The 72,089-nt window shown below is 43.4% G+C and overlaps 1 protein-coding gene and 1 non-coding gene across 9 annotated transcripts; both read right to left on the bottom strand.

Moving 5' to 3' along the window:
• Positions 1–15,585: 15,585 nt before the first annotated feature.
• ZBTB43 (zinc finger and BTB domain containing 43) lies at positions 15,586–40,673 on the bottom strand. Of its 8 annotated transcripts, none has more exons than XM_034664547.1 (4): positions 40,538–40,656; positions 36,673–36,796; positions 19,547–21,018; positions 15,586–15,936 (listed from the first exon to the last, which is right to left on the bottom strand). In XM_034664547.1, exon 3 carries the CDS (start codon positions 20,993–20,995, stop codon positions 19,592–19,594), a length of 1,404 nt encoding a protein of 467 aa, XP_034520438.1. In that variant the 5' UTR covers positions 20,996–21,018; positions 36,673–36,796; positions 40,538–40,656; the 3' UTR covers positions 15,586–15,936; positions 19,547–19,591. The 8 variants fall into 8 exon arrangements, with proteins under 8 accessions (XP_034520438.1, XP_034520439.1, XP_019652051.1 ...); XM_034664548.1 differs by having other exon boundaries at positions 19,780–21,018; XM_019796492.2 differs by having other exon boundaries at positions 15,586–21,018; positions 40,515–40,657.
• Positions 40,674–53,875: 13,202 nt separating this feature from the next.
• Positions 53,876–53,978, bottom strand: LOC117803150. Its single transcript, XR_004626853.1, has one exon. It is a non-coding gene; the product is annotated as a U6 spliceosomal RNA (small nuclear RNA).
• Positions 53,979–72,089: the final 18,111 nt, after the last annotated feature.

The raw sequence follows: 72,089 nt of genomic DNA, 5'->3' as shown, positions 1-72,089 counted from the left end.
CTGCAGGGTGGTGTCAGTGTTCCACTGGGCCAGGTAGAGCCCTCTTCCTTGGAGACCCCTCTTGTCCCCCTGCCTGTATGACAGTTGGTTCACGCCTCTGAGCCTTTCTTCTTCAGCTGTTCAGTGGTGATTGGACTGCGGAGTGTGAATGTGGTCTCCCTTCCCAAGGGAGGGAAGCCAAGCCTGGGCAGTAGAGAGCTGTGGCTAAGCAGTGAGGCAGACCCGGGTCTCCGTTCCTGCTCAGCCACAGAGCTCCGTGATCTGATCCAGGGCAAGGCACTCATCCCACTGAGCACCGGCCTCCACCTCTGCGTGCAGGGTGATGGTACCTACCTCCACAGGTAAGTAAGATAATGACACAGTGCTTCCAGCATGGCACACTCCAGAATTATTCTTGGTCAACAAGAAAGCAGGGGAGACAGTCTGGCTGCGAGAGCCCCTGCCTATTTCCATGAGGCTTTTTCTCACTTCCTGGAGAGATGGCCTGCTGTCTCCTCTCCTCCTGTCTCACCTGTCCCACTTCCCAGTGGGCCTGCCTTCCTGTGTTCCTGAGCCCTGCTGACACCCACTGGGCACAGGCGCTGCCTCTGGAGTCCTTCTTCACTTTTTCTTCTTGCTCTCTCGGTTTCCTGCTGATTCTCCAACGTCAACCTTTTAACTGACTCTGCTGCACTCTGTACTTCTCCTTTGTAGTGACCACAATGGTAATTAAATAATTACCTGTACAATTATGAGTTTAATATATGTCCCCCACCACTAGCCTATAAACTCTATGAGGGTGAGACCTTGTCTGACTTCTTTCCTGCTGTTTCCCCAGTTCTTGGTACTCTGTAAGTGTCTGTTGCATTAACAGATAATGACTGGTTACCCGTTTTTGTTTCTAAGTCTCTGTTCCCTGAGGACAGGGGCTATTTAACCGATCCCTTTCCTCTGCTTCCTGTGGAGAACCTGGTGCTGAATGAGCAGTAACAAATATTTGCTGAGTGGAGTGAGACAAAGAATGAATGAATGAATAAATGAACAAATGAAGAGTAAACCCCTCTTTCTCCGCCCCCCCTTTACCTGCAACACACCTACAACCAAGTCTCCCCATCTGTGTAAACCGTCCTTGGTCCTGACCAGCCCCAATTTGCAGCTTCCCTTAACCCATGAGCAGAATAGGTGAGAAAGACCTTCCACATTAGTAGGGAATTCTCATTTGAAAAGCAATGTTTTTGGGAAATCTGCATGGATCCTCTCTGCCCTGCTTCTTACAGAGGACACACCTGACCTGGTTAAAAGGGAGGGTACTCGAGAGGGTACGTAAATCCCTACAGGGCCGCCTTTGGCCCAGAGCATTTGCCTCCCACTTACCATCAAAGCCATTAACTGCAAAGTTTCATACTCACACTCATACACACTGTGGTAGGCAGTGTTGGATTCTGGTTAAGAGAACGGGGGAGTTGTTGTTGTTTTTTTTAAAGTAAGCTCTAGAGCCAAGGTGGGGCTTGAACTTACGACCTGAGTTCAAGAGTCACGTGCTCTACTCACTGAGCCAGCCAAGTGCCCCAAGAATGGGGGAGTCTTTAGAGTTGCTTTGGGTGAATCACCTAATCTTTTCGACTTTTTGCTTTTTCTTATTTCTCTGAGAATGGGACCTAGTATTACCGAATTTCCTCTTTTTTTTTTTTTAAAGATTTTATTTATTTATTCGACAGAGATAGAGACAGCCAGCAAGAGAGGGAACACAAGCAGGGGGAGTGGGAGAGGAAGAAGCAGGCTCATAGCAGAGGAGCCTGATGTGGGGCTCGATCCCATAACGCCAGGATCACGCCCTGAGCCGAAGGCAGACGCTTAATCGCTGTGCCACCCAGGCACCCCATCGAATTTCCTCTTTTAATCAAGGATGTGTTCTTGTTCACATTTAAACATTCTTGGAATCAGAAGACATCTTATAATCAATGAGTATATTTAATCGGGATGCGGGGGGGGGTTGTTTTTTTGTTTTTTTTTTTTGGTCCCAAACGCAGATCAATATATCCAGAGTATATCTCAGAATCAGTAGCATTCTTGAGAGCAATGTCTCTCAAGACACAGCCCCATTGTAACTCACAGGCATATGTCTGACTAAAGTCAGTGAAGTGGAGACATCTGCAAGGAGCTAGCCTGATTTAAAAGGTGACTTTGTGCTCTCAGTGTTATAAACCAGGCACAAACCCTCTGGGCACGCCTTGGATTTCAATGAACAGAGCAAACCGCACGTGAAGAACATTCACGCCGCCACCTGTGTTTAATGTAAAGCCAACATCCTGTCCATCAAACACGAGACTAGAAACGCTGCTCGCCGTCACTCAGAAGTCAGAGGGCTTTGCAGGATGACTTTGATGACCAAGACTCTTTAAAAAGATACCCGGGGAGGCGGAACCTTTCCTCCCTAAGTAAATTTCCCTAGAGCAAATAGTTCCATTGACCTTAGACATGACTTCGGTGCTTTCCTGAGTTGAGAGCTATTTAAAAATAAAAGTCATGACATCTGATTGTTTGAAGGTCTCACTAACGATTTCAAATATGAGGATCTGGAGAGGGGGCTGTCTCTTTCGTCTCTCGCTCTCTTTTTTCCTTCTGCTAGTCCTTTAGTCCTTTCCTCCTTACAATTGAATCAGAAGGAAGGAGACCCTTTGGGAACAGAGTCCCCAGACTGTGGGTCTGTGGGATGGTCCCAGGCATTGTGGAAAGAGGACAGTCTATCTTTCTTTTTCTTTTATTGAGCTTTAATGAGGTCTGATGAGGATTGGCCAATGTAGACATTCATTAACTGCCAGCCCGACCTTTGCTTTTTTGGCTTTTGCTGAGCATGAGCAAGGTGAAAGCATCTGGTTTTTGATCCTCCTAGAGCCCCTGTGCATCCTGGCCTTGCTTGTGCAACTGCAGAAATCAGGGAGTCCCAGCAGGGGAGGTGAGATCACCATGCTCGAAGCAGATCCGCTGGGCGGTGGAGGCATACAATGCCTGAGAGGCCCTGGTGTGATATCACTGTTGCATATTTATTCATTCAACAAATATTTATTAAGTGCTAACTGAGTGCTAAACGTGGCCCTAGGTGCTGGGGATATATAGCAGTGGACAGGGGGAAGAAATCCCCACCTCTCAGAACGGCCAGGGAAAGAGAGGCATAAACTAACAAAACGTACAGTGTGTTGGATGGAGAGAAGGGCTATGGAAAAAAACGAATAGGGAAGGGAAAAGGGGAGATGACCATACATCACCCAGTGAGAGAGTCTGGTACTAGTCTGAAGTTCTCATCCTCTATGTCAAACAAGGATGCTCCCAGCTGCCGGCCGAGCAGGGGTCCATGGCACCATCACCCGCCTTCTTGAATTTAACCTTCTTCCTCCCCGCTGACATTGAGCTGGGGTTTGCCTGAACCCTGTGTTCCTGCCCTGCTCTGATCAGTCCTCTTCTGCTGGGCTCCTCCAGGATCTGCTCCTCACTAGCTCCTATGTTTGTTCTGTCCCCTGGCTGTCCCCTGGCCTCAGCTCTGTCCATTCCCCGAACTGGGCTGACTTTGTTTTCAGATTCAGTGTTTCTTTCACCATATTTCCAAGATTGGTCCCATGGTAAAAAGCCATGAACCCCGGGCAAGGATAACCAGACTCTACGAAGCTCAGTTTTCTCACGGTGATTCGACCTGCTCCAGACGGTTATGAGAACCCCATGAAATACAAAGAAAAGTGGTTCTCAGAGCCTCGTACTTGGTGCATGCTGAGCCAGTAGGAGCTGTTAACATATGAGGGACTGAACAGCAATGCAAGGAGGGGGCCTTGGCTTTGTCTCCCCCACCCCTCCTCCAGATCTCCCCCCACTGGACACTGTCATTCTCGGCTCCCCTTTCATCTTGGAGCTTAGCTCCTTGGAATCTTTGCCTCTGGCCACTTAAAGAGAAAAACTCTTCAACTCATCTGCTGTCTCCTCCCTCCCACTCCCATACCCCCCCCCCCCAAGAACAGTCTCTGTTCAAAGGGGATGATGCCTTTCTTGTCAGTCAAGACTCAGGAAGATGGTGGTATCTCGGACCTTTCTTTCTTCCTGATGACCTGGTTTGTAAGACGTCTTTCTCCTCTCTGAAAATAAGTAGCCTTTCGGAACACCCAGCAACCTTGGTGTTCACTGCCGAACTAGCCAATGGGTTACAATTGTCCAGGGTACTTCTTTGCCCAGGGGGAGTCTCAGTATTTGTGCTCTGACCCTTCTCCTGGCTGGAACCAAGGCACCTGTTCTATTTCTCACCATGGAAGCTGGGCTTTGCTGACACTTTATACAGCAAAGCTTCCTATTTTTTTTTTTTCTTTTTTACCTGTCCTCAGTACTCACATGGCACTCAAAAAGTGAGTAACCTCTGCCCATTCTCCTCTTCCTTTAAGCTTCTTCTGGTTTTTTTCCTTGGAATCCCAGAGTTTCAATGAAGTTGGATGTGCTCGTCTGCTTTGGGTTCTTAGACAGGCCTTGTAGGCCTGATGTCTTGTTAGGGGTGCCTCAACTTCTGGTCGAGCAATAAATTAAGGACACAGAACCTATGGTTAAAGCTCACTGACCAAAGGGAAGATGGGCAACCTCTCTGAACCTGTGTTCTCGTCTGTAAAAGGGAGAGAACATGTGTTCTGACCCCAAAGGCTTGTTGGCAGTAAGTACAACGAGATCACGACCATAAAGCCCTTACGAAGTGCCTCGTGCCTGGTAAACACGCAGAACCCAGTCGCTCATGTGTCCGTGCTGGGGTTGGTTAGGATGAATCTGACTTTCCTGCAGAGGCTTCTCTACTCTGTCCAGACACCTGGGAGCTATCACTCTGAGTCCTGAGCGTCTGCTGCCTCCTGTCGGGCGTAAGCTGCTTCACGACAGACCTTGTCTTGCTCTCTTGCAATTCTTAGAAGTCACCAGCATTTCCTGTTGTCAGGCGCTTCCTGTGACTCAAGAGCAGGGACCCTGTCTTGTTTCTCACTGTAGTTCCTGGGCCCAGCACCAAGCTGGGCACAAGGCAAGTGATCAATAAATGTTTGAAAACAAGGAACAAAGTTAGGACAAAAAGAGGTTGGGTGGCAGCTGGCTCCCGCTAGGGTGAGATGGCTCCGAACCAGGAGGCACAGAATCGCAGAGCCCCCCTGAGTGGGCAGCCCCCTTCCTGGAGGCAGATCGCCCCCTGCTGCACCAGCCCTCCAGAGTCCTCACTCCAGCCTCCTCTCGGAAATGCTGCTCACCCTGCCTTTCCACAGAAAGCTGAAAAACAGGCAGTTTACCCCTGAGAAGTGAGGAACAGCAATACCCCAGGTGCCAGGAGCGGTGTGTAACTGACGTTGCTTCCTCTCCCAGTGGGGGCGTCCCTGGTCCCCTAAAACAACTAATGATGTGTTCTAGAAACCCACCCACGGGACAGTCGTTCATTTCAATAAATTGTGTGGAGCTCTTCTTTCAGTTTTGCGGCTGCCTCAGCCTCTAGGTCCCTCTCCCAGTTAAACTTCCTCAGCAGAAAGGCCCTCTTGAATTTTCAGCCACACTCCAAAGACAGCCTGACCATGGCCCTCTATCTTGGGAGACCCAGAAACTCAGGAGGAAGAGTTGGAGGTCAAAGAGCGAGCAGGGCCCTTTCTTTGCTCAACAGAGTTCACACCATATTGTTGACCCAGGAATTTCTTCAAATACCCATCATCTCCCTCGTCTACATCACATTCCTTTAGTTGGGAGTGCGGTTTCTCGCAGATGAGATTATGTATGACAATCTCACGCATAGCCGAAACGGTCTGCTGCAGAGTGTGGTACCCTGATGGAGTCTGAGCTGCAATTTTAAGAGCAAATGAATGAAAAACGGAGTATGGAGAAATATAATCACACACAACCACACGGATAAAGCTCAGAAACACACCACTGAGCTAAAGAAGCCACTGGAGTATGTACCGTACAATCCCATTTACATAAAGCTCAAAAATAGGCGAAACTAATGGGGCTACTGCCAGTCAGGGTAGCTTACTCCTGGAAAGAGGAATGAAGGGAATTTTGAGCCCCGGGTGTTTTGATCAGGTTACGGGCAACATGGGTACGTTCATTTTGTGAAAATTCATTGAGCTGAGCATTATGATTTGTGTTCTTTTATGCTTGATCATACTTCAGTTATACAAAAAAAGCGCATGTGGCCAGCAGGAAATCCTGAGGTCCAGGACTGAATCACACAATGATAATGCAAATATTTGTGTAAATTTTTTCACAGAACCATGAAAAGACTAGCATGCCCAGCCCAGCTCGCTTATGTCCAATAGGGGTCATTAAAATCTACCGGGAGAAGATGCTCCTTTCCTGGCGCAGGAGAGGAGCTCATCCAGAGTCTCTTCCTTGATCACTGTCTGCACATATCATGACCCCTAATGGGGGCCAGGGGTCAGCAGCTGCTAGAAAGCACAGCTATTGTCTGGTGAAAACATGTCACAGTTTCGCCTGGAGCTGATGGGGTCCTATCTGGGGAGGAGCTCCCCAGCAGAGATTGAGACCGCCCATGCACTGTGCAGAATCCCCCCAAGTGCCACTCTGATCACAGGACAAGCTGCCTCCCAGGCATTCTATAGAACAGCAAGTTGACTTTCATCCTGCTCAAGGCTGGTGGGGGGGGTTCTTTGGGGTTGACTTCTGAAAGCCGCAGTTTGTGACTCTGATAAGATTACTCAAAGAACAAGGAAGAGACTGTTTTTAAAGTGAGCCAAGCTAGTCATTTTTCTAAGTTCAAAAAGCAAATACAGCTGAATTATCGTCAGCCTCCATTTGCAGAGGGTGGAGGGATCGGAAGGCGCGGAAGCCGCTCGGCTGTGGGTGTGACTGTTGTCCTTGACCTGGTTTGAGACCCGCGCTCGGTTCCTGACTCCAGGCACCAGGCTGTGACAGCTGCTCGGGGCGGTGGAGGTGCAGCAGGGTCCTCTCGGCGAGTCAGTACATTTCGGGCCGCAAGAGGGGGGCAACTCGAATGTGATAAAGCCAACCTTCAACACCCAGTCATTTCTGAAGCCGTTCTTGGCTTGGGGGTGGCTGGTTATAAAAACACTGCATTTTGCTGGGTGACGGGGTTCACAAGAGGGAACACGAACAGTCATGGCGCAGCGTCATACATTTTCAGCTCTCGCCAGAACAAGACTTTGATGTCTTTTTATCTCAGTGAGTATTTGGTCTCCCCGGTCTCTTACCTTGCTACTGTCCTACCCAAGCCTCCCTAAGGACGCAGCAGACAGTTCTGACTTCACCCGAACAAGTTTTTTGGGTGCCAGGCCCTATGCTGTAAGGAACACAGAAATGGAATGGACACAGGAACAAGGTGTTTACACCTGCTGGTCCTCGCAGAGCTTAGCAACGTGCGTACAAATGATGCCTGCGTGAGTGACGCAACTGGGCACAGACTGAACTGGGCAGGATCGTGGAAGTGGAAACTTCTTAGAGGAGGTGGCCTTCGAATTGGGCTTTATTCTGGGCAGGAGGAGAAGGAGCATTAGTAATGCTCGTGGTTACAAGGAAGTTGAGGGCAAGTTCAAGGCAAATGGAATTTGGCTGGAGAGTAGATTAGGCAGGATGGGGAAATAGTGGAAACAAACCAGAAAGGAAGTCTAAGCCTACAGTCTGGAGAGTCAGGGCCTACTCTGGCAGGAGTTGGGGGTTTTAGAGCAGCTTGGGGACAAGATGAAAGACAGAGGCTGGCAGGTATGTGTACGATGAAGTGGAGCGAGACCAGGCCAGTGCAACAACCCAGGTGAGAGATAATTAGGACAGGGGTGGTGACAGCTACACCTTCCAGTCGTTAAAGAGCCAGATGTAATTGAGTGTGTGTGGGGATAGGGTTCTTGAGATTCCCCTCGTGACCTCTGTGGAGAGAAGAGGCTAAATGCTGCCCTTTCTTGAGGACATTTCTCAATTACATTAAAGGAATTTGGCTGGGTACACAACCAGTGCCTAAAGTCCCGTGGAAGCAAACCAAGTTCAGAAGGAACGTTCGTAGTTCTTGCTCTGATGGCCCCTTCTAGGTTAACAGCAGCCCCCCATTGGGCTACGAGTACAGCTTGCCCCATTCCATCACTGACACTGAACCTGCCCTACCTGAGCTTGTGGTGGCTCCTCCCATCAGGCACCTGTTCCGCACCCAGGAGACCACATTGGCCAACCTATTATCTGTCACTCAGCTCCTGGAGGGAATGCAGCACAAACACTGCGTCCTAGGTCATTTCTTATTCCATTGGGTTAATCTTCCTGACAGCTCTGATCATTGCCTACGAAATCAAAGCCACACTCCTTAGCCTGGGATCTGTGGTCCTTCGTGACCTTGAGCACCAACAGGGTGTAATTGCCACGATCTTGGGCTCCAGAGTCAGATGACCTAGTTTGGAATTGCTGGGTTATAGAAAGATCTAAGGAGATAGTCCATGTAAAGAACGTTGCACAGAGCCTGGAGTCAATGCACAGCAGCTGACATCCATTACCATAGGAACAGGTTGGCTGCCTTTCACACTTCCTCACCTCCGTGCCCTTCTTCATACTTTTGCCTCTGGGGAGGCTGGCCTGTTCTTCACTCCCATCCTCAGTTCAGCGGATCAGAATTCCACCCAACTCTGCTTAGGAGCTGCCGGCACCAGGAAGGCTTCCTGCATACCCCTAGTCATTCTGTCCCCATGTGAGTCTGTTACTGATACCAGTCTTACCTGCCTCCAGAATGGGAACTCCAAGAGAACAGGGATTTTTTATGTTTTACTTATTGCTATATGACCAGCACCTAGAACAGCACATAGTAGTATCTTTTTTTTTTCCTTTTGAAAATATGACTTGTCTACTACACAGTGTACTCTTGAAGGAACTGTTCTGGTTTATTCTGTAACTTCCATATTGTCCTTGTGAATTCAGTTGTGATGAACTATAGTGGGCAAATTATGAGAAAAGGATTCTGCTTCAAAAGGGGGAATGGAAAAACTCTGGGAGGCAGAAATAGGAGTCAACTGGGGAATTTTTACTCCCTTTCTCCCTTGAGATGACAGTGAAGAGTTAACTAGAAACCCAGAAAAGCAGGTGAGATTGAGGGTAGCTATACAGCTATTACAGGAAATGGTTGTAAGTCGGGTTTCGGCTTGCAGATAAATTAAGTTCAGTGGCTCACACTATATCCAGAGCTAAGAGTGACCCAGTTACCATCCACAGGTTCCTTTGACAAGTGTTCTCTTGAAGTTGATGGTTAAATTTTATTTACAGGTCTGGATTCATAAGGTTTAGTCAATTATGTGACATAGACAGCAGAGGACCTATCCTGAAATGTCCATTTCTTTGTCTCCTGGAGTGCTTTTCACAACCTCTGAAGACAAGAAAATCAGCTTCTGAAGGCCCAGGCCAGGGCCAAAGCTGGTGGTCCATAAATATTTGGTAAATAAATGAGTGAATGAACCAAAGAATAGACCCTGAAAGGATATAAAGCTCCTCTTGAGATCTCTCATTTGTTTGCACTGATACCATTGAACTATGCTTTTTAAAGAATAAATATATGGGCACCTGGGTGGCTCAGTCAGTTAAGCATCCAACTCTTGATTTTGGCTCAGGTCGTGATCACAGGGTCCTGAGGTCAAGCCCCACATCGGGCTCCACACTCAGTGCAGAGTCTGCTTGTCCCTCTTCCTTTGCTCCTCCCCCATGCTCTCTCAATCTCTAAATAAAATCGTAAAAAAAAGATTCTCTCTCCCTCTGCCGTTCCCCACCCCCCCACCTCCTTCTCTAGAAAGAAAGAAAGAAAGAAAGAAAGAAAGAAAGAAAGAAAGAAAGAAAGAAGAAAAAGAATGCGTTTAAGCATTACTGAAGTCATACTAGTGTTTTGAAATTTTGAATTTTACTTAATAGACTATTATTGTGTGTGTGGGGCGTATGGCAAAATTTTCTAATATTCAGAAATGATCCTTCTACTTGAAAAGATTAGAGACATTTGGCTTAAGATGCTTTCGAAAGCACTTCCAGCAGAACTCTTTGACACCTTCTTGGCAGGGCTCCTTGCGAGAGTCACATGCTCACTGCTGCCCTTTCTACTTTCAGATGGCCAGAAAAGTCTCATGCCATGCTCCCTTGGAGCCAATTCACCAGAAACAAACTGTCTTTATTGCATATAATCCCCCAGGTTGTCTAGCCCAGATTCTGTATTTCCTGACTGTAACATTCTACTGTTCCTTAAAGCTCAGACCAGCACAATCACAATTTGAATATTGTCCAAAAGCAACTTTTGGTCCTTAATCAATTGCTACAAATTTTACTATTAGATGAAGCACCAAATAACATGTAACCATCTGTTTTAGATGGTGCCAAAATTTCACTGAAAATATGCCCTCTTCTAGAACAAGCTTCTCAGCAGAAATTAACAACAACAAAAAAATTAGTCACTTTTCCTTCACTATAGGGCTGGTATATTTAACAAGGAGTGTGATGATTCAGTTTATTCCGCTTCCAAAGCAAGTTGTCAACGGTAAGTTCCTGACATTCTGGTTTGAGCCAGACACTGACTGTTCTCTACCAGAAATCATTGTTTGATAAATCCCAGTGTCCTCTTTTGCCTGACTTTACTGAAATAAACCAGGGTCCAGTATTACAGCGAAGTGGCTGCTCAGATATAAAATCTTTCCTTTGGGTCAGAAAAGAGGACCTGTACTTATCTCAGGACTCTCAGCTAACAGGCAATTTCGGTGATACTTAGGTGGCATTTGTTGGAAGAGGGCACGGCAGGATTGCTGGGTGCCCCTACTTCCTAAGAAAGGTCTCTGACGAAGCACAAAGTCCATGGCTGTAACTGGTGGATAAAGACTGACCAATGAATCTGGATTGATTATTATTTTTTAAATTTAGCAGTCTCTCTCGACTGTGCCAGGAACAGGACTGTGCCAGGAACAGCCACTCAGAGACAATTAGGACATAGTTCCTGTTTCTGAGGAGATCATTGTTTAGCAGGGGATGGGAATGCGTGTAAAGGATGGATAATACATATGAAATCACAATACAGTGACAAATGCGGCGGCAGAACCAAGTTCAAAACGAAATGGAGAGGAGGGGGGTGGGGGATTGGGATAGACCGGTGATGGGTATTAAGGAGGGCACATATTGCATGGTGCACTGGGTGTTATATGCAAATAATGAATCATAGAACATTGCATCAAAAACTGGGGATGTACTGTATGGTGACTAATGTAACAAAAATATAACAAAATTATATATATATGAAAAAGACAAAACGAGATGGAATCACTGAGTGGTATGACCAATTTCCAGGGGTGCTCAGGGAAGGCGCCACAGAGATTATTTTTGCAGAACCTGGAACAATAAAAAGGTTTCCAGGAGGACAAAGGTTAGGGAGTTGTGGATAGAAAAGAGAAGGAGGAGTATTCAAAGCAGGGAAAATCATCCACGCAAGGATGCAGAGAAGCCTAAGGAGAGCAGCCACAGCCCAACTGGGGATCAGCAGACAAGAATAGACAAGTAGGCTACTGTCATACTGGGGCCGTGGGTACCAAGCTGAGTGAGGATCCCATCGGGTGGATCATGGGAGGCATCGGGCGTAGGTCTGCTTAGGAAGGAGGAGGGTTTGGGGCAGTCCAATGGCAGGAGACTATGAGTGGAGACTGTTGTGAAGGAGTGAGTGGCTGTCCCAGAGGCTGACAGGAACAGGGTGGGGCAATTTAAGAGATAAGCAGGTGCTACTGGTGCTGAAATCCAACATCTCCTGGAGATTAACACCAGAGCAGTGGTCAGGGGGCCCAGAAAAGCCCTTGGCCCTCGGAACCCCCCTCTAGATTATTTCCATTCAACTTTAACACCTGGGCACCAGCCAGCAGAGTGGGATTTCCTCTGGATGATCTGAAACGAACCTTAGGCAGGCAGTCACCGGTCAGCAACAGAGCCCCGTACAAGCTCAGTGGAGCCCAGGACTCAGGCTGCCTGGGTTTGAATCCTGGCTCTGCTGTCAGCATCCTGCTAGACAGGGATGGCAATAGCACCTACCTTGCAGGGCTGGTGTCAGAGTGAAGAGCTAATCTGTGGAAAGTGCTTAGCACAGTGTGGAACACAGTGGGATCTGGGCAAACAAGAGCTCTACGGAGCGTGCAGTTGGTCGGCTAGCATGTGAAATGAAAGTTGCTCTGGTCAGAGGGGGTGGGGGTGGGGTCATGCTCCTTTTCCCTGCCCATCCCTTGGAGTAAGCCTCGATAGAAATTTTCTACCAGCTGGGAAAGTATTGGACTCTCCCCATTCCTGGGGTTAATGTCTATCTGTAATTCCCAAGCCCAAGATATTCAAATAGGGTTAGCTGTTGATGCCAGACCTGGACAATCTCAGCATAGAGTCTCTACTTCTCCAAAGGCAGGAAAGTGAAAAAGCCTGAGGGGTACTGGGTGAGTCACCCACCACCTAAAGGCACTGGAAGGATAATCCAGCCCAGGTGCATGCTCCCCAGCATCAGAAGCCAAGCTCAGTGTCGTGCAGGTGGAGAAGGACAACTCTCTGAAATTCTCTGAATCTCACCCTCAGACACAGCCAGCCTGCTGTCCCAGGAGTAGGGTTTAGAAAGAGGTTTCCCTGAGGGGGAAAAAACCCCACCTGTCCAACAGAATAGGAAGCTGTCATCCTTTCCTGCTACATGGAGTGGCCTGGAATAAAATTCTACCTCAACGGGACTGTTAGGAGGAATAAATGAGTTCATACAAGTTAGGTACTTAGCACATATTAAGCATGCAATGAACCTTCGCTTAGAACTATTATTTTTAGGCTGTAATCCCAATTCTCCTTACACCTGTTAAAGTAGGTATAAAGTGGGCTGAGCGGATGTTTGGAGCCCAATAAATATACAGAACTGCAACAACAACAAAAATTCTCTCCAAGAAAAAAAATTCTCTGTATCTTCATAGTTTGAGTAGATAAACAATACTTCCCACATTACGAGACACTACATAAATAATGTAAAAATGAATCCTTTCTGGTTTGGTTCAATGTCACTGGTGTTATTTTTTTTTAAGATTTTTATTTATTTATTTGACAGAGAGAGAGACAGCCAGCGAGAGAGGGAACACAAGCAGGGGGAGTGGGAGAGGAAGAAGCAGGCTCCCAGCAGAGGAGCCCGATGTGGGGCTCGATCCCAGGACCCTGAGATCACGCCCTAGGCCAAAGGCAGACGCTTAACGACTAAGCCACCCAGGCTCCCCCACTGGTGTTATTTTAAAGCCTACCACTTCTACCCAGCCAGACCCTGCAGGAATTCCAGCAGCGTTTGCTGATTTGGTGTCCACACATCCCTGAGTGGAGTGTCATGCAGGTGAAGATCTTTTCAGAGAACCCTAACAAGTGAGATTTTATCACAGCATTATTGACCCCCAAATTAACAAGACAGGGGCAGTTCTAGAAGCACTTCTTGGCTTCCATTAATAAAGGTTAGCTGTTACATTAGGCAGACCAGTATACTCTGGGGAGTAACTAGTATCTTATTAAGTTATAAATACATTTAATGGCCTCAGTACTGGTTTCTTATTTTGGAATATGAGGAAGGAAAAATGGAACTCATAATCATTAGAGTCGTACAATGCCACTATTTTTTATAACATATTTACCTACAATACTGCTTATGGACTACCTTGTTTTTCTAGAGCCCACATATTCCCTCAAAGGACACTGTGACTCTCCTATAATTGTAGCCACAAGAAAGTGGTAGATTATAAAATCACATTACTTGGTTTTGATTCAAACGAGTCAGACCAGTTCAGAGTAAGACTGAGACTTCCTTCCCCACTCTCAGTTCCCTTCTGGTTTCTCATTAAGGGGAAAAAAAAGTGCCGTCCGTGCCCATCTCCATTCACTGAACTCTGAACAGAGCGCTGACCCAGTTCTCTTATAAAGAACACAAGACAGAGTTGGAGGGGCACAGAGTTCTTATCTTCCACTTTCTGCACAAAGAACGATCATATTTAAAATCATTTACCAAATAGTAAATGGCTATTACATCAAGCTCAAGCTTACCTCATTTCCTGTTGCTGACCTGCGACCTGGTCCATTGACTGTGGGCAAATTCTAGAGCTGTGTACCCTCCAAGATGCCCAGGCATGGAGACTGTCTCAAGGAACACTCCGGTGGTTTGGTGGGAAGCGGTCCCTGAATTGACTATGAGGAAATCTAAATAAACTGCACAGGTGTTATACGCTCCATCTGGGTTACACCCCTCACATCCCACCCCCCTTCTGTTCCCAAATACAAACGAGCCACTTCCATCTCTTGCTTTCTCCTGATAAGGAACACAGTGCTTCTCAACTTCACACCCCAGAGGTCTCCGCCCCTGCGGGAGCTGTGTGAGGAAGCCTGCTCCCCAGGTGGGCTGGACTGCGGGTAACCAGGGGCCTCAGCGCCGGTCAGAGGGGTCACCATGCCGCAGCGCCTAGGCTGTCTGCCCTTGGTCAGCGTGGACAGGCCCCACCTCAAAAAGGGCTAGAAATGGTTCTTCTGGACTTCTTCCCACACAGAGAATGGCTAAGCTAGCTGAGGCAATCTGTAGTTGGCTTTAAAATCAGCAATGGGGAGGGGAAAAGAAACCTCACAACAAACAGTGGTAACAGAAGGTTTGTGTGGGAAGACGGTTAAGTTTGGTCTAAAACAAGCAGTGTCTCTGGTAATGAGCTGTTGTTAGGAAATACGTGGGCCCCCTCAGTGCCTGCAGCACTTTTAAAGAGCACGGTTGCTGTTTCTTGAGGGTTTTTTCGGGGGTGGGGGTGGGGGAAGGCACAGTGAGGAGAGGGAGAGACCCAACTAAAGAGCATGGTGGCATTACAGGGCACTGGAAAGAAGCATCTCCAGGCGGCGCAGCCACTGTCGCACCGTAACGGGTCTACCTTCTCTCAGGCACAACGGCTCCTCCGTGAAATGAGTGTACCTAAAGAGTCAGCCAGGGTCCGGGTGTGAAACAGAGGGCACACTCAGCTGGGGTGCCTGACTTTCATAAAGGGGCTATTTATAAAGGGTGTGGGCAGGGTTAGGAACTTCTGTGAGGACAGTGAAGCTCTCCCGGGCTGGCAAAACAGGGAGTCAGGCCCAATCCTCTGCTGGCTAGCACAAGGAGAGGGTGTGGTCACCAAACCCTGAAGCTGTCGGACAGGAGCTGTGGCCTTAGGCAGAGGAGGCCAGCCACTGTCAACCCACACCTGGCAGGAAGGAGCCAGGGGAGTGAACCCACCGACTTCTTCTCCTCGAATCCACCAAGCTCCTTCCAGAGTATCTCTGGTGTACCCTGACCAGAAGACGGGACAGGTCTGCAGAGGCCAGCCTCCAGAGCGAAGCACGGAGTAAGGAGGGGATCTGGAGGCGCCAACAGAATATCTAGCACACCTAATACCTGATAGAGCTGGTGGGGGGTTAAAATGAGATAATCATCATAACTGCCTGACACAGCACATGCTGTCTCACTACCCACTTGGTCAGGCTATCCATTTCGTATTTACTTCTCAAAAGGCCACAATATAACTTTTATTCTCAGGGGGCAAAAGCCAGGATGAAAACAAAGACATGTGGTCATATAACCAGAGTGAAAAACAAAACTTTTACAAAGTTGACGGATAACATTTATTAAAACATGTCATACAAAAGGGCATGGTCTCTTCTATAAGAAGAAAATATTAAACAGTAACATTCAATTAAGTAAAACCATGCTGTACACTGAAGACAGCAATATATAAAGACAAAACTATTCAACTTTTGCAACACAGGCATAACATTTCACAAAATATCAATAAGATATGCACCTAATGATAATCTGTTTATCATCAAATGGTTCTGTGGTCTAAGAGTCACCTGACTTGCATAAATAATCTTCTGGAAGAAACATTGGGAACCTCATAAAAGGAAAGAAGGCAGCAGCAACTGACATTATGACACAGGCTTCAAGCAACACTAAAAAAAAAAAAAAAAAAAAAAAGTCACATTTGCAAAACGTGTTCCAGCATCTTCCCATTGGGCACTATCAGTAGAGATTTGAAATAAGAAACATGTACCTTTAAATATATAAGTAGCAAAGAAAAAACCGAAACAAACAAACCCTGGTTTTACTCAACAAAGTTAGTGACCCATGAAAGCAATTAAATGACAAAATTAGTGTGGCACAGATGGGGGTGGGGAAGGGGGTAAATATGCTGCTTGGTTTCCAGCATTCCTAAACGAGACCTTTACAAAGACAAACACCTGGATTTGGTGTGATGGAGCCCTCCCCACCCTCACGCAGGGGGCTATGGCAAATCCCCCTCCCCAGGACAAGCACAACTGGGCTGCTTCTGCTCTGCCCCCATGTCACTTCAGGGGCAGCTTGGGGATGCGAGTGCCTCCGCAGGAAGGGGTCACTGAGACCGAGCAGCTCTCCCAAACAGCTAGAAGCCAGCGCCGGGTCAGTTTAGTTCAGCAAATGGCCACTAGAATGGAGAAGACCCTTTCGGGCAGACTCTTTGAAAGTTGTGGCCTACAGAAGGGATTGGAGGAAGGTGAGATCTTGAAATCAGAAATCAACAGGATGGGGTCCGGGGAGCGCCTGAGGGTAACCCTCAACACGTAAGGAAAGACTACCAGTCCTTCCTTAGACAGTGATCCCTACTAGACTGAGTGGATTGCTGTCATGTGCAGATCTAAAATTAAAGGCATGGTATAAATACTAGTATTACATACCACTGGTGGTGCCTTGAAGCCCTTTCCCACTGGGATTGGAGAAGAACCACAGTTAAGACTCAAAGTAGGGGACATATACCTTGGTTGTAGGCCATTAACACGATCCCTGAAAGACTGTTTGGAAAATGTTACCCACAACTATCCAAACTCATTTGGAAGGATAAAGATTTTCTAAAGCTGTACTGAGGCTACAGAGAGAGACTATCCAACCCAGAATGGGCAGGAAAAAAAAGGTAGTAATCCAGTATGATCTCCTAATCCTAAAAAGCAAAGTTTATAAAAATTCACTCTCACTATCCAAACTAAGGCAATCGCTTTCTCCCCCCGCCTCTCTGAACATGGCCAGCATTTCAGATGCCCAACCACCTCACAGGGTCTGGCTGACCCGATTAGCAACCCGAATTTTAGGGGAAACCCCAACTACCATGAACAACCTAAAACAGCAGATGGCAGGAACTTACACTTTAAATTCTATACTTAGCTGATGTACATCTAAGGATTTCGATAAAAGACACCTTTCTTCACAACACATGAGATAAGTCCCAGCACAACTGACTATGTCCCAAACTGCCACCCAAGGGCTGCCCACCACTCCTGGCTAAACGAGAGTTCTTCAACATTACTCATAACAAAGGTGCTGGGCTAATTTCAGCATAACTGAAGAACCATGATTTTTCTAGAATATTTTTATTTTACCTCTCAGACTCTTCTCCCAAAATGTCCCAATGCTCATTTGAATACAATCTTTAATGGGAAACAGGACATCAAACCTTCCAAATCATTAGAAAATGATCTGCTAATACCATGGGAGAGGGTGATCAGCTTCTGGAAGAACAAAATGGCTTCACTGCCTTGGTACTGAAATCAGTAGGAATAAAAAAACAATTTCTTCTCACACATAACGGCTAGGATCATCCCTAAAACCCATTGGCTTCTAACATGAAAAAAAAAGAGAAGGAGCAATTGAACTCTGCTTGCACAGTCACCTCTATACACATCTGTCAGGTATGCAGAGAAAGGACTGTTAACCGGTGAAGTTTCGACACAAAGAGAATATTAATGTGGCAAACAACCAAGAGGTAATATCTAGTTTCTAGGTTAAAAAAATCAATATATATATATTTATAATAAAGTTTTAAATACAAAGTGCTTTTTATATATCGAGAATGATACAGTGTTAATGAATAGATCCCTGTTTTGTAATGTTGATTATAAGAGTTAACTGGTAAATAAGTACTTTCTTTCCCCTTCCGGACAACGTTCAACAAATACATGCCTTTGTGGCTGGAGCGTGAGGACTGGAGGCCATTGCTAGCAGTGTCTATCACATAAGAGCAAAGCCAAACTTTTAAAACAAAATTTCACCTCAAATCCAGGAAAAGTTATTTTTATTTTAAGGAAAAAAGTTTCCACTTGGAAATAAAAGACCAGTAATTTGTGGAGAAGCTGACATAAGAGTAGCACCCTGTCCTACCCTGGTGAGAACTTCAGGTACCTGACACAGCTTGAAAGCATCCCCAACAGAAGCTTCCTTTTTAAACTAAAACATCTGGCCGAGCTGCAGAAAAGGTCGCAAGAACAGCTGCTTTTCTTGCTGGTTTCTGGTGCGTACAGCTAAGTGGACTTGTAAATTTATGCAGCTTTACCTAGAATTTGGGAGCATGAATCTGTAGACTACTTTCTAAAATTAGGATTCCTTCTCCCCCCCTTTGAAAACACATTCCAGCACTCCTAAAGAACTGGCAGCATTAGCTCAGTGTGCCCCTCTAAGACTACCTCCCCCCACCAGTGTATTTTCAAGACTCCTCTTGCTTGGGCAGTTGTTTTTTTTCCTGCCGCTCAAAATTCTGCTACTCAGCAACTCTCACTGACAGTTGGGAGTGTCACTGTGGCCCCCATAAACTCCTTCTGCTCACAGGTAACTCTCAGCCATCACTTCTGGCTCGTTCCCACTAACTGTGGTCACTGACTGACCTCTTCAGGAAGCATCATAATCTGAGAGAGAAATGGCTGCAGCAGCCAATGGTACCATGGTCAGAGTCAAAGCCGGCCAGACGCCTACTAGCCACAGAGCAGATCCCGCTGTGTGGATGCTATAATTAAACAGGATTTGGGACAGCAAACCAATTAGAAATACCTATCTCCGGTACCCTAGAGAATTACAATTAGATACAATTGTCCAAACTAAATGTTAGTACTAAAATACAAAACTTTGCCTTATCAAGAGTCTGAAACACATCGTGACAGTGGCATCTTAACAGAAATTGAAGCTTGTACCGTAAGTTATTTGTTTCATACTTAGAACGTCGCCCTCTTAGCATCTCCATGGTTTTTAGTTAAAATACCCTTCAGGGAGAATAAAACCAGAGGAGAGGGCTCTGTTAATCAATTTCGCATCCTAGGAATCACACTATTTGTAGCTTTTACATTAAGTAGCATTTCGTTCAGTGAGGCAGCTACCAAAACAAATCCACATTACCTAAGTTATCTATGGTGAGAGCTAAACAAAATTCCGACATGACCTTGTAATGAGTGATCAAAACTTGCTGCCACCTGAAACAGAACTGGTAGGCTGGAGTCCAGTTCCAAGCGCAGGTGTCTCTATCACCAAGTCCACCTGCCTCAATCACAACAACGGGCCTGAAGTTTTACCTCGCCAGCTGGGAGGTGGGTTAACTTCTCCCCATTACCCACTCCAGGCCTGGACAGGAACATACAAATTTGAGGAATTAGATTTTTAAATTGGCCTACTTAGAGCTGGTCTTTCAGAAATATCTTCCATTTTTTTTAAGCTTCTCTCATAATAGCAAGTAGCACGCATCATCTGTGCCCAGATTTGCATAATTACCATAGTTTATTTTTGTGCCTGCCACTCAAGGGCCAGATCCTATTTTTAGTTAGCCTCAGTCGTATTCTGCTCAGCCTTTGCAGCTTCGTAGGACTTGGTACAAGAAGTCACATGCCTGTGGAAACTGTCCCTCCACATAAATCTCTTTGCACAGATATTACACTCATACGGCTTTATGCCTGTATGAATTTTCATGTGGCCCACGAGATGATGCTTCATTTTGAATTTCTTACCGCAGACACCACAGCCATAAGGCCGAAGACCGAGGTGCATGCTCATGTGTCGATCTCTCTGACTCTTGTGAGTGAAACTTTTCCCACACTGACAAGGATACAGCTTGTCGGTGGCTGAGAATCCTAAATGGGAAGCTTCTTCTTTAATCCCTGTTACCATTTCAATATTCTCACTGTAGCCTGATGCTAGGGCAGTCTCCTGTCTGTGCCCAATTAGATTCCCATCTGACCTCTCTCCAGAAAACTCTTCCATGGAAGAGCCATAGAAATCCACCTGCTCATCATAATTGCTTTCATCAGCTTGTTCGTCAAACTCTGCTTCCACCTTTTTTTCCCCGATGTGGAAGTCCTCCTCTACGCCCGAAGGCTGGACCGAGTGCTCCGTCTGCATGGTATTGATGGATTCAGTGACCTGGTGCTCATCATAGGGGGCGTGCACATCCATGCCCTCACATGCCTGTTCAAAGCGCTCGGGCTTCACATGGATCCAGCGTTTGTGAGCCATTATGCTGGGCTTGCTGTACATGGGACGGGTGTAGTGGAACTCGGCACTGTCGCTGGCCCCCTCCTCCCCATCCTGGCTCGCCATTTCCGTGCTCAGCCGGTCATGCTCTGTGGACGAGTTGCTGGGAAGGTATTCGTGCTCGGTGAGCTGAGATGACAGCTCGTCTTTGGTGCTCTCCTCTTCATTCTCTCCATCCCTCAGTTCTTGGGCTTTGGGGAAATCAGCATGGCTCCCAGAGCCCAGCTCAAAGCTCTCTACCAGGCCATTATAACTACTGCTGCTTGGAGACTGGTGGTCACTGCCATGATTTAGCTTCTGACAAAGGACTGTAGGGTTTCCCTCTAAAACCTCAGTGCATTTGTCTACCACATGCCACATCTGGAGGAAGCTTGCTGCTGTTAAGTAACTAACAATTTCTGGAGCAGGCATGACTAGGCGTCCCGTATAACTAGATAAGAGAATGTTCTCAAATACTCTTGGGTTCATCACATCAGGTAAAACAATCCTCCTGCTGTTTTTCAGGAGTACCTGGTCACAAAAGTAGGGTGAACTGGCAGCAAGAACAGCTTTGTGTGCCCGGAAAATGTGGCCTTGGACAACAATGGAGACATCACATAATTGTCCTTGCTGGCGCTGCTGGTTCAGTTTTTGCAGAATGGTGCTGGAAAAATCAGGAAATTCTACTCGAAAAGAGTTTGTTCCAGGCTCCATTTCATCACAAATCTTGTGTAGTGCTACAAGAGAAAGAAAAATTAGTACTAATTCCAGCCCAAAGAAAAACTTACTGAGCACTAAAAAAATTAAGACAAGTTCTATAGTTCCATCAGGTCCCCTTGCCTGTGGGCATTAGTGGGGGGAGCATTCATCCCTCAGAGCAAGGCTTTCTGGGGTGAGTATGCCAAAAACAGGAACCACCCACCACTCTGCACAGTATTAACTCTTGATTTTGCCTATATCTGTGAATGAGAGAATAGAATCCAGAGATGTGATCTGTAAGCTATACAAATCTCCTAAATAAAACAAAGTAAATATTTCTAGTCCAAACAAACATGGTACCTACCCAAACGACAGAATTTTTAAGAGACCTCAGATTCGATCCACATTTGCCAAGTTGGGGTGAGGAAGTGAGGATGGAATTGTGAGAAGGAAAAACTATGTAAAGGTTCTGAGACAAGAATGAACTTAGCAACTGTAAGGAACTGCAAGGAGACCAGTAGGCTAGATGCCAGTGTGTGAGTGAGGGGAAACGGGCTGACGTGGCCAGAACAATCTTGCCTTTGGTCCTTCAGCACCACAGGCGTAAACTAACTGAAGCCCCAAACAATGTAAGTTTCTCTGGTGGCCATCAGAATTTTAGCCCTTTAGGAGCTTCTGATGTGAAGCAGAATGAAGTGGGAAGGCAAGGTATTCCTCCTCTATCTGGTGGTCTCCAAGTTGTTTATAGACCAAAGAGCATAGTAAATATTGTCCTGTTACTGAGTGAACTCAATCCGAAGATAAAACTATAACAAAGAATAAAGGATTGCCTATGTTATTACTGTAAATATATTTTGTGGGGTAGTAAAGCATTAGAGAAAATTTCAAACAGTAACAATCAACAAGATAAACTCTGAGATCCTGCTCATGCCGCATAATTCCATGGTGAATTAAAATAAACCAGTAAACCCAAGAGATTTATTAGCACTATCCGTCACCTAGCTCTGATACTATATCCAAACACTGTTAAATGCCAGATTTTCTAAGTATGAGATTAAAAAAAAAAAAAGAAACAAACCCAAAGACTGAAAGTCATCTCTGAAAGATAGGGAGAAAGACCAAGAAAAGAAACTAATATTTCTTGAGTAATTACTATATAGCAAGGACTGTACACCTTTTTTTTTCACGTAATCTTTATAATGACTCTGCAAACGTGGAGACTGATATTCTCAAGTTCAGCTATTTCAAGTAACTTTCCCAAGGTTAAAATAGGAACTAATTTTTATTAAATTGGGATTTGATTCTAGGTCTCTATGACTTCAAAGCCTATGCTATTTTCCCTATAACATCATTCTGCCTCTTCTAGGAAGATGCCAAAATACCAGGTTACTCATTAATAATTTTTAAAGGTGGGGCGCCTGGGTGGCACAGCGGTTAAGTGTCTGCCTTCAGCTCAGGGCGTGATCCCAGCGATCTGGGATCGAGCCCCACATCAGGCTCTTCTGCTATGAGCCTGCTTCTTCCTCTCCCACTCCCCCTGCTTGTGTTCCTTCTCTCGCTGGCTGTCTCTCTCTCTGTCGAATAAATAAATAAAAAATCTTTAAAAAAATAATAATAATTTTTAAAGGTAAGACAGTATTTTTAGAAAGAAGTATTAATTTATGGCTATACCTCTTAAAACATTTCATGATAATTTAAAACAAAAATAGACCAGGAAACAAACTATTCAGGTATTTGCAATTTCAAGAGGAGAAGTTAAGTAGTATATAAACGTAAGACTTAGAAGTATGGAAATTCTGAGAAATATCTGGGTAAACAGATTCTCTGCTATATCACATCACTGTAGAATTTGGGTTTTATTAGCTATTTGAAAAAAAAGGGGGATAATACACACATTTGTAAAGGCATTTACAGAAAGTTCTTTAAAAAAGAAAACCAAAACTCTTCACCACTTATTCCTATTCCCCCTCCCAAAGAAAATCACCATTAACAAACTCATATATTTCTAGAAACTTCTATGTGCTTATATAAGAATTAATCATATATATCCTTTAAAAATCTTTACCCAAATGGGCTCATTACGTACATTTTATTCTGCATTTAGCTTTTGTCACTTAATAGATCTTGCAGAACTTCTGACATGGTATAGACTGATTGTGTCCTCCAAAATTCATGTTGAAACCTATTTCCTCAACGTGACAGCATTTGGAGGAGGGTTTTTAGGTGGCGATGAGGTCATGAGGGCAGAATCCTCATGAATGGAATTAGTGCTCTTGTAAAAGAGACACCAGGGGCACCTAACTGGCTCAGTCGGTAGAGTATGTGACTCAATCTCAGGGTTGAGTTTGAGCCCCACATTGAGCGTAGAGTTTACTTAATAAAAATATTAAAAAACTAAAAGAGACACAGAGACTACTTTGCCGTTTTGGCCATGTGAAGACACATGGAAAAGACAAGCTATCTATGAACCAGGGAGTGGGTCCTCCCCAGAAAGAATCTGCAAGTGCTTTAACCTTGGACTTCTTAGCCTCCAGAACTCTGAGAAATAAATTTCTGATGTTTATAAGCCACCCAGTCTATGGTATTTTGTTAGAGCAGCCCAAATGGACTAATGTACCACATTAGCACAGAAAGAGCTAATTCAGTTCTGTTTAATGATTATAAAGCTCCTGCTATATGACATACCTTAATTTAAACAGCTCTCTTCTTATAGAATTTCAATTGTCTGGGCTTTTGAAATTATGAGCAATGCTATTATAATATACACGGTATAATTATACATCTGCACATAACTATCTTGGCATATCTTTGGAAATATCTATAAGGTAATCTCTACCAATGGAAGAGCACTTGACATTCTGATGTGTATTACCAAGCAACCTTCCCGAAAGGTTGCACCAAGACACACTCCTACCAACAGTAAACAACAGTGTCTACTCCTCCACACTCTTAACAACACTAGACATTATCAAACTAGGAAAAAAGTTTGCAAATCTCCTAAGTGAATAATCCATGATTCATTGTTGTTTTGACCAACATTTCTTTAATTATGAATGAGAATGATATTCTGTATTCGTGTTTACTGGTCATTTGTTTTTCCTATAAATTATCAGTCATATTCTTTGCTCAAATAAATTGGGCAATTCATCCTACTGATTTGTAGTTTTTTTAAATAAACGCAAGAAATTAATTTTGAAATGTAATACAAATTACCCAATCTTTGCTTTTATGGCTCCAGGGTTTTGTATTAGACATAGAAAGGCATTCCCAACTCCAAGATTATTTTTAAAAAGTAAAAAGAATTATTTAGCATTTTTCCCCGGTACCATTTTTTAAAAAGCACTTAAATGTTTAATACACAAAGAGTTTGTTTTGGCATAAGGAGTAAGGTTGGGATCCAGCCCTTTTCCCTCCAAAATATCTAGCCTATTTTTCCAACACTGTTACTGAATACTAATCTTTTCCTTAAGATTTCAAGTATGTTCTGTGGAATCTTAAGTGACTGAGAAGAAGACTTTTAAAAACACTTCTACAAAAATAAATGTCATAAATGTCGTAAGTCATATTAGAGGAAATGGTGGAGTAGGAAGCTCCACGGATCAGTCCCTCCACCAAAACAAGCAGTAAACTGCTGAATAATCAGAATCAACTATTTCAGAACTCTGGAATCTGATCAGACACTTGTAGCAACCAAGACAATGCTGGCTGAAGGGAGAGGCTGTTGTAAGAGAGCTGTATGCACAAACCAACTATAATCCCCACTCCTCACCCCTGCGCCAGCCTGTGGGACAGTGGCCCACATTCCTAAAGTGGCTGGATCATGCCAGGGAGGACAACAAGGATTACGTGCTTCAAAAGCTGGGGGGTTTGCATTCTGGCCAGTATGGTGGATCCACATAGCTTTGTTTTGGCCCGCTCAAGCAGCAGTGGCTTCCCCAGCAACATTAATTTTTTTTTTTTGATCATAAGATTTTAAAAGATAAACACACTTCCCTGTCCCTCCACCCCCAGGACCTGGGTTGAAGTATTTAAGGAAGCTGTCAGGTCACAGGTTGACCACATAATAAAGCAACAGAAACTTCACTGACTACATGCAACAAGGGACATAGACTTTGCAAAATCATTTGGAAAAACTGTCATGCAAACAGACAACTGCAGCCCTCAACAAGTGACAAAAGAAATCCCGTAGGATGGGAAGAATCTGATTTCAAGAGTTACCATATTAGAATACATAAAATGTTCAAGCTCTCAACCAAAACTACAAAGTATACAAAGAAAAAAGAAAATAGGTGCATTCACAAGAAAAAGAATATTAGAAACTATCCCTGAGGAATTCCAGACATTGGAATTACTAGCCAAAGTTGCTAAATCATCTGCCTTGTATATATGCTCAAACTGCTTTAAAAAAAAAAAAAGACAAACCCAAAAAACCCCACTATGCACAAAAAACTAAAAGAAATCAGGAGAAAAATGTCAATAAGGAGACAGAAATTATGAAAAGGAACCAAAGAGAAATTCTGGAGCCAAGAAGAATAATAGCTGTGTTGTGGGCTGCACTGTATCCCCTCAAAATTCATGTTGAAGCCCTGACTTCCCAAGTACCCTAGAATGTGACTGTTTTGGGATATAAGGCCTTTAAAGAGGGAATTAAAATAGGGTTGTTAGGGTGGGCCCTAATCCAAAATGACTGGTATTCTTGTAAGAAATGAAATTTGGACATACAGAGAAATGTGAGGTGTGCACAATGTGAACATACAGTAAAAAGGTGGTCATCTGCAAGCCGAGAAGAAAGGCTTCAGGAGAAACCAAATCTACCAACACCACGATCTTGGTCTTTTAGCCTCTGGAATTATGAAAAAAAAAATTCCTATTCCTTTAGCCTCTGGAATTATGAAAAAACAAATTCCTATTCCTTAAGCCATCTAGTCTGTGGTGTTTTGTTTGAAAGACATAGGAAACAAATACAAATACAAATTAAAAATCCATAAGAGGAGTTCAATGACAATTTTTTTTTAAAGATTTTATTTATTTATTTGACAGAGAGAACCAGCGAGAGAGGGAACACAAGCAGGGGAAATGGGAGAGGAAGAAGCAGGCTCCCAGCGGAGGAGCCTGATGTGGGGCTCGATCCCAGGACTCCAGGATCACGCCCTGAGCCAAAGGCAGGGGCTCAAGGACTGAGCCACCCAGGTGCCCCATCAATGACAATTTAAAAAGGCAAAAGAAAAAAAATCAGCAAACTCAAGGACAAAGCAATTGCAATTACCCAGTCAGAGGGATAGAAAGAAAAATGAGGAGAAATGAGCACAATCTGAGGTACCTGTGGGACACCATCAAATGTACCAACATGCACACCATGGGGGTCTCCAAAGAAAGAAGAGGTAGAAACAGTATTAAAAGATATACTGGTAGAAAACTAATCAAGTTTGATAAGACAAACGCATACAGCCAAGAAGCTCAAAAAGCTCCAAGCAGAGTAAAATTAAAGAGATCCACATTAGACACACTAGAAGTTAAACAGCAAAAAGTCAAAGACAGGGAGTTGAGAGCAGCAAGAAAGAACTGCCTCATCACATAAAAAGGATCTTTAATAAGATCCACAGCTAATTTTCTTTTCTTTCTTTTTTTTTTTTTAGATTTATTTATTTGAGAGAGAGCAAGAGAGAGAGAGAAAAGCAGAATCCCTGCTGAGCAGAGAGCCTGCGAGGCAGGGTGGGGCTCGATCCCAGGCAACTGTCAGGCACCTAACTGCCTGAGTCACCCAGGTGCCCCTTCACAGCTAATTTCTCATCAAAGACCGTTGAGGCCAGAAGGCAGTGGTATGACATTTAACGTGTTAGAAGAAAAAACCGTCAAGTGGTAATTCTCTATCTGGCAAAACAACCCTTTCTTGAATAAAGGAGAAATTAAGACATTCCCAGATAAACAAAAGCTAAGGCATTCATTACCAGTAAACCTCCTCTACCAGAAATGATAAAAAGCAGTCCTTCAGGCTGAGATAAAAGAATAATAGGTAATAATTCCGAGGCATATGAAGGAAGAAAGACCACTGATAAAGGTTAACAACATAAACATAAAAGCTGTTATTATTCTTTTGACTTATAACTCTTTTTTTCCTGTATGCTTTAAAACGCAAACGCATAAAACAATACTTATAAATCTACGTCAATAGACAATGTATGAAGATAATCCATGACAATAACAACATGAAGGGGGAGGGATGGATATGTAAGAAGCAGAGTATCTGTGTACTACTTAAACTAAGTTTTGGGGTGCCTGGGTGGCTCAGTCAATTAAGTGACCAACTTTGATTTCGGCTCAGGTCATGATCTTAGGGTCCGGAGATAGAGCCCCATGCTTAAGAGTCTCTCTCCTTCTCCACACCTCCCCACCCCCCACTCAAGCGCACGTGTGTGCTCTCTTAAAAAGAAAAAAAAAAAGGAACTAAGTTTGATTAGTCAAACTAGGTTGCTGCTAAGTTTAAGATGTTAATTGTAAACCTCAATGTAACTACTAAGAAAAGAATATACATGAAAAGGAAAGATGAGAATCAAAACGGCATACCAAAAGAGGAAATAAATGTTTTTATTTTATTTATTTTTTATTTTTTAAAAGGTAATGGAGGAATTTTGAAACAAAAAACATACAATATAATACAGAAAACAGCTAAATGGTAGAAATAAATCCTTCCTTATCAGTATTTAAATGTAAATGGCTTAAACTCTCCAATTAAAAGGTGGAGATAGGCAGAACGGATTTAAAAAATATGATTTACTTGTATCTTGTCTATAAGAGACAACTTATAAAAGATAAGTAAAATGATAGAAAAGATATTCCATGCAAAGAGTAACCAAAAAAGAGCTGGAGTGGTTATATTATTATCAGAGAAAACAGACTAAGTCAAAAAGGTTATGAGAACAAAGGACATTATATATTGATAATAGGTTCAATCTATCAAGATGATATAACAACCATAAACATATATGCACCTAACAAGAGAAACATATGGAACAAATATATGAAGCAAAAATGGACAAAACTGAAGAGAGAAACAGACCAATCTACAACAACGGGTGGTGACTCCAATTCCTCACTTTCAGTAATGGATAGAAAAAACCAGGCTTAGGATCTACAAGGAAACAGAGGACTTAAACAACACTACAACAAATCAATGAGAGCTAAAAGAATACAGAATATAAAAAGTAAAAAAGCTCTGATACATGCTACAATGTAAACACTGACAACATTATGGTAAAATCGTGCTCAACATTAACTTAAAGAAGCCAGGCTTCTTTAGGACACGTTTAATTCCACTTATGTGAAATATCTAGAATAGGCAAATTCACAGGCAAAAAGTAGATTAGAGGTTATCATGGGCTCAGAGGAATTAGGAACGGGAGTTATTACTTAATGGGTAGAGTTTCTGTTTGGTGTGATGAAAAAAATTGGGGGGGGTCAGAAAGCAGTGTCGTTTGCATAACATTATGAGTGTAATTAATGCCACTTGAAAATGGTTAAAATGGCAAACTGACATATTTTTTTTACCATACATTAAAAAAAAAAAAACTGGGGGGGGGAAAAGTCACATAACTTTATTTTCAACTATGTCAAGGTGGTAATGGTCCTTATAATTTAAAAGTATCTGACTTCTGGGGCGCCTGGCTGGCTCAGTTGGTGTAGCATGTGAATGCGACTCTTGATCTCAGGGTTTTGAGTTCAAGTCCAATGCTGGGTGTAGAGGTTAAAAATAAAATACTTTAGGGGCGCCTGGGTGGCACAGCGGTTAGGCATCTGCCTTCGGCTCAGGGCGTGATCCCGGCGTTGTGGGATCGAGCCCCACATCAGGCTCCTCTGCTATGAGCCTGCTTCTTCCTCTCCCACTCCCCTGCTTGTGTTCCCTCTCTCGCTGGCTGTCTCTATCTCTGTCGAATAAATAAATAAAATCTTTAAAAAAAAAAAAATAAATAAATAAAATAAAATACTTTAGAGAAATAAAAATAAAATACAAGTATCCAACCTCTGCCCTTAACTTTGGGTGAGTGTGGTATTTCTACGTATTCCCTCATCTTACTAACATGCAAAGCCTGAACCTCTCCTTTAGGTTTTCCTGCTACCTCAGCCTATTTATAAGCTCACAAACACTTGTGATCTATTAACAGTATAGCTGCTGTTTCACTTTTTAAAGAAACTTTCACAGAAGTAATTAACTCACTAAAATAAACACATAAATAAGTAAACCAACATAAAATACTATATGCAAAGTACTGTGGGGGAATTTCTAAAATGATCATGGAATTGCACTGTCCAGAGTTTATAATCTGGTAGGTGAGATTAAAAAATGCATACAAACCTGTTATTCAAGGCAAAGCATAATAAAAGCACAAGAGAATTATAAACTCAAGAGAAATTCAGAGGAGGGGACCTGGTGTATCTTACAGTCAATGTATTTTTTTACAATAAATTTTAGTTTCACCAGAGTTAAGAGGGAAGACTTGAGAGCAGTATATAATTCTTCCCATCTACCATATCCTAACCAAAATAACCTGCAAAAAATGAAAAAATTGGCCTTGGTCCTGGAAACTAGAGACCAGAGTTATCTGGTTAAACATTAAGGACAGAGTGGAGATAGGGCCAGACTGAAAAGAGACATTACCCCTGTAACTCCACCTACCACCCCAGACAATCCTGATATAGAAGCAGCAATCCTGAGAGAAGAACACTAATGCCTGCTCTTTTGGAAGGTCCATCCTTGGCTAAAATCCCAGAGTGGACTATGGGACAGGTCCTGCAGATTAGCAACATTCAGAGCTGGCTGCATCGGAATATCAAAGGTTGCATAGTGCCTCAGCAGAAATTTTTTAAAACTTGACATGAGAGGGTGGGGCTCAGTAGGAGCCCCAGGAAGGAGGCAGAGACATTTGCCAGCTGGGCCAAAGAGACTAAAGTAGGTCCCTGGTATCAGAATTTCACTAACACTTGGGGTGCCTGGGAGGCTCAGTTGGTTGAGCGTCTGCCTTCAGATCAGGTCGTGATCTCAGGGTCCTGGGATCAAGCCCTGAATCCAGCTCTCTGCTCAGGAGAGCATCTGCTTCTCCCATTCTCTCTCCCTCTGTGGGTGCGCTCTCTTGCTCTCAAATAAATAAAATCTTAAAAAACAAACAGTTTCACTAACACAGAAGAAAGTGCACAGAGCTCAAGCTCTCCTAAGAGTATCTAAGCTAGCCTCTGGCCCAGCCATTCAATTCAAGTTAACCCCCGGTGTCAGGATGGTGCAGCCTGTCCTCCAGCCAGAGAGCTAAGAGTTGGTTCTAACAGCATTTGGGTATATGGTAAAAAAAAAAAAAAAAAAAAAACAAAAAACACCAAACAACCCACCCACAAAGGGGAAAATTTTTCAGACCCAAGCAGAATGTTTCCCTCTAAAGGATTAAAAACCCGGTTGGTTTCATTCTTTAAGTACATAGGGTCTGTAAATATATTCTACAATAACAAAAAAGAAGAAAATAGTAAGGGATAAACAAAGAGCACAGTTCTGTTTTTTTTTTTTAAAGTAAGCTCTATGCCCAATGTGAGGGCTTGAACTTAAGACCCCAAGATTAAGAGTCACATGCCCTACTGACTGAGCCAGCCAGGCGCCCTTAAAGAGCACAGCTTAGATAACATTTTTATTTATTTTATTTTTACTTTTAGTAGGCTCCATGTCCAGTGTGGAGCCCAAAGTGGGGCTTGAATTCACGACCCTGAGATGAAGACCTGAGCTGAGACTAAGAATCAGACACTTAACCGACTGAGCCACTGAGGTGCCCCTCTAGACAGCATTTTAATTTTTTAAAAAGATTTTATTTACTTGACAGAGAACGAGAGAGCGTGCCCAAGCAGGGGGAGAGGCAGAGGGAGAAGCAGACTCCTTGAACAAGGAGCCTGATGTGGGGCTCCATCCCAGGACCCCGGGATCATGACCTGGGCAGAAGGCAGACACTTAACCGACTGAGCCACCTAGGTGCCCCTAGATAGTATTTTTTAAACGATGTTTCCACAAACTTATGAAAACATGGTCTTTCTGAAAAAAAAAAAAAAAGAGCTGATGACTTAAAGATAAGATGTAGAGAAACTAATAACAGAGCAGAAATGTAAACAGGCAATCAGGAGCAGAACTGCCACAGCGGAAAATGGAATCAGTGATGTGGAAGGCACTCTGGGGAAACTTCTATCAGAATGCAAGAGGAGAATAAAAATATAAAAACAGAGAGAGAGAAGAGAATAAATAGAACAGGAGAACAGGGAATAGAGAGCCAACATATGGCTAGTTAGTGTCCTTGAGACAAAGAACTGAACAGAGTAGAAGGAGCAAATAAAATATTTAATAGAAGAAAATTTCTTTTTTTTTTTTTTTTTTAAAGATTTTTTATTTATTTATTAGACAGAGATAGAGACAGCCAGCGAGAGAGGGAACACAAGCAGGGGGAGTGGGAGAGGAAGAAGCAGGCTCATAGAGGAGGAGCCTGATGTGGGGCTCGATCCCACAACGCCAGGATCACGCCCTGAGCTCAAGGCAGACGCTTAACCGCTGTGCCACCCAGGCGCCCCAATAGAAGAAAATTTCTGAATGAAAAATTTTGAATATTCAGAACTCTTCCCTCAGTAGTGGGGACAAATTAGCCCCAAACAAAATGCAGCTCCGGTCTGTTAAACAGATCTTGAAAACAAGCCTCAAAAGGATCAAACTATTTAGAATATTTGCATAGTACAAAAATATCCAGAGCCCAAGAAAGTAAAATTCATGTCTGGTATCCAATGAAAAATCACCAGGCATGCAAAGAAGCAGGAGAATATAACCCATAAAAAAGAAATAAAAAATTTGATCAATAGAAACAGACCCAGAAATGACAAATTTATATAACTGGTAGAAAATTCTGTATTACATATGTTTAAGAAAATAGAGGAAAATTAACCATAGTAAGTAAACAGGGAAACTATAAAAAAAAGACCCAAACCGAATTTCTACAGATTAAACACAAATAAGCAAACACTAAGGAACAACAACACTGCAGAAAAAAGATCAGTGAACCTGAAAACACAGCAATAGAAACAGCCTAAAATAAAACAGAAGGGGGTGGGGAGGACAAAAAAAAAAGGAGGGGAGAAGGGGAAACAAAGTATCAGTGAACCCTGAGACAACTTCAAGGCACCTAATTGGAGTCCCTGAAGGAGAGGAGATGGAGGGTATAAAAACAAAAACTTATTTGAAGAAATGATAGTCAAAATCTTTCCAAATTTCATGAAAACAACAAGTCCACACACCCAAGAACCTCAACGATTTCCAAGAAGCATAAAGAAAACTTCACCATGCCATACCATAATCAAATCACTTCAAACAAGTAGTAAGAAAACTCTTAAAAGCAGCCAGAGGGAAAAAAAGCCATTTTGTACAGAGAACCAAGGATAAGAAAGGCTGAAAACTTCTTGTCAGAAACATTGTCAGTCAGAAGACAGTAGACAATGCAAGACAGCATCTTCAAAGTACTAAAAGAAAAAACTTGTCAACCTACATTCTATACCCAATCAAAACAGCTTTCAAAATAAAGGCAAAATACTTGCTCAGATACAGAAAAGACTACAGAATTCATCACCAAAAAGGTCAAAAGAATGGGTCTATGAAAACAACAGTAAGCCAGGCAACATTATTAATATCAAAGTAAGATTCAATGTAAAAAGCATGAAATGGGACAAAAGCTTATTGTTCTTATTTTTTTGCAAGTTTATTGTTAGCTGATGAATTCCATAATTCACCGTGAGGGTTATCTGGCAAACTATGTGTAGATGTAATATAGTCTTCAGGAAACAAGACTGACAGAAACATAACTGTAGTAAGAAATATACATTTCCCTCTTTTAATCCTTAAGTCAGGTAGGCAAAGGATAATTGGAATGCAGAAACTTAGATTGGTATCATTGGTAATGCTAATTTAAATGAAACATACAACCTCTACAGTACACAAATAACACGTCTTTTTTAAGTTTTCATAGGACATTTACAAAAAAAAAAAAGTGGGCACAGAGAGCATCAGTTATCCCCAAAGCAGAAATGCACATACACAGCACATTTGAGCACATGTGATTACACAATGTAATAAATCCGGAAATATTAAAGAATAAATCTTAAAAACCCTACCCAATAATTCAACAAAATTCTTAATTTTAAAACAATGAAGAAATTAAAACTGGCAAATTCACAAAATTAGGAAAAAGAAATAGAATACAATGACATTATAGAAAATTTAAGATAGGAGACAATTCCACACTAAGAAATTTAAAAAATCTCATGGATAAAAAGTTGTAGAGAAAAATATAAATTATCAGAATTAACTTGAGAAGAAAAAAAAATCTGAACAGATAACTGTGGAGAAATTACCAAACAGTTCAAATGATTTCCAAAAGCACACCGGGCCTAGAATAATTTATGGGTAAATTCTGTAAAGCAAATTAATTCCTATGCTGTATAAACTGTTTCAGAGGGGAAAGAAGAGCAAGGGAATAACTATGGGAGAAAACTTACTAATTACTTTTATTTAAACCCTGGTATCAAAATTAGATGTGAAAAAACTACAAGCCCACCTCACTTGTTAACTAACATAGAAAAATATAAATCACATGTCATTCTGGTTTGTTTTCTTTAATCTCTTGTGGGTCAAGCGCACTGTGAGTATGGCACACTGAAGAAACTGAGTTATTGCTCCCATCCCACTGAGGGCAAGGTCCTCACCTATGGTAAAACTACCACCAGAAAGCCAGCTCACAAGCTCTCTCTGAGCTCTTTTCCATTCAAGATCACTCCTGTGCTTCCTTCTACAAGCAACAGGGTGTGGTGGGAGATAAACCTGGGAAGGACTGCTGGGACTACCCTGCTAAACGTGCAATCTGACCTTTAAATGTGGGCGCTGGGGGCAGCACTGGAAACTTCTCAGTGATATGATGTGAAATACGTTCAGGAAAGACAATCTGCTGATGCACTTAAAAGCAGGAGTAAGTCTGAAGTACAGGCTTAATTATAAGATTTCAGTAGGGGCGCCTGGGTGGCTCAGGCGGTTAAGCATCCGCCTTTGGCTCGCCAGAGTCCAGGGATCAAGGCCTGCATTAGGCTCCCTCTTCAGCGGGGAGTCAGCTTCTCCCTCTGCCCCTCACCCACCTCTTGCTCTCTCTCTCTCTCTCTCAAATAAATAAAATCTTAAAAAAAAAAGATTTCAACAAATATAATCAAGGTTTGACGCAATGAAAGTAACAGTGAGTATGGAAAACAAAGATAGAATTGGTAGGACTGACTGAATTGGTAAGCAGGAAGATGCAAGGGTAGCGCAAGTGAAAAGATAACTTCCAATGCGGGAGAAAATATACGCATATCACATAACTGTTAAGTGACCTGTATCCAAAATATATAAAGAACTCTTGAAATTTAATAGTAGACAACTGAAAAATGGGCAAAGGATTTGAATAGACAGTCTCTAAAGAAGACATATAAATGAGCACACAAAAATGCTCCGTATCATTATTCACTAGGGAAATGCAAACTACAATGAGATATCACCCATTCAGATGGCTATGATAAATAAAACAGACAAAAACAAGTATTGACATAGATGTGGAAGGATCAGAACCATTACACACTGCTAGTGGGAATATAAAATGGCTCAGCCACTTTGGAAAACAGTTTAGCAGCCCTTTAAAGAGTTAAACATAGAGCTACCACGTAACTCAACAACTTTACACATAGGTATATACCCAAGGGCACTGAAAACATATGATATCCACAAAACCTTACACACAGATATCCACAACAGCATTATCCATCATGGCCCAAAAGTGGAAACAACCCAAAGGTCCTCATCTGATCACTGAATAAATAGAAGGTGGTATATCCATACAATGAAATATTATTCCTTTTTATTATGTAAGTATTATTGTATTATGCCATTCTTTGGCAATAAAAATGCATGAAGTGCTGATAGATGTGATAGCACCGCTGAACCTTGAAAACATTATGCTAAGTGAAAGAAGTTAGATACAAAAGACCACATCTTTGTATGATTCCATTTATAAGAAATGTCCAGAATAGAAAGATTTGTAGACAAAAAGTAACTCAGTGGCTGCCAGAAACTATGGGGAAAGGAAAGGGCAGTGACTGACTGCTAACTGGTTTTTTTTGGGGTGGGTGGGGGGGGGTGATGAAAATCCTCAAATTAGATTGTGGTGATGGGTATACAACCCACTGAATATACTAAAAAACTTTTAATTGCACATGAATTGTATCTTAAGAAAGCTTTAAAAAATAAAGTAATGCAAAGTAAACTAGTTACCTATACTGACTACGAAGCTTCCAAACCAGGTAACCAGGAAAATGCTGTAATTAGTAGAGATAATAACAGCATCTACTATTTATTAAATGTGCACATTGTACCAAAATCTGTACAGAAGCACTGTATGTATTTTATCTCCTTAGTCCTCAAAATAACCCACTGGATAGTATTTTTTATTCCTTTTGTACAGAATAGGAAACAAACAGGCTAAACTACTTCCTTAAGGTCATATAACTAGTGGATGTTTAAATTGGAATTTAAATTCAAAACACTTGCTCAGGCCCAATACAGCCTGATGATAGTATGGAAGGTAAAGGTGAATACTATTTTCACAAATAAACAACTGAAATAATTTATAATACACAACATATTCCTCAACTCCAGAGCAAATTATTTACCATCATTAGACTTAATGAGATACTAGCAATTTTATTTATCTTGCACATAGTTAAGGAAAACAAAACAAAACCCAATAGTAACAGTTCTAAAACATGCACACCTATCCCCACTCATTCCCTCCATAGCTCATGGAGGCTCTCTGGCTTTTTTAAAAGCAGGGAAAAACAGTGAAATATTGAAGAATCACCAAGCTCTAGATGACCTTCAAGATCTCTTCCAACTTTGATGAGTTTAATAGTAACCTGTATTTATTATACAGCTAAAGAACAGGATGTCAAGTTTTATACATTATTTAAACACAATTACATGTCTGAAAAACACAGATAGCAACACAACAGGGAAGCAGACCCATCAGCCTTGAAGCCCTCCAGAGATTTCTTAATCAGAACAGAGGGTAATTTGCATGCTTACTGTAGGTAGCACATTTAAACACAGTAAATACCACTTTAGTAAATCTAAAGACTGGCACAAATGTACAAAAATACCAATACCCCATGCCTACCAAAATTCTTTACATTAGTCAGATGCTTTACAGTTCACAAAGCAGACTGTGGAAACCTGGGTCTTGCAATACCCCTGAATCCTCATACTCATTTTTTAAGATGAGTAAACTGAAGCTCAGGAAGGTTAAAAGACCTGCTCAACGTCATATATCTCAAAAATGGTAGGTCAGGATTCAAATCAGTTCAATTTAAATCTATTATTTTTTTAAGTTAAAAAAAGTCACTCAGCAGAGAAGTTTCTCTGAAGTTAAATGCTGTAAGGGTAGGATGTAGAGCAGTGACTGATCTTAAAATACGCAAGAGCTCCTCGCCAGAAGAGAAGTAAAAGAAACTCTGGTCTAGAGCAATTAAATACAACTATATTATTATTTTTGCTGAAAAAGAAACCATTTTAGTAAATAACTTTAAAAACCTGTCTTTTTAGTAAGTTCATAGCTTACCTAATGCAAAGCTGTATTCCTGGGAAAAAACCCCTTATGTCAGGGCCATCACAAAGCAGTATGGATGAATAAGGAAGAGGAACCCATTTCTCAGTTTTGCTTCAAATTAAAATGGCACTGATTTCTGAAAGAAAAAATCATGTTGAAAATGTAAGAGAGATTCTGGTGACATTTACTATGTCCATGTGCCTTGCTAATAAATAATACAGGTGTGTGCGTAGCGGAATGAAAACTAATCAAGACTGGTATTTTTGGTTATATTAGCTTCTATTCTGTAACTTCTCTGCTTCTGTGTTGTATTTTTTATTTTTTTAAAAGATTTTTATTTATTTGACAGACAGAGAGAGAGCAGAAGCAGGGGGAGCAGCAGGCAGAGGGAGAGGGAGAAGCAGGCTCCCTGCTGAGCAAGGAGAAAATGTGGGACTCGATCCCAGGACTTTGGGACCATGACCCAAGCTGAAGGCGGACAACTAACCAACTGAGACACCCAGGCACCCCCTGTGTTGATAATTTTAGATTTACAGGAAAGTTACAAAAAATGCCAAGAGTTCTGTACACCCCTCAACCCCTCGCCCGCTTTTAATAACGTCTTACATTACCATGGCACATTGGTTAAAAACAGAAAACCAACACTGATCAATGTCTATGTAACTTTACAGAATGAAAATATCCTTTGGAAAAGTGTTTTCAGTCTCCAGACCATTGCCAACCAGCACCCCTACAGGTTCTAATCGGAAGACTTTAGCCAAAGAATTTAATAAAACCTATTTTAGCATTTAAAAAAAAATAAGCTACCTACTTGATTCTTGTCTCCCCCGAATTTTAAGCCACGGCTGAAAGTTTTACTTAAAACTTCAGGGCAAACATTCCATAGTGGTAAACTCTGAGATTCAAAAGAGAAGGTATTGTTCTAAACACTAACTCCCCACTTATCAGTCATCCTGCCATTACATTACAATATAGCCAAGGAAATGGTTTTAAATGCACTCTCATATTCATTAGCATTGGTAAGAAGCTCAAATCAAGAAAAGCAGAAGGCAGAAACAGCACTCAGTTTCAGGAAAATGATTAGCTACAAACCGACAAAATAAAGGAAAGTTTTGCCCTCAACACGTTACAAATAAGACAAAAATCTTTCTATTCCAACTGTAAATATAAATAAGGTAAAAAGGAAAAGTTCATGAAAATGATACAGAGTACATTCAACTGATTTTAAGAGCCATATTTCAAAATTTCTGCAATCAGGATGTGATGGCCATGTGGAAATTTTAATGTTTGCCACTGCCTGAGACAATGATAGAACATTCCTGAGAGCCTCATCAGTGTTTCTGAAGACATAAAGGAGGACACTGTGGAAAAGTACGGACCCAATTCTGAACTGAAAAGTATTCAAAAGGGTAGCAATGTTAAAAGTTTAACACTTTAACCAATTTATTTCACTTCTTTTTCTTTTTATTTAGGCTTTAGAATGATGTCATTTAAAAACGTCCAAATAAATCCAAAAATGTTGTCTCAATAAGAATTTTTATAAGCCTAGGGCGCCTGGGTGGCTCAGCCAGTTAAGCGGCTGCCTTCGGCTCAGGTCACGATCTCAGGGTTGTGGGACTGAACCTCGCATTGCATCAGGTTCCTGGCTCAGCGGGGAGCCTGCTTCTCCCTCTTCCTCTGTCCCTCCACCGGCTTGTGCTCTCTTAAATAAATAAAATCTTACAAAAAAAATTTTTTAGAAGCCTAAATGATTAAAAAAGCACATGTCATAGCTTAATAGGCAGTGTTTTCTCCTCCTTTGGTGGTAGAGAAAACAACTGATGGTATCTAGGATTCAATACAGTAGTAATTAAGCAGCTATATCCCACAAGAAAGCTTGATCAAATACCATACCAGCAACCTGGTAGCTTAAATAAAAGAACTAACACAAAGGCCTCCCCATCAGAAAACACACAGGAAATGACACATAATTTTGCATTATCATAATAACAGGGTTATTTTTCCAACCCTAAGAGTTTTCTTCGTGTAAAAAGTAAAATCTTCTTCAAATTTCCCACGGGTATGCAGCAGATTCCTGCACTGAATCCAAGGAACATGGAGGGAGAAGAGTCAGGGCAGGAATCTGCCACAAGTAGAAGACTGGAGGGAAGATTTTAACGAAATTTTTTTAACCGATCTCCTTTTCTAAGGAAATTAGCTGTGATGAGAGCAGGCATCAACAAATGTAGGGCATCAACAAACATAGGTTCAACTAAATGTTCTAAGATCCACAAAATAAATTTTTAAAATCACATTTTCAAAGAGCTGGTTAGTTCCAAGCTTCTCCAATGAGCAGTTTTTTCCCCCCCTGTACTGTGGTAAAATACACTTAACATAAAATTTACCATTTTAAAATGTATGATTAGTGGCATGAAGCACATTCACAGCGTTGTGCAACCATCACCACTATCCATTTCCAGAACTTTTTCATCATCCCAAACTAAAACTCTGTATCCATTAAACAATAACTCTCCATCCCCTCCTCTGCCAGCCCCCGGTAAACTATATTCTACTTTCTGTCTCTATGAATTTGCCTATTTTAGATACCTCACATAAGTGGACTCAAACGATATTTGTTCTTTTGTGTCTGGCTTATTTCTCCAGTGAGTACTTTAGTAAAGCAAAGAATGAAATCTCAAATTATTAGGTTTCTTAATAATTTAACTGTACATACTGACACAATCTCTGAACTAAGCATACAGCTTTCCCAGAAATCCTGCTGCTCCTTGAGCCCCAAGGGGCAGAGAATCTCAGACTGACCCTTCCTTTGCCTGCAGACAGGGCTAGTTAAGCAGCTGGAACTGAAAGAGCAGGCTCCTGAGAGTCCTGGAGGCCATCCTGCGGTAAGTGGATGGAGTCAAGGGAAGTCGGGAGATGTGCAGGCTTAAAAACCGTGGGTAAGAAAAGGCAAGGATTTATCAAACTACTTTGGCCCTGAGATGGTCTCCCGTTTGCCTGCCAGGAGGAGCTCCTGCACCCGGACACTTAGGTTGGGCGACACCTGTCAGAGTTGAGGCCAGACCGCAGTCGAGTCACTGAGAATGTCACCAGTGCAGGAAGCTTCACGGGGTCATGAGTCACTTTGCACGGCTCAGAGGTCCGGGCAAGCCTGCCCTGCCCCGCCCAGACAAACCCAGTTAGGAAAGGCACAAACAAGAAAGACACAAAACTGGCAGAAACACAGATGGCCAAAGAGCACGGCTGACAGGCAGGCCATGAATGAGAGTACAGACTGAGTGGGAAACACAGGGTCAAGAAACACAAGCAAAGTAGAGACAAATAAAAACAGGGTCCAGATAGAGATGGGCTCAAGAGAGAAACAGGAGAGAAATACAAAGTTGACAAGGGAAGAGTTGAGAGGCAGAAAGGGCAGGTGACAACAGGTGACAGAGACCGCAACAGAGGTGAAACACTACTTAGAAGTAAACAGAGGCAGATACCAGCAAAGTTCGAGTGCAGCCCTTCTCCTGGCCTTGCCTCGAACCCGAGGCCGCCACGCCGCACCCACACGACGCCCCCGAAAGGCCGGCGGACGTACCGGGGCGGGATCTCTAAGCGCTCTGGCCCGCCGAGGTCCGCCGCCGCGGGGTGACCTTGGGCGAGACGCTGCCTCGGGGACCTTGGTGTCGCGGTCCACGTACCAGGCTGGCTGGAGACCGCCGGAGTCGGACCGGGGTGCCAGGACTCCAACCGCCAGAGCGCGGCTTAAGCATCCCGGTCTGCGGAATGGGCCTGCCGGGCCGGCGGCGCGCACACGCCGGAACCTGCAGAGAAGCCCTAAACCTCTCCGGCTTCCCTCCCTGCCCTCTCGCTACCTGTTGTCCGGACTCCGCCGTACCTGCTCAGGGCTCCGCGCTCACATAACCCGCCCGCCGGACACTTTCCGCCACTGGCGTCAGGCCCGTTCAAGCCGTCGCCGCCGCGACCGCCTCAGCCTGCGCCTCCCGCCCCCGGAAACGCTTCCCGGTTCCGCCCCCGAAACTGCCAGTGCTTCCGGGGGTGCGTCAGAGAGAAAGCGGTGTGCGCATGCGGGACTCGCTTTCAGGGCGGGGCGTCAGAAGAGCGCGCCGTTGCAGGCAACTGCTGCGCGGGGCAACCCGGCTCAGGTCAATAGGCTTTAGGGACTATGAGTGAGGCCACTACTGGGAATTAGGGAGCTGATACTAAGTCCTAAATCCCTTTCAAACTTTATCTCTCTCATGCTGCCTAGCAGAGATCGTGTCAAGTCCGTTTTTGTCTCCACAGTGCCTTTGGCACGTAGTGGATGCTCTGTCAATGTGCAACGAAAGGAACAGTTCCCTCTGTGTGGCAGGCGCTGTGCTGGGTCCCCCTAAGGACCCATTTTGTTCAGGTACCAGAGGAGATCCTTTGATCTCAGGGGAGGTAGATCTTCACTGCTGCTAGAAGGAATGACTCATTATTAGTCCAAACTATTCATGGTAATCTCATTAGCCAGTGGTTAGACAAGGCATAGTCATGTGAACAACTTCTGGCCCATGACACTCTTTTTCTTTTCTTTTCTTTCTTTTTCTTTTTTTAGCAAGGTCCACTAGGACTTCTAGTTGAATATGCTGCTTAAGTGCTTTCCATTTTTATTTTCTTCCTGCCTCTGAGCAGACCTGAAGTTTGGAAGTCCAGTCCCAATCATGTGCCTGTGATGTGACAAGCAAATGCTAAAGCTGGCAAAATGGAAAGATTGAAAGCCTAGGTCTCATGACATTAAGCTACAGTTCTAGTTTACCTCTGGATATTTTGTTGCATGAGCCTAATACATTTCTTACTCGGACTTTATTTCTAGCAATTGTAGACTCTTCAAATATAACAGCAACAAAATCTATTAAAATGCTAGGAGAAATATTGAAAGCACACTTTTCGATACCTAGATAAGCTTGTGAGATAGTCAGGGAAATCATCTGAGACAGGAAGAAAGCAGAAAGACAAGCCTAGAAAGTTAGATAGGGTTGATATTCAGAAGTTATGTGGAGATACAGTCTGCATTCGTTCTGATTGGTTAGCATGTGTGTTATATTGATAAATATTTTGAAAATCATCTCTGGAGCTAGCTAAACAATGATGTTGCTACTAGCTGGAGGGGCATCTACAGAGGTCCAGGCAAGATGAGAACCAAATTGGAATATCAGGTTGGGACCCAAGAAGGGACATATCTTTAGGGGAAGGATAAATGAGAGGGGGAAAAAATCTGCCCGGCAGAGAGAGGCAGCAAGGAAAGTTTTCTCTCTCTGCCTTGGCTCTAGGTGGAGAGGCAATGCACTTTACCCCTAATGGATGCATGGTTAAAGTCTGGCCATCACATGGCCACAATGTTTTCATGGTCCAAAAGCTCACGAGCTGAACATTTCAATTTAAAATGGACCCGAGATGATAGTACCTATGGTGCTTGGCTGAAACAAACACATGTCCTGTCTGGAAGAACTAACTGTCAACCCAGGTCTCAAAGAATTCCCACAGATACGCTTCCAAATGAATATGAACTCACAATCAATAACCACAAAACCCATGAGGAAATAAGCAGAGAAGTCAAGCAGCAGAGGCAGATCTGTTTTCTTTTTTTTCCTCTTTAAATGGTTTTCTTCTTTTTTTTTTTAAGATTTTATTTATTTATTTTAGAGTGAGAGAGCAAGCACAAACAGAGGGAGGAGCAGAGGGAGAGAGAAGGGAGATAATCTCCAGCAGATTCTGCTCTGAGCACAGAGCCCAATGTGGGGCTTCTCCCACCACCCTGAGATCATGACCTGAACCAAAACTAAGAGTCAGACACTTAACTGACTGAGCCACCCAGGAACCCCAAGATCTGTTTTAAACAAATAGCTCATTGGAAGGTTTAAGCACCAAATTAGATACAGCTGAAGAGAAATTAGTGAACTAAAAGATAGATTTGAAGAAAATAACTCAGAAAGCATCCCAGAGAGACAAAGAAATGGAAAAGAGTGAGGAAGTTCATCATAGGCTTGTCAATTATGTTAGGAGATTATAAAATGAATGTGGGCAAGGCAATTGTCAAATAATGATTGAGAATTTTCCAGAATTGATGAAAGATAAGAATCCTCAAGAAATGCACTGAATTTCCAGGTATGATAGGAAATAGAAAACCTAGATCCATTCTGGTGAAACTGCAGAACACCAAAGCACAAGAGATAATTTTTTTAAAGATTTATTTATTTATTTTGAGAGAGAACACACGAGTGTGGGGGGAGGGGCAGAGGGAGAGACTCTCCAGTAGATTACGACCTGAGCGAGGAGCCCGACATAGGGCTTGATCTCATGACCCTGAGATCATGACCTGAGCCGAAACCAAGAGTTGGACACTCAACCGACTGAGCCACCCAGGCTCCCCAAGAGATGATTTTTAAAAGCAGAGAGGAAAGTCAGATAATCTATAATGGAATGACGTGATACCAACTCCTGATTGTTCAATGGCACTAATGGGAGCAGTGATAATAATAGTAGTATGAAATAATATCATTAATGAAATAACCACCTTAATGTGATGAGAGAAAATAATTGTCTACCTAGAATCATATATTTAGTCTTTCAAGAATGAAAGCAGTACTATTCAGATCAACAAAAACTAAGAGTTTCAGGGCACCTCATGGCTCAGTTGATTAGGCGTCTGACTTCAGCTCAGGTCATGATCCCAGGGTCCTGGGATCGAGGCCCACATCAGGCTCCCTGCTCAGTGGGGAGTCTGCTTCTCCCTCTGCCCCTCCCCCTGCTTGTGCTCACCCTCTCTTATAAATAAATATATATTTTTAAAAAGTTAAAAAAAAAACTAAGAGTTTCTACCAACAGAATTTAACTGAAGGAACTTCTAGAAGATACATTTCAGGAAGAAATAAAATGATCCCAAGAGGAAGCTCTAAGGAACAATAAAGATTGGTGAGCAAATAAAATGGCAAACATGAGTAAATGTGAACAAATATCTACAAGAAACAAGAACAATTAATAATTTGTGGGATTCAGAAAGGCAAAACAAATAATGGAGTGATTGTACATAAGAGGATAACTGAAGATAAAGTGTTATGAAGGATGCATGAGTTATCCATTGCATAACAAACAGCCACAAAACCTCAGAGGGATACGACTATATTTGTTTATTGCTCACACATCTGTTGTCAGCTGGGGGTGGATTAGGAAGCTCTGCTGAGCTTGGCTGGACTTGCTTACGTGCCTGGGCTCAGCTAATCTAGAATGGTCTTGGCTGAGGGCCTTTACTCAGCGCCATGTGTCTCACTCACCAGCCAGGCTGTCAGGATAAGTTCTCATGGCAATGGCAGGGACACAAAAGAGAGCAATGGAAATGTACAAGCACATTTTCAAGACTCTTTTCACATCTAATTAGCCAAAGCAAGTCACATGACTGAGTCCAGTGTTATAGCAGAAGGGAGCTATGAAGGATCATGGCAAAGGGTTTGCATACAGGGAAAGCGAAGAGTTGGAGCCATTGGTTCAGTTAAACCAAGGTCTTTGTACTGTCCATAAAAATATTGATTAGCATTAGAGTTTTGATTAAATATGAACATTAGAATTGGGGGCTTACCATTGAAAGAATAAAAATAGAACAATAGACCAAACCAGAAGAAGAAAAATAAAAATTCTTAAGAAGAGTTTATTTATTTATTTATTTATTTGAGTGGGGGGAGCACATGAATGGGGAGAAGGGGCAGAAGGAGAAGCAGACTCCCCACTGAGCAGGGAGCCCAACTCTGGGATCAATCCCAGGACCCTGGGATCATGACCTGAGCCAAAGGCAGATGCTTAACTGACTGAGCCATCAAGGAATCCTGAAACAACATTTTAAAAAAGAAGGCAAGCAAGAAAGGAAGAAAGGGGGGGAAGGCAGAAATGAAAACATAAAACATGAAAAAAATACAAAGCACAAAATAAAGTGGGAAAAGAAATGCAAATGTATCAGTAATCATAATAAATACATTTTAATAAGCCTTCTAGTTAAAAGAAATTCTAACACCAAGGTTTTGTTTTGTTTTGTTGTTTTTTATTTTTTTTAATTTTTTTAAAGATTTTATTTATTTATTTGACAGAGATAGAGACAGCCAGCGAGAGAGGGAACACAAGCAGGGGGAGCGGGAGAGGAAGAAGCAGGCTCACAGCAGAGGAGCCTGATGTGGGGCTCGATCCCATAACGCCGGGATCACGCCCTGAGCTGAAGGCAGACGCTTAACTGCTGTGCCACCCAGGCGCCCTTGTTTTGTTGTTTTTTAAAGATTTTATTCATTCATTTAAGATAGAGAGTGAGAAAGAAAGAGAGCATGAGCAGGGAGGCAAGAGAGGGACAAGCAGGCCCCCCCCCCCGAGCAGGGAGCCCAATGTGGGGCTTGATCCCAGGACCCCAGGACCATGACCTGAGCCGAAGGCGACACCCAACTAACTGAGACACCCAGGTGCCCCCTAACACGAAGTTTTTTAAAAAAACATCAAGCTACCTTGGCTGTAGCAACTTCTTACTAGACATGTCTCTGGAGGCAAGGGAAACAAAAGCAAAAATGAACTATTGGGAGTTCATCAAGATAAAAACCTTCTGCATAGCAAAGGAAACAATCAACAAAACTAAAAGAGAAGATATTTGCAAATGACATATCTGATAAAGGGTTAGAATCCAAAACCTATAAAAAACTTATCAAACTCAATGCCAGAAGAACAAATAATCCAGTCAAGAAATGGGCAGAAGACATGAACAGACGTTTCCCCAAAGAAGACACCCAAGTGGCCAACAGACGCATGAGAAAATGCTCAACATCACTCTGCATCAGGGAGATAGAAATCAGAACCACAATGAGATACCACCTCACACCGGTCAGAATGGCTAAAATTAACCACTCAGGTAACGACAGATGTTGGCAAGGATGCAGAGAAAGGGGAACCCTCTTACACTGTTGGTGGGAATGCAAGCTGGTGCAGCCACTCTGGAAAACAGCATGGTGGTTCCTCAAAAAGTTGAAAATAGAGCTACCCTACAACCCACCAATTGCACTGCTAGGGATTTATCCGAAGGAAACAAAAATAGTTCGAGGGGGCACATGCACCCTGATGTTTATAGCAGCATTATCAACAATTGACAAATTATGGAGAGAGCCCAAATGTCCGTCAACTAATGAATGGATAAAGAAGATATATATATACATATATATATATGTATATATATATATATATATATATATATATATATATATATATATATATAAAATGAAATACTACCCAGCCAATCAAAAAGAATGTAATCTAGCTATTTGCAACAACATGGATGGGGCTAGAGTGTATTATGCTAAGAAAAATAAATCAGTCAGAGAAAGAAAAATACCATTTGATTTCACTCATTTGTGGAATTTAAGAAACAAAACAGATGAACATAGAGGAAGGGGAAAAAGAGAGAGAGAGGGAAACAAACCGTAAGAGACTCTTAACTATAGAGAACAAACCCGAGGGTTGATGGAGGGATGTGGGGGGGCTGGGCTAAACGGGTGATGGGTATTAAGGAGGGCACTTGTGATGAACAATGGGTGTTCTGTGTAATTGATGAATCTCTAAATTCTACACCCGAAACCAATTTTACCATGTATGTTAACTAACTAGAATTAAATAAAAGCTTGAAATAAAAAAATATGTAAACTGATCACATATAAGTGCAAAAAGAAAATGTGTTTCTATGTAACATTATTGAAAAAACTTGATAAAGGAGAGCCATTACAAATTATCCAATTTAATTGTAGGTGAAACATCTATAACTGATTGAGGAAAATGTCTGCAAATGTCTGGAAGGATTCTGCTGACGGATTGTTCTCTAAATGTCTTTAGTTCCTTGTTTCATTAAAAACTTGAGGTGGGAAATCATGGAAAAAATAAATAAAACATCAAGGTATATAGCGTTTGAAACAAAAAGATGGGAAATTTTAATTAAAAGAACGGTGAAAGAGATTACATGCCGGGTCTGTTGGCTATTTTATTAACTTCGGACAAAATAGACTTTAAGGGAAAAGCATGGCCAAAAATAGTGTTATGGATTGCATTATTGTTTTTCAATAATTTACAGCCCCTCCCTGTAAGAGGCCTGTATTTCCCACCCCATGGACTTCAGGCTTGGTTACTGAAACATGAAGGGGAGTTATGTGTGCACTCCTGAGCACAGCTTTATGAATCCTTGTTCCCTCCCTTTGCCACAGGATGATGTCCCAGATGGGGATGCTGTGGCCTGGGTCCCTGAATGAAGATACAGAATGAAGAATGGGTAGTGCTATGCATGACCCACAAAGGAGAGAGAACCTGAGTAAGAAATTAACCCTTACTGTTGTAAGGCACTGCTGTTTTGAAGTTAGGTGTGGTCATGTGACTTTCTTTGGCTCATGTCACATGAAAAGTGTGACTTCCAGGTGGGTACTTGAAGAGCGAGTGAGTGATTCATGCCATCATGCTATCTTGCAGCCTAACTTAGCAAAAGATGACTAATAAAATGAAGCTATTTTATAATGAGAAGACTTCAACTTACCAGAAGTACATAATAATTCTAAATTGTATGCACATAATGTTGTAGCTTCAAACGACAGTCTAGAGTAAAAATTGGTGATAGTACAAAAGGGAATTGACAAATTCACCATCATAGTGGAGATTGTGGAATTCATTAGTGCCATCTACCAAATATTTTCTGTCTTTCTTCTGGGTGAATGGTAAGCCCGCCCTTGAACATAGATATGACCGTGCAACTTCCTTTGACCAGCAAGAAAAAGGAATTGAAGTGCCATGTGTCACTCACTTCCAGGTGGGGGCTTTAAGAGCCAGGGCATGATTTTACTCTTTCCTCTTTCTCTCTGCCATGGAGACCAGCAGTACTCCAGAAGGTGGCCGCCCCATCAAAATTAGTCCTAGAGTCCTTCAGCTTAACAGAAGCAGAGCCCCAGGCTGACCAGAGAAAAAAACAGAAAGTAAAAAAGAGACATGCTTTTTTTTTTTTTTTAAAAGGTTTTATTTATTTATTTGCCAGAGAGAGAGAGAGAGGGCACAAGCAGGGGGAGCAACAGGCAGAGGGAGAAGCAGGCTCTCTGCAGAGCAAGGAGCCTGATGTGGGACATGATCCCAGGATGCTGGGATCATGACCTGAGCCAAAGGCAGATGCTTAGCCAACTGAGCCACCCAGACATCCCAGGAGCTATGTTTTGAAAGCTGTAAGTTTCTGAGACTTTGGAGTTGGGTATTTATTATTTCAGCAGAACATATGTTACCATGACTAGTGCAGATATATCTTTCCATTTTTGAATGAAGGTACAATTTGTAGTTAAATTTACCCTTTTTAGAGTATGGCTTGATGATTTTTTTAAAAAAAGATTTTAGTTATTTATTTGACACAGAGAGACAGCACAAGCAGGGGGAGCAGCAGAGGGAGAGGGAGAAGCAGGCTCCCTGCTGAGCAGAGAGCCCGATGTGGGGCTCGACCCCAGCACCCTGGGATCATGACCTGAGCTGATGGCAGATGGTTAACCAACTGAGCCATCCAGGTGCCCCATGGCTTGATGATTAAAAAAAATTTTTTTTTTAGTCTTTATTTTAAGTAGGCTCCATGCCCAATGTAGGGCTCACACTCACAACCCTGAGATCAAGAGTTGCACGCTCCACCGACTGAGCCAGGCAGGTGCCCCTCGCTTTATGCTTTTTGGTAAACGCATACAGTAATGTAACTACCACCAATACCAAGATGCAGAACAGTTTCAGCAGCTGGAGAAATTCCCTAGTGCCCCTTTGTAGCCGGCCCCTCACCCCTGGCAACCACCAATGTGCTTTCTATCCCCACAGTTTTGCCTTCTCCAGAATAGAATCGTATATAATAGTATATGCAGCCTTTTGGATCTGGCTTCCTTCACTTAGCTTAATGCATTTGAGATTAACCCCTGTTGCTGTGACTTCAGTAATTTATTCCTTTTTGTTGCGAAGTGGTGTTCCCCTCTATGGAGGCAACCCGGTCTGCTGAGCATCTCTCGTTCTTGTAGTAGTGCCTTTTCACATTTATCTAGTAGCAAGAAAGTCATATTTTCAACATTTTGCCCCTAGACGTCTTCCTCTAACTCTAAAAGTTCGTTAGACAAATTTGCTGCTATTCGCATCGTCATGCACAACCGTTTTATGAGCTGTTTCTCTCTACTTAACACAAGGTGTCTTCTCTTGCCCCCTAGGACTGTTTCCCCACCACTTTCCCGCCCCCTGTAAACCCTTCCTTGCTGCTTATTCCTGGTCCCAAACCCAACGCCTCGGAGTTGAGGTTTTTATGATGGCAACCTCCCCGGTCCCAACCTCTAGCACTAATTACTGAGTTGGTCTGCTATTATTGAAAAAACAATTCACCCCAAAACTCAGTGCCTTAAAACAACAATTATTTATTCTCACTCATGTGTCCCCGCAGGTCAGCAGTGGGGTGGCTGATTTAAGCGGGGCTCAAGTGGGCAACTCTGCTTCAAGCTGTGGGTCCCTCTAGGCTTGGCTCCTCGTTATAGGTCGGGCTCAGGTCTGCCCATGTGTTTTCATTCTGCGTCTGGCTGAAGGGACGGGAGCGACCCAGGGGAAACTCTTCTCAGGAAATACAGAGAAGAAAGAGATCAAGTTGCACTGTGCAAGCACATTTCTCATTTTTGCTTCTATCCTCCCCTTTCACATCCCACGGGCCACAGCAAGTCATGTGGCTGAGCCCACAGTCAAGGGGAAAGAAAGTACACTCCCCTTCTGGTGAGGGGAGCTGCAGTCACCTGGTAAAAGGGTAAGGGAGGGGGGAAGAATTAGGGCCAAGAACTCAATATATCGTCATTACTCTGTATCCTAGAATGAGAAGAATTTGGAGGGGCCCATCCAGGAGAGGGGGTGAAGAGCAAGAATGAAAGCCTAGAGAAGCCAGCAAGATGGTGGGAGTCCAGGGGGAGATCTCTGATGCAGGTAGCATGAAAGTTCGCTTAAGATAAAGGATATTTAATATGTGCATTTCAGGAGTTTTTGGCTTGGATGCCTGTGATGTCCAATTCCCCACCCCCCCATCTTCCTAGTCTTTCAATAAAGGCTGTTAGACCCACAGAGGCCCTGCAGGGGTGGGGTGTGTGTGTGTGTGTGTGTGTGTGTGTGTGTGTGTGTGTGTGTGTACGTCAAAGGAAGTGTTAAATTCCTCTGGAGACAATGAGGTCCTGGGGCAGAAATTGAATAAATTCAGCAAAAACTGGTACTTCCATCCAGGAGTTACTAGTGAGAGGTAGACCCTGGCTACTTGCAGGCATCTTGGAGGCACACTGAGCTCTCCGCAGGACAGGTGATGCTTTCTCCGCGCATCGTATTTGTATTTAAAGGGTCAGGAGGCTAGCTGGAATGTGGTTTATAACTGGGAAGATCAATTTCTAGTCCAAGGGAGGTTAAACCCACACCCTTGCCCTTCTGCCTGGGATTTTAATTCTTCCTGACCCAGCACTCAAAGCGTTCTACTCTTATTCTTCCCTTGATGGAGCGAAGTCTTCCTTTCTGGCTCCCTCCTGCCTCCTGGACCTCTCCGTGGACCACCAGCTCGGCTTCCCCCCTTCCTGGCAGCAGGCGGCAGATACCTTGCCAGATACACCTCTCTAGCTGTGGGTGGCCTGCCCTCACCCATGCTGCTGATTTTTCAATAACTTTCATTCATTAGTGTAGTAGGCAGAACAACAGCTCCGTAAAGATGTCTATGTCTGAATCCTCAGAACTCACGAATATGTTACCTTCCATGGAAAAAGGGACTTTGCAGGTAGTAGTTAGGGTTGAAGACCCAGAGGTGGGAAGATTACCCTGAATTATCTGGGCAGACCTGATTTAATCACATGAGTCCTTACAAGTGAAAAAACTTTCCTGCCTGGGTCTGAGATGAGATGGAAGGGGAAAAGGGAGAGATCTGTTGCATTTAGAGGAGCTCAACCCCCTTTTGTTAGTTTCGAAGATAGGGGAAGGCAGCCACAAGCCAAGGAATGTGGGTGGCCTCCGGAAGCTAGAAATGGTCCTTGGCTGACAGCCAGCAAGGAAACCTTCAGTCCCATAACCTGTAAGGAATTGAATCCCACCAAACAACCCGAGTGAGCAAGGAAATGGATTCTCCCCTTGAACTTCTCTAGGAAGGGGGAGCTCCACATCTGACTTTTGACCTATACCCTCTCTCTACAGGATGGCTCTACGGAACTGTGAAATAATAAATTTGTGCTGTTTAAGCTGTTAAATTTATAGTAACTTGTGGTGGCAGCCATGGGAAACAAATATGATTAGTAACTGTTTTTTGAGGGCCTGCAATATTCCAGGCCCCACGCCAGCCTACAGGAATTAGGGTGAATGAAACAGTGACAATACCTGCCCTCAGAGAGTTTGCAGGGCAGCAGGAAAAGAGAGGTAAAAAGGCAGTCTTGGTCCAGTGAGGGAGCTAAGGGCTGTGGGAGCAGAGAAGAGGCCCCTCACTTGGGCTTGGAGGCCGGGCAGACAGTAGGGAATGGTGGAGATTGTGATAAACTGGAAAGTGTGTGACGTCCCAAATGCCAGCTTTTGTTGCCATGACAACAGTCTGGTATTGCTGGTTCCTCCAATTTTTCAAAAGTAGCAAAACATCCAGATTTTTAGGTGAGAACTCCTGATTGGTAAATGTTGGCTTTTTTTTCTTCATTATTAGAAATCACGATGTGAGCCAGGTTAACGATAGTTGGCTGAACTTGGTCCTCGGAGCACCCGTTTTCAATCTCTGTTCTCAGCACACGGTGTTCTGCCAAGCCTCGAGTTCTCCACAGGGAAGACCACTGGGTGCAGCCTCTGGGAGCCCCTCAGGGCCCCGGGGGTGGGGAGGAGGCCCAGTCATGCCGCCTCCTCCAAAAACACTCGGCGGTGGAGCCCACAGCTCACATCTTCACGCTGCCGCTCGGGAGCCCGCAGCCTCGCTGAGCCTGCCCGGTCCATCACATCTAATATGGGTGTCAGCAGAAAGTAAATTAAATCCGCTAGGCTATAATTTGCGAACGAAACATTTTGTGGCAGTAACTAAACAGAGCATTATGTTTTAATCAGCTTTTTAAAATGTTGTTTTAAAAATCATTTTATTGTGCAGAAGCTGGTACCCTAAGAGCTGTAATTCCTTAACTAACAGTACGCTAACACGCTCCCCTCTAGTCTAGACGGTCTTACCAGCGCGGGCATTTGTCTTGGTGCTCTTAAACCTACATATTTTTACAATAGAAGTGCCACACTACCTTCTAGCTGCTCAAATGGGGAAACCCCAGCAGTGGCTTCCCTAGAAGGATTGCCTTTCACCCTGGTTTTGAAAGAGAAACAGATTGGTGGGTCTGTCTTTGATTTTATCTACCCATCTGTCTGTCTGTCTATCACCAAGCACGTGTATACTGCTAAGCATTTTGCAAATATTAGCCGAATGAATTCTTCACTAACCCCTTGATGGAGGTGTTATTCTTACCTCTTTTTTATTTTTAAAATTTTTTTAGAATTTATTTATTTGACACAGAGAGAGAGAGTGAGAGAGCGCGTGCGCCCACGAGCAGGGGGAGCAGTAGAGGAAGAGGGAGAAGCAGGCTCTCTGCTGAGCAGGGAGCCCGATGCTGGACTCGATCTCAGGACCTCTGGGATCATGACCTGAGCCGAAGGCAGACGTTTAACCGACTGCCCCACCCAGGCGCCCCTTCTTCTCTCTTTTTTAAAGGTGAACAAATTGAGGCACAGAGAGGTGAAGTCACTTGTTGGAGATCACACAGCTGGTAAGTGATGGAGATGGGAGCCTGGCTCTTGAAACTGTTCCGAACTGCCTGCCAAGCTGCCTCTTCTATCTGAAGCCCCCAGCTCATCCATCTTTCTGCTACTTCGGTCTCGTCTCCTGGGTATTTGTTTATTCCTTTGCTTTATGAACATTAAGTGTCTGCTGTGTGCTAGGCCCTATTTCAAATGCCGGGGACCCCACACTGAGCTGTCCCAGTGTGGTCCCTGCCAACGGGGGCCACTGTCTGGAAAGGAGCACAGTGGAACAGTCAAGTACCACCCTCCCTTGAGAAAAAGGAAGTGCAGCCAGCCCTGTGACAGGCTGCGAACACCTTTGTTGGACTAGAAAAAGGTGCCCGTTGCTCCAGCCATTTTACTGCCGTCTGTGGGAAAACGGTCACACCAGGGTTCGTATCCATGACCCATGGCAGACCGGTGGTCAGAGGAGGGGCCGGAGACACGCCATGCTGGCCGCTGAAATTTGAAGGCTGAGTAGGATGAGTGGCTGAGAAGAGTGTTGGGTGGCTCCGTGCCAGCTGCCTTTGCTAAGCTGGAGCCTCCTTTCTCAGAATGCCCTTCCCTGCGTGCTCTCGGACAAGGCTGGCTCCATGCGAACTTTCTGTGAAGTTCGGAGGGTGGAGATGGAGCCGCAGCCAGGGGACGCAGGAGCTTTTGGGGCTCCCATGAGGATGCCGGCCACAGACTCAGGAAAGCTGCTCACCCACACCTACAGCCTAAGGTCAAATTCCAGAGTGAAACCCCTTCCTGAAAAAATCACTCCTAGGGGCATCTGGGTGGCTCAGTCAGTTAAGCGTCTGCCTTGGGTTCAGGTCCTGCTTCTCTCTCTCCCTCTGTCCCTCCCCCACCCTCCCCCACTCAAGCTTGCTCGCTCTCTCTCTTTCTCTCAAATAAATAAATAAAATCTTAAAAAAAACATCACTCCTAGAGTCTCTGCCTCTCTGAGCAAAGGGATCAATGCAAGGACTAGCAAGAGGTAGGGCTGGAAGGATAAGCAAGAGTTAGATGGTGAAAAGTCATTGGAGTTTTTCTTTTAATTGAGATGTAATTTGCATACTCTAAGCTTCATTTTTTTTTTTTTTTAGCTTCATCCTTTTAAAGTGTACGATTCGGTGTTTTCAGCACATTCATAAAATTGTGCAACTATCACTACTATCTCATTCCAGAACATTTTCATCACCCCAAAAAGAAACCCCATATCATTAGCAATCACTCCCCATCCTTTCCTTCCTTGAGCCTCTGGAAACTATTAATCTACTTTCTGTCTCTTTGAATGCGCCTCTTCTAGACATTTCATATAAATGGACTCATACAATATGTGGCCTTTTGTGTCTGGCTTCTTTCACTTAGCATAAGGCTTTTGAGGTTCATCCAAGTTGTTGCATATATTGGTACTTTTTTATTTGAATGCTTCACGGATTTGCATGTTATCTATGTGCGGGGGCCATGCTAATCTTCTCTGAATTGTTCCAATTTTAGTATATGTGCCGCTGAAGCAAGCTCTATTGGTACTTTAAGAGTCACTGAATAATATTTCGTTGTATGGACATACCACATTTTCTTGATCCATGCATCTGTTAATGGACACTCAGCTACCTTTTGGCTGTTATGAATAATGCTGCCATGAACCCTGGCATGCACAAGTTCTGTGTGGACACCATTTGTTTTCAAATCTCTTGGCTATACACCTAGAAGTGAAACTGCTGGGTCATCTGGTAACTCTATGTTTAATTTTTTGAGGAATTGCCAAACATTTCTGCAGTGGCTGCATCATTTCACTTTCCCACCAGCAAGACAGAGGAGTTCCAATCCCTCCACATCCTTGCCAACATTTGTTTTTGTCTTTTTTATTGTAGCCAGCCTAGTGGGTGTAATCTGTGGTTTTGATTTACATTTCCCTAGTGACGAATGACGTTGAGCATCTTTTCATGGGCTTATGTTGCCTTAGTATACTTCTTTAGAGAAATGTCTGTTCAGATCCTTTGGCCATTTTAAAATAGATTTATTTGCATTTTATTGTTGATTTGTAATAATTCTAATATTCTGGATACTACATCCTTATCATTTATGTGATTTACAAATATTTTCACTTTCTTGATGGTGTCCTTTGGAGCACAGAAACTTTAATTTTGATGAAGTCTAATTTATGTTTTTCTTTTGGTTGTTTATGCTTTGGTGTGATATCTAAGGAACCATTGTCTAATCCAAGGTCATGAAGATTTATACATACATTTTCTTCTAAAAGTTTTTGCTCTCCTGAGATCTTAGATCAATTTTCAGTTAATTTTTGTATATGGTGTGAGGTTGGGGTACAAATTAATGGTTTTGTATATGGAATATCCAATTGTCCCATCACCATTTGTTGAAAAGACTAAATTTTCCCTGTTGAATTGTCCGCACACCATTGTTGGAAATTTGTTGACCGTAAATATGTAAGTTTATGTCTAGACTCTCAATTCTATTCCATTAAACTATATGTCTATCTGTATGCCAGTAACTGAAAGGCTTAAGACAGAGGAGAGGTGTAGAAAGAAGAGGAGGAGCCAGTGGGTCCTTGTTCCCAATTCAAGATCCTCCGGGCTCTGGTGGCATTTTTTTAAAAAGATTATGTTTATTTATTTAGAGAGTGCAAGTGGGAGGAGGGGCAGGGGGAGAGGAAGAGAGAGAATCTCAAGCAGACTTTGTGCTGAGCATGGAGCCCGATGAGGGGCTTGACCAAAGGCCCTGAGATCATGACCTGAGCCAAAATCAAGAGTCGGATGCTTAACTGACTGAGCCACCCAGGCACAGTGAGCCATCAAAGTTCCTGAACAAGGGACTGATGTGATCCAATTCATGTCCTAGGGTCATATGGGTTATTTGTGAAGAATAGATTGTAGAAGGCAAGGTGAGAGGCACCAAAATCCTAGTGGGAAGATCCTGGTAGGAAGCTTTTCCAATGGTCCAGGGAAAGCTGAGAGATGCTTGAGGTAACAATGACTATGGGACAAAGAAGAAGGCTTTTGATAAGTTCGCAGGTAAAAGGAGGGGCCTTGAAGAATGACTCTGGGGGTGAGGGCAGGGGGATAATCTGGCTTTGGCGTCCTTTCTCAGCCTGAGTGTTTACATCTGTAAAATGGGCATGTAGCAGTGAGATAATCAATGTAAATCACGTAGGCTAGCGCTCAGCACCGTGAATATGCAAAGGACGGGCAGACACAATTACCACATGTATCCTGTTGTCATGCTTGGATTGGGTCCCCAGAGGTCCAAATCTGAGCCTTGTTTATCCCTTGACTCCAGAGAATGATGGCATGGACAATTCACAAATCTAAATTCTGTTTTAAAAGTGTTCCCCGAGGGGCGCCTGGGTGGCACAGTGGTTAAGCGTCTGCCTTTGGCTCAGGGCGTGATCCCAGTGTTCTGGGATCGAGCCCCACATCAGGCTCTTTCGCTATGCCTGCTTCTTCCTCTCCCACTCCCCCTGCTTGTGTTCCCCTCTCTCGCTGGCTGTCTCTCTCTCTGTCAAATAAATAAATAAAATCTTAAAAAAAAAAAAAAGTGTTCCCTGAAGCACCAGGTCTGATTTTCCTTGATCCCTCTTCTCCCTGCCCTTGTGCAAAACATTAATCTGGTCTCCAGCTGGCCTCTGGGAGAGCTGCAGTTCAGCATGTGGTCAGCAGATGGCACTAGAAGCTAAGGGAAGGCTCTGCTCCCCTTGGCTCTCCCTGCAGTCCCCCCCCTGCGAGCTCTCTCCCCATTTCCAGAGCTCTCTTTAGCTCCTGGCTGCCTTTGCAGTAGGGGTGAGGGGCCTGAGGCTGAGCCCTCTGCAGGGTCCTGGGGACACAGACCCACTTTGGAGAGGTAGAAAGACCCTGCTGAGAGCCCCGAATGGTTCCCATACCCTGGAGACCTCCCCACCTCCACTCCCACCCTCTCTGGAAATCACTTTATAAATAGGGCAGCATGGGTCCCAAGTGAGAGGGAGGTTTTCCTCAGAAGAGCCACTTCATCTGTGAACAAGGGAGCTATGAAACCTCTTAGAGCAGCCCCATGACCTCCCCGTCCATCCTGTGTAAAATATGAAATAAGAGTTTTAATTACCAAGCTTGGAAGCCAGCCGACATGTTTAATATTTAATGTCTCCAATGCTTGTGCCCCAGGCATACAGGCACTGACAGAATTGGGGTTTCCCTTGGGTTGGCTCCGAATGTGTTTGGAGAACAGCCAGGCTGCTTCCTTCCCCCACACCTGGGAGCCTCCTGTAGCCCGGCCTGGGCCCAGGCCTGCCCTGGGCCTCCCACTCCCTGAGGGATGCGTGCCAAGACGGCCCATGGGGGGGGGCGTTCCCCACCCTGAGGAGGACTCCCGAAGGCATCTAGTGCTGGACCCAGCCCAAGGTCCTGGCAGAGAACCAGAGTCAGTGAATTCAGGCAGCTGAGAAGAAGGCACAAGTAGAGACAGACAGACCTGAGTTTGAATCCTGCTTTCCTGCAAATGGCTCAGTCTCTCTGGGAGTCCTTTGTATGATTCTTAAAGTGGAGAGTGTATTTCCTATGTTATGAATTGTTACTAATAATAGATGGCCATTGTTGAGGCTTCAAGTGTGGCTGGAACCCCGTTAAGCACCGCACACGCACCATCCCTTTGTCACCCGCACCAGTCCTGTGAACCGGCTAAGCTGGGACTTGAACCCAGGACATTCTGACTCCTGAACCCCTGACCCTCAGGGTTTATATGCAAAAGAACTTCAGAGATTAGAGATGTGAGCTTGAAGGGGACACTGCCAGCCAGTCCCAGACCCTAGTTTGTCCTACACTCCGGTGGCCCCTCATGCCTCAGAGACAACCAAGAAAATTGCTAATGGGGACTCAGGACAGAAGTCCAAGTGAACGCACTCATGCCACTGTTGTTTGGTCCACATTTTACTTTCTAGAGAGAGGTGGTGGGCATGCACACTGCATCTGACGGGTTGATATTGACTCTCAATATGGATGGAGTTTTTAGGGCCATATTGCACCTGGCCACTCACCTTGCTATGTCTTTGGTCTCATACACCGTCCCTTATTCAGCTGGCTCTGACCAAGTCGGTGCTTTGTGCATGGATGATAGCCAGTGACAAGGTGTGGGCATATCCAGTAGTTGGAGCCACTTGCCTTAAAAGGTAACAGAGTTGGTGGCATATAGGAGGCCTCCTCAATTCCTTCTGCAGCACACGCAGGCGGAACAGGCAGGGTGGGACAGGGGAGGGAGGGGGCAGTAAGTTCCACTTTATAGCCATCAGATGGGCACGTGCTGGTGAAGACATGCGGATGCAGGAACCCTTGTCCTAGCAGGAGCGTGAACTGGTGGGGCCGTGGTGGAGACCATATACCCCACACTCCAGCAATTCCACTTCTGAGCAAATACTTCGGAGCATCTCTCACACAGGTAGACAAAGAGACCTGCCCAAGGATGTTCCTCGAAGCATCTGCTGAAATGCCTACTCATAAACGGATAGATAAATCACAGGTGGCATATGCAAATGATGAACATCATGGCGCGGTTCAATGGAATGAATTAGAATGATGTGTATTAACACAGGCAGATCGTAAAAATGTAATGCCAAAAAAGATGTCTGGCAAATACTACTTATATATGTTGCAATATGTATTTTCATGCTACGCGCACTCACACATTGACAACATAGGAATGTCTGCCTGTGGGGCGATGGGGAAGGGAGGGGAGGCAGCTGGAGAAGGGAGATGAAAGAGACAAAAGCAAAGCAAATAAACACACAAGAAGACCCATGTGTGGCCAATACTGACTGAGCTGAACTGATTACCTGAGCAATCGAATTCTGTGCCTCTGAGATCCAAAGCAAAAAAGCAAAGGATGACAAAAAAGGGGGACAAGGACTTCTATAAGTTTTTTTTTATAAGACCCTGAAATTGTTGGTCTTTTGGTGGTTTTCAAAACCAAGCCAATAAGCATGTCATCCAACCTGAGAACTGGTCACTGGGCTCTGGCTTGGTGCCAGGTGCGTTCTAGGTGTGATATGTGACTACCTCCCTTTATCCTCATAGCCACTCCTTGAGCTATTGACATGCCCCTTTTACAACAAGGCTCAGAGCGGTGCCCAGAACCATCAGTTTGCAGTGTAAACCCAGCCCCTGCTATCCTGTCTCCCTGCATAAAAGGATTGTAATCCAGAATCCCTGTGGGGTTCGGAAAACATATTTCTCCAGGATGGCCTGTAGGTGGCGCTGTTGCAATTGGTCCGGGACAGGGGGGCGGTTTGCGCCTGTGAGTCAGGAGTAGGGAGGACCTTCAGAGGATGATGGAGGGCCCTTCCGGGTTTGGGTGAGGTCCTGCTCACCAGCAACCAGGGCATACAGAGCAGGGAAGAAGGCGGGGGCATGGATCGCCTGCCAGGAGAGCACTGTCCTGGGCTGGAAACCTGCCTTCCATTCTTCACCCCTCCCAGCGGGAGGAGCGAGACCACTGTTTGACCTGGGCTCTGTAGGGAGCTTTCAGGGTTAGGCAGATAAACCTTGATCAGCCTGCTAAAGGAAGGGTCCTTCTGCCCCCCACCTTCTTTTTCTGGTGAGCTTTGGTGCCTTAGGCCAGATGCCACCGCCTCGTATGAGTTGACGGGCGGGGTGGGGGGTGTGAGGCTCTGGCCTCAGGCTCAGAGATTAAGGCACTGCAAGCCAGGCCGTAGGCTATCCCCTGTCCCCAGGTCATTCCACTGCCCTGGTCCTCAGATGCTTTCTGGTCAGCGAGGCCCAGGTGCTTGGCCACCATGATGGGGGGAGGTAGGAGAGGAAAGGGAAAAAGGAACAGAAGCCCTGGTGCCTGCTTGCTTGATACAAACTCATTTAGGGGAAGAAGGGGGGCATCCTCAGAAGGATATAGGAATGTTTCATGGGATCAGAGGGCAGGGTGTGCAGCTGGTACTGGGCATGGAAGATCTGGAACCAGGGGAGAAACATGTACTTTCCTCTCTTCTTCCTTCTGCTTCTCCCTTTGCAGACCATCTTTCTCTGTGTAGTTCTCCATGTGGCAAATGGCCACCCCTGGCTGGAGGGCCACCTCCTGCTGTTCCATCCCCATCACCTTGCTGACCAATGTCCTAGCTCTTCCATATCCCCCAGACAGAACCTCATTGCCCAGCTTGGTCAGAGTTCACCTCTGGCCAGAGAGGAGTCCTGTGTGGCATAAACACACCCCCCTTCACCGGTAGCCACGAGAAGAATCACCAGAGTTTGAGAAAGGGATCCCAGGGCTTTTCACGAAGAGCATAGCCCAGCAAACAGTAGGTGATTGCTAAATAGTTGTTGAATGATAAATAGATGGATGGATGAATAAATGAATGAAGTGTATTTCTCGGACCCCTGCCTGGGGTTGCCACCATCCTTGATGAAAAAGCCAGGGCTGGTCCCCTTTTTGTCCAACATGGTCCTGTTGTAGAGGCAGGAACTTGTCACTCTTAATTATGTCAAGATGCAAATGGGTCCTGACAAGTTCCCCTCACCAACAGGCTCTTTGCTTTCTTCCAAAAAAGCTGGTCCCCCCAGCAGAAGGTAAAGCCACCCAGCCCAGTGACACATCTGCCTTGCAGGTATGGAAGGGGAAGGAGGCCGGGGGTCCTGCGGCCCCCTGCAGCAAAGTCTGAGACAAGGCCGGGAGTGTAGGTAGTTTATTGGGGGTGCGATCTCAGGAAGCAGGAGTGAGGGGGCAGGGAAAGGCAGGGAGTGGCAATGGACGGCTGCATTACTGAGCTTGCAGCTGTCTGTAGCAGGGGCTGACTCCTCCACGGCCCCTGTGAGCTGTGCAGAATGCCTCTGGGAATTCTCTCCCTGGGGGTGGGGGTGGATCTATTTTCTCCTGCCTTCACTAGAGGGGAGGATGTCCTCAGGGGCACTAATCCCTCTGTTTCCAGGTGGCGCTTGAGTGCAGGTGAGCACAAGCCAGGGCGCTGGAGAAGAGAAAGACATGGAATGCACTTGAAGTGGGACTGTCAGCTCCGCGGGAGTCTGGGTTTGGATGGAACTGCCCACCGCAGCTGCAATCAGAGGTGAGCCAACGGGATGGAGAGCAGGGCCCTGGATTCCCTGGAATGTGTGCTCTACCCTGCAGTGTTCCTCTCCACTGCCGGGTCAGGAGCTGCTATAGTCACCCTTCCCTTCTGGAACCTGTCTGTTCTGAGCTTCAGTTCTGTAAACACGATTGACTCTCTGACATCACTTTTGCCACCAGCTTAAAGAAGCCAAAACTGAATCATGACCTTTATGTCAAACCAGTTTCTCTTCCTAATTGTCCATCCCAGCATCCACCTAAGTGGACAACCTAAGACTCACCCTTGGCTTCTTTGTGGCTGCCACTCTCCATGTGTCACTACTGGTCACCAAATCTTGTGGATTCCATCCATCTGCTCCCCACTTTCTTCTCTCCTCCCTCCGTCCCTCTGTCCCTCACCTCTTTCCTTCTTTCCTTCTTTCCTTCTTTCCTTCTCCTTCCTTCCTTCCTTCCTTCCTTCCTTCCTTCCATTCCTATCAAACTAGCACAGATTAAAAAAATAAGACTGAAGACTGCCCATTTTGAGGACAGCGTGCTCTCCTACTTTGGCGACAAGAGGGCATATTGATAACCTTTGGCAAGGCAGCGTGGCAGAATACATCAGTAGTCACAAATGTTCTTATCTTTTAATCTAGTTTTCCTTACTCTAAGAATCTGTCCAGAGAAAATAGTCCTACACACAGAAAAAGCTTTCTGCACAAAGATATTCATGACATTATTGTTTATACCAGCAAAAAACTGAAACAACCAACAACAATGACAAAAAACTAGACACAACCTAAGTGTTAATGCTAGAGTAATGTTTAATTTCACTATTGTGCCTCTCTTCAGCTGGGGTGCCCTCCAGTGTTGCTGTTCTCTGGGTGTCTACCCTGTGCCATCTTTTCTTTTCATGTTACACGCTCTACGTGGCATGGGTCACCACCTACATTGACCATTCTCAGATCTTTACTTCTTGCCCAGACAGCTCTCTTGAACTTCTCATCTGTATATCCAATAGCCAACTTCTTGCCCAGACATCTCTCTTGAACTTCTTCATCTGTGTATCCAATAGCCAACTAGACATTGTACTTGAATAAACCAAAGCCAATTGACCTCAAGAGTCCATAAGTAAATTTCATGCCACCTTCAGCCCCCTGCAACCAGGCATCTGAACTCAGTGGACGGCACCACCACTTTCCTGAATATGCAGGCTAGAAATATGGATGTTCACCCTTCTTCCCCCTTTCTGCAACTAACTCATCACCAGGTTCTGTTGATTCTGCTTTCTACGTTATTCTCAAGAGCATTCATTCATCTCCATCCCACTGCCACCATCTGTAGAAGGGATGGCCACGTGTGGGTAGACAGTTACTTCTAGCTCTGCTTCAGACCACAGAGTCTTCCAGTGAGGTGAGCTGGCTCTATGGGGAGGCAGTACCGCGTGGAAATGTCTGCAAGCATTCCCCCATTCATTCACAGACATTTGTTGAACACCAACTCCGTGTTAGACCATGCATGCTCAATGGCTCAATGGGGGTGCTATCACCCTCCTCCAGGGGTGAAAATTCTATTCTTGGGGGGTGGGAGAAATATTTAGCTCTTACAAGGTTTTGTGGCCCCCCAAAGCTCAAGCCTACTCGACAATATCTTATTCCTTAGTACTTAATTTCTCTCATTGGGGAGAATTTAAATTAAATTAAAATTTTCTCCTTAGAGGAGCAATAATGGGGAAAAAAGGTTGTGCAACACCATGGTTGGCTTTGGTGATGCGGTAGCTGCTGAGTCAGACTTGGTCCCTCACTGCGCAGAGCTTTACATACTAGCAGTGAAGACACACATTAAATTAGGATACAAGGACTAAGGGAAAGAAGCCAGACTTAAAGGCTGCATACACTATAGATTCCATTTACATGGCAATTTGTGAAAGGCTAAACTGTAGTTGCAGAAATCGGATCCATGGTTCTAGGAAGTTGGGTGTGGGAGGGGGGTTCACCCTAGGGGGCATGAGAGAAATGGGGTGGTAGAAATAGTCTATATCCTAATGGAGGTGCTGGTTCCACAGCTGTGGGTTTATGAAAACTCATAGCTCTGTACACCAGAAAGGGGTGAATTTTACAAATACACAAGTTATATCTCAATAAAGCTGCCTTAAAATTATTATACAATAAATGATGTGTTTAGCAGTGTGGTGAGTGTTGCACAGAATTAGCAATGATGGAAGCAAGCAGCAGGCAGCCGACCTGGTCGGATCATGAGGGACTTCCCCAATAAGGCAGTGTTGAGCAGAGTTCTGAAGGGCAAGTGAACATGTGCTGGGAGAAGGCAGGGCTGTCGGAGCCGCTCCACAGCACACCTCTAGGGGGTGTTATTACCACAGAATCAGTGTGTTCCTGGGTCGTGGAATGCAGTGGCCTGGTGGAGCAGCCTGGGCAGGATGGCACATGATGTCCTTCAGGGGGTGGAGAGAGACCAGTGGGCCAGGAGTCCAGAGGATAAGGAAAGGATTAGCTGGTGACAGGCTGGGGAGGTGCGCAGTAGTCAGACCCTGCGGAGCCTTAGGGTCCTATGGGAGATTCTGGAAAGGAAGTGACTTGATCAGCTTCTCCTTTGCCAAAGGTCACTGCTGCACCGTGGTGAAAATTGGTAGGTGGCAAAGTGCTGGCAAAGAGGCGAAAGATGTTAATTCTTTAAACCTGGTGGTGGTGACAGAGATGGACAAAAGTGGACAGATTCTAGAAATATTTAGGAGATAAAATCAACTAGACTTGGTGGTCAGTTGGATGTGTGGGATGGGAGAGAGCAAAGGGGTCAGGGGACCTCTGGCTTCTGACTTGTCCAACTGGGAATGTGACGGTATCTTTCTGAACTAGAGAACCTTTGGAGAAGGACCAGGTTAGTCGGGGAGGGGGGTGTTGGAGATCCTGTGTCCAGTTTTTTCAAGTTGGAGTTGGAAGCGTCCGTGAAGGTCACGAGTGATGTCAGAGTGGAGGCGTCTTTTGGGGCATCCAGGTGCTTACATGCTACTTGTCAGAAAGCTGTTCCTTTCTCTAGGCAGTGGGTGAGTTCCTGAACCCCAGCCATGTCTAGTAGGATCAGGGATGAGCACCTGGTCTAGGGAGAGCTGAATCAGCAGCTTGAGATTTGAAATGGAAGAGATGGAGGGAGAAGAGACAGAGGTGAGACTGTGCTGGTGGAGGGGTTCATGGGGGGGGCGGTGCACCTGTCGCTGCTGACCCTCCGGGCACAGCCCTGCTTTGTGCCCAGTCTGAGGTCTGGCTGGCTGTCTACCTTTGACCTGGATTCCATCAGATCATCTAACTTTGCAACTCCTAAAGCCTTGACAAAGCCACCACAGATACCTGGATGTTTTTTTGCTGTGCCTCTTTCCTTCTTTCCTCCCCCCTCCCCCATGAAAGAGAGAGCAAGAGAGCGAGCAGGAGGAGGAGCAGACGGAGAGGGACAAGCAGATTCCGTGCTGAGTGCAGAGTCTGCTGGGGCGCTTGCTGAGATCATGACCTGAGCTGAAATCAAGAATCCAATGCTTAGCCGACTGAGCCACCCAGGCGCCCCTTTTCTCTCTCTCTCTTTCTTTTTTTAGCTCTCTTGATATTTGCCAAATTTTCTATTTTCTTTTCTTTTATTCTTTTANATTTATTTATTTATTTATTTATTTATTTGAAAGAGAGAGCAAGAGAGCGAGCAGGAGGAGGAGCAGACGGAGAGGGACAAGCAGATTCCGTGCTGAGTGCAGAGTCTGCTGGGGCGCTTGATCTGATGACTCTGAGATCATGACCTGAGCTGAAATCAAGAATCCAATGCTTAGCCGACTGAGCCACCCAGGCGCCCCTTTTCTCTCTCTCTCTTTCTTTTTTTAGCTCTCTTGATATTTGCCAAATTTTCTATTTTCTTTTCTTTTATTCTTTTAAAGATTTTATTCATCCATTTGAGACAGAGAGAGAGCACAAGCGAGGAGGAAGATCAGAGGGAGAGGGAGAAACAGATTCCCCACTGAACGGGGAGCCCAACTCGGGGCTTGATCCCAAGACCCTGAGGTCATGACCCGAGCCAAAGGCAGATGCTCCCTGGACTGAGCCACCCAGGTGCAACTCTATCAGTATTTTAATTAGTTTATTTATATTGAAACTAACTTTGTAAGGCAAGTCCCCCCCTTCATCATTGCATTTTACTTCCCAAATTTCTTGACCATTCTGTGCAATTACTCTATTAGATGAACTACAGAATCAATTTCTTAAGATACAAATGTCCTGTAGAGATTTTATTGAAATCACATCAAATTTATAGATTACTTGAGGGAAGATTGACAATTTTGCAATACAGCCCAAGACCAGGATCCATTTCTCCATTGATTCAAGTTTTTTTTTTTTTAATGTCCTTCATCCCACTTCAGCATATATCTTTGCACATATTTTGCTAAGTGTATTCTTTTTTTCCCTGGTGTTTTCTAACTTGTTATTGCTGGTGTAGAGGGCAGATATCGATCCTGGTATATTTATTACCTGCTGTTATCCTCTTTATTCAATGCTCTAATTAGTTCCTGTGGCTTTCCAGCTTATTCTGTTGCCTTCTTGGGGTGGACAAACACATCATCTACAAATAATAATTTTGCCTCTGCTTGCCAAGATGTATATCCCTCCTTTTTTTTTTTTTTTTGTTATCTTGTTCTCTTGGCTGGAAACTTCAGAATGAGGGCGAGTATCAGATGTGACAGCAGGCACCCTTGAAATGTTGCCACCTTGAGTAGGAAGACTCTAATATGATGTTTCCAAAACTGACATCTGAAAAACACTGGTCTGCAAGATGCTGGTAGTTATTGAGAAAAGGAGTGTTCTGGGCTCAAATAACTTTAGAATGATCTGAGTTAAACAGAGACAAATTTGTTTCTTTAATGCTGCAATAATCAGAAAATCTGATGCTAATATGCCTGTTAGGATGTCCAAGACTAAGTAACATATCTTCCACTGATTGGACCTTCGACCTTTTCTTCCTCCTGCCTTCTGTTTAACATATCCCGGAACAGTGTTCTAACAGGGCAGTGTTGGAACACCTGCTCTAAGATTTCACCAGTAAGTATGATGTTTGCTGTGATTTCTGGGAAAGGAATTTTGGGGGGAGTGAACAAATAGTTTTTATCATGGTTTTACTCAGAGTTTTCTTTAAAAATAGAAGCAGAAGTTGAATTTGATCAAATCTATGGTATCTATGAAGATGGTATCTATGAAGGTATCTATGAAGATGGTCATATAATTTTCTGCTTTTAAATTTGTAGAGTGAAAGTTCACCACAACGCATTAAGTGTGGTTCAAGATACCCCACGGGGTAACAAGCAGCAGGATCGCACGATGGTGGAATGAACCAGATGAAATGGAGCAACCAGGAGCCCAGGGGGGTGGGANTTAGTTCACTGCCTCCTGGTAGTTGTTCCTGCTGTGACTTAAATACCCACAGGCATAATTCTGAGTTCTGTGGCTAGCAAAGACTTCTAGGCAAAGAGCAACAATTCTAAGAATCCCCTGATTATTTGGTACAAATTTTGTAAAACCAGTCTAGGGAGGCTGGCCTGCAAAAATACTGGGAACATAGGGACATACCCTCTGCCTCCCTGCTCCTTGTGTTTCCTGCCCTGTCCCTTTTTTTCTCCATTCTTCCCACTCAGAAATTAAGGCATTTAGTTGACCCCTGGTTGAGAAGCCAGTCTGAGTGGAGAGCTCAAGCCCATTGCCGACTGGATCATCAAGGGGGTTTAAAATTATTTTTTTACAGATTTATTTATTTATTTGTGAGAGAGGGAGAGCACGAGCAGGGAGAAGGGCAGAGGGACAAGTCTGCTTGGGATTTCCGAAACAGGGCTTGATTCCAGGAGCCTGAGATCATGATCTGACGCTTAACTGACCGAGGCACCCTTAAAATTATTTTTTTAAATTTTCTTTAAAGATTTTATTTATTTATTTGACAAAGAGACAGCCAGCGAGAGAGGGAACACAAGCAGGGGGAGTGGGAGAGGAAGAAGCAGGCTCATAGCGGAAGAGACTGATGTGGGGCTCGATCCCATAACGCCGGGATCACGCCCTGAGCCGAAGGCAGATGCCCAACCGCTGTGCCACCCAGGCGCCCCTTAAAATTATTTTTTAAATTAATACTAGCATTTAGCCATTGCTGAGTGCTCACCAGGTACCAAATACTTGGCTAAGTTTGTCAAATGAATTATTTTAATTTAATCCTCCCATCCCTCTGAACAAGATTTTATTATTTATATTTTACAAACTGGAGAACAACCACAGAGAGGTCCCATCACTTATCTGGGTTACCCAAGCAGTTCCTGGTAGGTGGTGAAGCCAGATCCAGAACCTGACAGTTTGCCTCCAAAACCCACACTCTTGAGTTAAACTTGCTTTCCAAGAATAAACCTGGTAAAGATGAGTTACCCTTCTTACTTGGTTCTTTTTGCTAATATATTATTTAGAGTTTTTGCATTTAGGTAAGCTTTTTCAACAATCTTTTCCCTTTTTGTGCTTTAATTGTTTTTGGTATCAGTCTTTACACAAGACTTATAAAATGAACTGGGAATTTTCCATATATTTTAGTGAATTTCAGTGCTTTGGAAGTTTTGGAAAAGAATTTAGGCAGTTGTTATTCCTAAAATGTTTTCTAATTCATCTGTAAAACCATGTGGTCCTAGAGCCTTTGACAATCGCCTAAAACTTATTTGCTACATCATTAGTGTTCTCTGGTTTTTCCCTAATGAGTTAATTTGAGTCATTTTTATTTTCCTGAAATAATTTAAATTTACTTAGAAAAGTTTAGATTTATTAGCATAAAGCAACACATAGTGTAAGATAAAATCAAAATTTTTTTCTCTGTATTTCTCTTTTAAAATCCCATCTTAATCATGATGTGTTTTATTTCTTTTATTTTCTTCACCAGACTTGCCAGAAATTTAATAGTAATAGCAGCAGTAGAGAAAAACAATAGCAAACATTTATATATTGTTTATTGTATGCTGAGCACTATTCCAAGCTATATTGTTTCACTCAATCTTCATAATATCCTTATATTAAGGTGAAGAAACTGAATCACAAAACTAGTAAGTGACTTGCTTAAGGACACACATCTAACACATCGTGGAGCTGGGATCTAAACTGAGGCAGCTGCTGATTTCATATTTACAAATTCTTTCCTTCCGTTTTTTAATTTTCTTCTTCAAACTCTTCAAGTTCAATGTTGGTTCATTTATTTGCAATTTTTTGTATTTGTTTAAAAAAAAAGTGTTGGGGCGCCTGGGTGGCACAGCGGTTAAGTGTCTGCCTTCGGCTCAGGGCGTGATCCCAGCGTTGTGGGATCGAGCCCCATATCAGGCTCCTCTGCTGTGAGCCTGCTTCTTCCTCTCCCACTCCCCCTGCTTGTGTTCCCTCTCTCGCTGGCTGTCTCTATCTCTGTCGAATAAATAAATACAATCTTAAAAAAAATAAATAAATTAATTAAAAAACGTGTTTAAGGAGATGCCTGCGTAGCTCAGTCAGTTAAGCATCTGCCTTTGGTTCAGGTCATGATCTCAGGGTCCTGGGATCGAGCTTCACATCAGGCTCCCTGTTCAGTGGGGAGTCTGCTTCTCCCTCTGCCGGCTACTACCCCGGCTTGTGCTCTCTTTCTTTCTTTATCTCTCTGACAAATAAATAAATAAACTCTTTTAAAAAAGCATTTAAGGTCATAAAATGAGTATAGCTTTGGCAATAACCCATAGGCTCTGATGTTACTGATTTTTTTCAAAGAACCGGCTTTTGATTTCATTGATTATTATTTTTCTGTTCTCAATTTCATTGATTTATGCTCTTCATTATTTCTTTTCTTCTGCTTGTTTTCGGTTAAATTTGGTCCTTTTCTGGTTTCTCAAGATGGAAGCTTATATACCTCATTTGACACTTTTTTTTTCTAATACAAGCATTGTGATACAATGAACTTCCCTCTTGGCAATGTTTTAGCTGAATCTCACAAATTTTTTTTATTGTGGCAAAAAACACACAACATGAAATCTACCCTATTAACAATTTTTAAGTGTATAGTACAGTATTGGTAACTATATGCACATTGTCGTACGGCAGATTTCTAGAACTTTCTCATGTTCCATAACTGAAACTCTATACATATTTCCCCAGCTCCCCTTTCCCATCCCCCACTAGCCCCTGGCAATCGTCATTCTCCAACAAAATTTTACATATTGTATTTTCATTAAGTTCAAACTATTTTATAAATTTTCCTGAGATTTCTTGAGTTACAGGTTATTTAGAAGTGTGTTACTTAATTTCAAAATATTGGGGGATTTTAGAGGATATTTGTCTGTTACTGATTTTTAGTTTAATTATATTATGGTTAAAGAACATTTTATGATCCCTGTTTCTAAAAAATTGTTAAGGTTTGTTTTATGACCTAAGATAGATTTATCTTGGTGAACGTTCCATGCGCACTTGAAACAATGTATATTCTGCTCTTTTTGCATGGAGTGTTCTATAAATGTCAGTTAGGCTACACTGATTGATAGCAATACTCAGATTTTCTATATCCTTGTTAATGTTTGTTTAATTTTTCAGTTGCTTGCTGATAGAGGAGTGTTTAACACACCAATTGTAATAGTGAATTTCTGTATTTCTCATTTAGTTCTTTTAGCTTTTGCATTACACATCTTGAAACTTTGTTACTGTGGCATACACATTAAGGATTTTTATATCCTCCTGGTGAATTAGCCCTTTATTATGATGTAATAGCCCTCTTAATCCTGGTACTATTCCTTGTTCTGAAGTCTACTTTGCTATTAATAAATGTACTCCAACTGTCATTTTTTTCCTTTTTTTTAAAAGAGTCTTCCTTCAAGTTTTGGCCCCCTTGCCAATGTCAGTGTCCTCAGGCAATTGCCTCTTTTTTTTTTTTTAAAAAGATTTTATTTATTTATTCGACAGAGATAGAAACAGCCAGCGAGAGAGGGAACACAAGCAGGGGGAGTGGGAGGAAGAAGCAGGCTCACAGCAGAGGAGCCCGATGTGGGGCTCGATCCCACAACGCTGGGATCACGCCCTGAGCCGAAGGCAGACGCTTAACCGCTGTGCCACCCAGGCGCCCCCAGGCAATTGCCTCTTGTCTTTTGTCCAGAACTTTCCTTTGTAATGAGACAGAAAGATTGGCCAAAGTGCCTCACTTTACCTTGGCCAGCACCACCAGAAGCCCAGTGCAGATTCTGCAAATTGAGTTGGTGTGTAACATAGTTACATACGTTTAAACTATTTATTGATACTTCCCAATTGTTCTTTAAAATGGCCATATCAATTTATATTCCACCAGCACTATACAAAATCCTTCCCTCTTACCAACAACCGACATCCAGCTTTTGAGTTTTTTCCCAATCTGTTGGGTGAAAAAAAAATAGTATCTTGTTGAATTGATTTCAAGTTCTGGGTTGGCTAGCGAGATTTGAGCATCTTGTTCCATATTTTGGGTCATTTATATATCCTCATTTGTAAGTTGCTCCTTCCTATCCTTTGCCCATTTTTCTGTTTGGTCATTTGTCTTTTTATTATTGATTTGTAGAAATTGCAATTTCTACTGTTTGGAATTTATTGAGGTTTACTTTGAGACTCATTACTTAATCAATTTGTTTTTATGTTCTGTGAGCATTTGGGGAAAAAGGTATTCCCTGTTCAAGTTCCATCTAGATATATTAAAACAATCTTGTTAATTTTGTTATTTAGGTTGTCAATAGGATTTTTAAAATATTTGATCTGTTAAGTTCTGAGATAGATGTTTTAAAATCTCCTAATCTGGTTGTGGCTTTGTAAAAGTCTCTTCATATTTCAGTTTTTGTTTTCTATATTATTTTCTGCATCTTTGTCCATATGTCTGATTCAGATTCATAATTAATCAATTACTTAGTGATTAAGGGCAGGAACTATGGTGTTATATTGTCTGCATTCGAATCTTGGTTCTTCCTCTTACAAAACATGCAGGTGCAGATGCCTTACTTAATATTGCTAGCCTCAGTTTCCTCATCCCCAAGTGAAAAGGGGCAAAGAATTGTTGTGAGATTAAATGAAATTATCCATGTGAGTGTTCAATAAGTAGCCATTATTACATTTTCTTGATGATTGTACATTTCGTCAGTTACAAAATACCTCCAGTTTCAGAAAAGATGTTTGCAAATGACATATCAGATAAAGGGCTAGTAGCCAAAATCAATAAAGGACTGATCAAACTCAAAGAACCCTAAGAACAAAATATCCAATCAAGAAATGGGCAGAAGACATGAACAGACATTTCTCCAAAGAAGACATACAAATGGCGAACAGACACATGAAAAAATGCTCAACAGCGCTCAGCATCAGGGAAACACAGATCAAAACCACGATGAGACACTGCCTCACACCAGTCAGAATGGCTAAAATTAACCACTCAGGTAACGACAGATGTTGGCGAGGATGCAGAGAAGGGAACCCTCTTACACCGTTGGTGGGAATGCAGGCTGGTGCAGCCACTCTGGAAAACAGCATGGAGGTTCCTCAAAAAGCTGAAAATAAAACTACCTTACAACCCAGCAACTGCACTGCTAGGTATTTACTCCAAAGATACAAATGTAGTGATCCGAAGGGGCACCTGCACCCCAATGTTTTAGAGAAGCAATGTCCACAATAGCAAAACTATGGAAAAAGCCCAGATGTCCACTGACAGATGAGTAGATAAAGAAGATGTGGTGTATATATACAATGGAATATTACTCAGCCATCAAAAAATGAAATCTTGCCATTTGCAACAATGTGGATGGAACTAGAGGGTATTATGCTAAGCAAAATAAGTAAATCAGAGAAAGACAATTATCATATGATCTCATATGCAGAATTTACAAAACAAAACAGAGGATCATAGGGGAAGAGAGGAAAAAAATAAAACAAGATGAAACCAGAGAAGGAGACAAACCATAAGAGACTCTTAATCATAGGAAAAAAACCTGAGGGTTGCTGGAGGGGAGAGAGGTGAAAGGATGGGGTAACCAGGTGAGGGACATTAAGGAGGGCATGTGATATAATGAGCACCGGGTATTATGTAAGACTGACGAATCACAGACCTGTACCTCTGAAACCAATAATACATTAGATGTTAAAAAAAAAATATATATATATATATATATATCCCTCAGTTTCATTTAATGCTTTTCCCTTTAAATTATGCCTTTAAAAATATGAAAATTACCACTCTCTCTTTATTCTATTTGAATTTTCTCAAAACATACTTATCTAATTATTTAATTAATTTGTTTTTTATTAAGTAAACTCTATATCCAACATGGGGCTTGAACTCACGACCCTAATCAGGAGTCCATGCTCTCCTGATTGAGTCAGCCAGCTGCCCCTGTATTTTTCTATTTTAAATCTTTAATAATTATTTCACTTTCAATGGATCTCTCTCTTTTTTAAAAAAAAAAGATTTTATTTACTTATTTGAGAGAAAGAGGGCATGAGCGAGAGAGCTCGAGCAGGGGGAGCAGCAGGAGGAGAGGGAGAAGCCTGCTCCCCGCTGGGCAGGGAGCCCGA

Source organism: Ailuropoda melanoleuca, chromosome 7 (assembly GCF_002007445.2).
Source record: "Ailuropoda melanoleuca isolate Jingjing chromosome 7, ASM200744v2, whole genome shotgun sequence".
Taxonomy (NCBI): Eukaryota; Metazoa; Chordata; class Mammalia; order Carnivora; family Ursidae; genus Ailuropoda; species Ailuropoda melanoleuca.
This window is presented reverse-complemented; position numbering and strand designations above follow the sequence as displayed.

Excerpts from the sequence above, each read along its gene's own strand:
- ZBTB43 (XM_011221135.3), bottom strand. The coding sequence starts at position 20,995 with ATGGAGCCTGGAACAAACTCTTTTCGAGTAGAATTTCCTGATTTTTCC.